Here is a 72089-nt window from a genome sequence, read left to right on the forward strand (position 1 = left end):
TTAGAGCGGTACCTGCTCTGATACCACTTGTTGGATCGAGAATTCGCTAGAGGAGGGGGGTGAATAGCGATTAAAAACTTCGGCGTATAGAGTAGGTAGCGGAAAAACAAAAACACAATGCTAACAAGGTCGTTTTACTTGGTTCGGAGCCTTTGTCGACTCCTACTCCAAGGTCTGCACTCGTTGAATGCTTTTGTTGGGCAATTACTAATAATTCGAAATGTTTTTACAAATGCAGTACAAGAATTTTAGTAAAGAAAAAGAAACCGATAATAAGAGAATAATAAGAAAACAAAACTTGTCGGAGAGCCTTCGCAGCGTCGCAGGAGCACAGAAGCATAGATGAGTTATTGAGTTGCTTCAGCCTTCACCCTCCTTATATAGGAGGTTCAGGGTGCCTGGATCCCTTCAGGGCACTCTAAATGTGACGTAGCCAAGCCAACCAGGGTGCTCCATGTGGAGAAGCGACATTGTGGATAAAAATTACCTCCGAGCGCCCGGACCTGTTCCAGACGCCCGGACCCTTGTTTTCCAGCAATCTCCTTCCTACAAGAAAACGTTAGTCCGAGGCAATGTAAATTATATATCCTGCAAAACAGAGTGTTAGCACAATTTATAATAAAACAGAATAGCAATTAGATTTCGTCTCCTCGAGACCAGAATTTAGTCACGATCTCGACTTAGATATCCGAAATGGATCTAAGTCGGATCGACGCCTAATGTTCCCTTCCCGGGAACGCGTCCTCACAGTCACTCCCCTCCAGTGACTTACCTTCACTTACCTGCTAGACGTCCGGTCAGCCCTTCGACCCACCTATACTTCGTGCCAGCTATCCGGTCAACCCATCGACCTAGCTGGACTTCGTGCCAAACGTCCGGTCAGCCCGTCGACCCATTTGGACTTCGTGCCAGCTATCCGGTTGACCTGTCGACCTAGCTGGCCTTCGTGCCAGACATCAGGTCAGCCCATCAACCTATCTAGGATTCTCCTGCACACTCGGTCAGAGTGTTAGATAACAATGAAACTAATTTAACCTATTTTGTCATTCATCAAAACTTGAGTTAGATCGTTAGTGCTAACCGCACCAACAACTAACATATATCAAAACACCTATCTTCCTTTAAATTACTCCATCCAACCCTTGACACATATCAGAACCTCCCCTCCCCTTAAATTATCTATCCTTCAACTCTTGACAGATGTCAGAACCTCTCCCTTTAAATCCTCCTCTCACACTTCATTTTCAGTTACTCTTTAATCACACCTCCCTCCACTGCTATCTCCCTCTCAGCCTCTTCTTCTCTCTTCCTAGAACATAGTTATCTTCTTAGCCATTACTTTTTATAATTCATAAAAGAAAATTATAATGACTATTTGAGTTTATTTTCAGATAGTTGATCAATTGAGAATGATGTTCTTAGTGGAGATACTATCTCCAACAACAATTGTGATTATACAACCGAATTTACCACAGATCAGGTTAGTTATTATCGTTATTTTATACATATTCATTATTTATTTTGTAAGTAGAGAAATTATATTAAGATTGGATAATATCATACTTATACATCTTTGCTATATTTTTTTATATTGACATTTAAAAGTACCCAAGAGATGATTAATTGGACGAAGACAGTTGGTCTAAAGAATGATATTGTAGTGATTATTAAAAATTCTATTAATTTAAAAGCGACAAGCTGCCAAAGTGTCATCTTATGTGTGAAAAAGTTAGAAAGTACAAATCGTCATGATATCTAGTTGATGGGCAATCCTTAAAAAAATATTGGGATTGAAAAATGTAAATGCCCCTTTGAGCTGCGAGGTATACCAATACCTCCAGATGGTGTGATGTGGGGTTTAAGGGTTGTCTGTGGTTTTCATATTCATCAATCAACAGAATATATTGATGGTCATGAGTACCTATGTGTTGAACTCTATGGTTGTTTTGATGTGATCAACCAAGTTAGGTTATGTCATGTTTTGGTTTGATCCCTGTGTCTAAGTGTGCAAGAGCTTAGGAGCATAGGAAGTCGAGTAGAAGACGCAGCTAGCGAGAAGGATGACACAGGAAGAGAGTCGATGGACTCGGTGCATCAGAGGGATAAAATGTTGTGGAAGAGTACACCGGTGGACGAGAAGAACGTACGCGATGTTCGAGGGATGAGATGCCGGAGAGGAAGCCTGCTTGAGGAGAATGCTGAAAATTGGGTTCGGATGAGCTCTATTTCGGTAGGCCGCAATCATCCAGGCGATCGGAGCAGCTCTAGACCATATGGGGGCTGGAGAATCTGTTAAAAGCGCCTTCTAAAGGAATAGAAGGCGCCTCCAAGGCGCCCCATGCGCCTCCGCTTCCTTCAAGCGGAGGGCGCCTTCCATGAGCATAGAAGGCCCCCTCCATAAGCATGGGAGGCACCTTTCATGCCTATGGAAGGCACCCTCGACCTGGCCAAAGTAGCCGTTGGCAGCAGATAAACCTTTATCCGCTGCTGCCTCGCTAGAGGCGCCCTTCTATTCCCCTTGGAGGTTCCCTCAAGTTACGGATAAGTTTTCCAAGAGCTATAAAAAGGCCTCTGGAGCTAAGAAATAGAATATCAACTCTTGTATTAACTTCCTAGCAACTACTTGAGCTTTTATTGTGTGTAAAAGATTTCTCCGTCTTTAGAGAAGGAGATTCTTAGTAAGTTTTGCAACTGCCTTGGATTAACAACCAGCTAGGTTGTAACCAAGTAAATCCTGAGTCTCTTCCTTATTTTTTGTCACTTTTATTTTATTATTATTGTTGCATTTTAAATAGAGTTGAAACAACAAGAAGAGTATTTAGTATTTCAGATGATTCAACCCTCTCTTGCCAGCCACGCTGCGCCAACAAGTAGTATCAGAGTCTAACCGTCTCAAAAGGACTAACCGTCGACTGAAGCATCAAGATCAAGACGATAGCTAGTGCAAGCATTCACCCCCAAAAATTCGACGGAGACTTCACACAATGGAAACGTCGAATGGAGATATTCTTTAAAATAGATTTTTAAATTTTATTAATAATGAAATACAATTTTGTAGCACCTACAGATTAGCACAGAGCCAAGAAAGAAGAATATCAGTGGAGGAAGAAGGAGCAAGCGAACTTCGTGGTGAGCGGTAAAACAGAGTTTCATCTGCTCAGTATCCTTCCACCCCAGGAGGTCAATCGAATCAGCAATTATGACTCTGCCAAAGATCTCTGGGAGAAGTTTCTAAAACTTCACGAAGGCACCTCGGAAGCAAAGTTAGTAAGGAGAGACATTCTCCGAACCCAACTAACAAACCTGAGGATGAACAATGGAGAAAAGGTAGCGCAACTCTAAGCATGAATCAAGGAACTGATTACTCAGTTAAACAATCTCGGAGAATCGGTGACAAACCGAGATTCAATCTGGTATGCACTCAACACCTTCCCGAGAACTTCAAAATGAGCGTCCTTAGTAGATACATACTACATCTCTAAGGATCTTGAAGTAAGTACGCTAGAGAATTTGTTTTCCACTTTTGAACTTCACGAATCTCGAATTGTAGATTCTAAAGAAATAGAAAAGACAAATCTCAATGTTATCCTAAAAGCAAAGACAGAAGATCAAGACTCCGAAGCATCCATCGATGAAGTCAAAGCAGCTCTTATGGTAAGAAAATTCAATAAATTTATTAAATCTAATAAATTTAAATCGCAGACGAGAAAGCATCTTCGAAATACAAGGACTGTCCGATGCTACAATTTCAACGAAGAAGGGCACATAAAAGTTGACTGCCCGAAACTGAAGAACAAAGACAAGGAAAAGAATAAGAAGCCAGCTCGGCCCAAACATAATCTCAAAGTCATGTGGGATGAGTCGTCATCCTCCGAATATGAAATCGAAGTATACGCCTGATAGCCCAAACGACAATCCATCAAGAAGAAGATGAGACCAGCTTAGAGATGAGCATAGATGAAGGGAGAGGATCATCAGAAGAAAGCAATGATGAAGGGGGAGCATCAGAACTTAAGGTAAGTGAGGTAAGTGCTCTATCCCCCAAGCAGTCCTTTCAGTTTATTAAAATTCTTACCAAAGATTTGGCAAAATTAGAAAAAGAGAACGATGATTTAAAAGACAAGGAGAAGAATAAGGACAAGGAAAAGAATAAGAAGTCAGCTTGGCCCAAACATAATCTCAAAGTTATGTGGGACGAGTCGTCATCCTTCGAATATGAAATCGAAGTATACGCCTGACTAGCCCAAACGATAATTCATCAAGAAGAAGATAATACCAGCTCAAAGATGAGCATAGATGAAGGGGGAGGATCATCAAAAGAAAGCAATGATGAAGGGGGAGCATCAGAACTTAAGGTAAGTGAGATATGTGCTCTATCCCCCAAACAATCCTTCCAGTTTATTAAAATTCTTACCAAAGATTTGGAAAAATTAGAAAAAGAGAACGATGATTTAAAAGGATAATTAAACAATTTAAAGGTTGAAAATGATAACTTGAAAATGCAAATTGACAGTTTAAAAAAAGGTGCATGCTCAGAATTAAATAACTTTAAAAAAAATCAAAACTTAGAATTCATGGCAAGTTAAATTGGTATATTAGACATCACCAAGGCCAAATTAGAAAATTTTCAAAAAATTATATACGCCCTAAATTTTTGATTAACCCAGTAGGAAGGAACCTATATTGGGTTCTAAAATCTTATTTAGATTAAACATTTGTTTTTGGCTTTCAGAAAAATTAATTGTTTAAATTCTTTAAAAGACTTTGTCTAGAAGTGGTTGATGATCCAATAACCAAGAAGACCTAGTGCATTACCACAGCTTGAAAGTCAATTACTGAATTAAATATTTAATTAACAAACTAATAAGTTTGTCAAATTAGATAAATAATGCTTTTAATATTTGTCAATTATTTGAAAATTTCATGACTTAGAAATTGGTTAACTAGCAAGATTTATTTTTTTTACTAAGGTGCCCCCAAAGATTTAATTTTAAAATTTTTTTCCTAGTATTTTTTTGATGTGATCAAAGGGGGAGGAAAGATACAAGTTTAGGGGGAGTTAAGGGGAGTGAGGATTTTTTTTTTCAATTTGAATATTTCTAACTCAAATGACATTATACTTATTTTTCCAAATTCTTATATTGCAGTTTAATATTTAAAATGTTTTGTAAATTTTTTTTATCTGTTTGTTTTGCCCTAACTTGAACTTGGGTTGATGCACATTAAAAAGGGGGAGATTGTTGAACCTCGTGGTTGTTTTGATGTGATCAACCAAGTTAGGTTATGTCCTATTTTGGTTTGATTCCTGTGTCTAAGTGTGTAGGAGCTTAGGAGCACAGGAAGTCGAGCGGAAGACGCAACTAGTGAGAAGGATGGCACGGGAAGAGAGTCGACGGGCTCGGTGCATCCAAGGGATAAAGTGCTGCGGAAGAGTACACCGGTGGACGAGAAGAATATACACGACGTTCGAGGGACGAGAAGCCGGAGCGGAAGCCTGCTCGAGGAGAAGGCCGAAAATTGATTTCGGGTAAGCCTTATTTCGGTAGGCCACAATCACCCAGGTGATCGAAGCAGATCAAGACCATATGGAGGCTGGAGAATCTGCTGAAGGCGCCTTCTAAAGGAATAGAAGGCGCCTCCGAGGCACCTCATGCACCTCCACTTCCTTCAAGCGGAGGGCGCCTTCCATGCCTATGGAAGACACCCTCAACCTAGCCAAAGTAGCTGTTGGCAGTAGATAAACCTTTATCCGATGCTGCCTCGCTGGAGGCGCCCTCCATTCCCCTTGGAGGCACCATCAAGCTACGGATAAGATTTCCAGGAGCTATAAAAAGGTCCATAGAGTTAGGAAATAAAATATCAACTCTTGTATTAACTTCCTAGCAACTGTTTGAGCTTTCATTGTGTGTAAAAGGTTTCTTCGCCTTCAGAGAAGGAGATTCTTAGTAAGCTTTGCAATTGCCTTGGATTAACAACCAGCTAGGTTGTAACCAAGTAAATCCTGAGTCTCTTTCTTATTTTTTTGTCACTTTTATTTTATTATTATTATTGTATTTTAAATAGAGTTGAAAGAATGAGAAGGGTATTTTAGTATTTCAGGTGATTCAACCATCTCTTGCCAACTCCGCTGCGCCAACACTATATAGTTTAAAATCAATAGAGAAAGAATTTGTTTTCGGCATGGCCAACAACACCACACCTCATGAAATTCTTAGTATTTTAAAGGGAAAAGACCCGTCAAATACTACGGGGATCAAAAGCATTTACAATGTCATTTTCATAAACAAATTTACTAAACGGGGTGACCTAAATTATGTTAAGTATATTTTGGAGCAATTAATCAAAAAAGAATACCTCCATAAATACAGTACAAATCTAGACACCAATGAAATCACAGATATTCTTTGGGTTCATCTAAAAAGTCTAGAGCTATCTGTCAACTTTTTGTCTGTATTGATCATTGATGCCACATATAAGACCAATGAGTATCAGATACCACTATTGGAGGTTGTGAGTATCACATCCACAATGCGAACTTACTCCCTTATGTTCTCATATCTTAGTAATAAGAGGACAGATCAAGTGATATGAGCATTAGGTACCTTAAAGAAGTGGATGGTTGAAAAGGAGGCATTGTTGCCATTGGTGTTTGTTTTAGATCGGGAGTTGGTGCTTATTAATGCCATTGAAATATGTTTTCCCAATGCACGTCACATCCTTTGTATTTGACACATAATTCAGTGCGTAATGAAGAAATGCACCCCTATGCTTAGTCTGGAGTAGTAACATTTTTATGCGTCATGGTACTCATTAATTCATCGACAAAGTGGTCTTACCAGCAGAAGTGGGATGTCATACGCGAGGAGTATCAACGATTCGAGGGTGTTCTAAATTACCTTTGGGAGACATGGTTATATCCTTATAAAGAGCGGTTTGTTTCAGCATGGGTTGATACATGAATGCACTTCGGGAGCAATTCAAATCAAAGGGCTAGTCACTTTATAACTTTATTATTTCAATTTTGTTCATTATTGTACTATTTCAAATCTTTTCATTATTAAAACACAATGTATTTTTTATTATAGGGTAGAGTCTGCACATACGAGACTGAAATTATATTTAGGAGATACCATGTCATCCCTACAAACATCTTTTGAAAAAAACATAAGATGTTGAGAATTCAGTTTGGGGATATTAAGAAGTCGTTCGAGAGATCTCTCAACATTTCATGCCATCAACATTTATATGATGACACTTTTAACCAAATAAGGTTTAGATTTCATTAGAGGTAATGGAGCTGATTTCTAGTCAGCTAAAATGTGTTGAGGAAGCATCTTACCAGCTAGCTGGCAGATGCAACTCTTCTACCAAAATTGTATACAGATTATCTTGCAAGCATGATCTTGCACATTACCGTTTCTTTTTCATTCCAATTTTGCTCTAGAGTATCAACGCTTATTGAAGGAGAGTGTTTATGCACGTACATCGGTTTAATGACGAGGGAGTATGACCCAACAGGACATCCCACGTTGTTGAGATATTAGATGAGATGAATCCACCTATGCGAGAGCATATGATAGACACATTTTTTGATATGATAGATCTATCTCAAAGTACAGTTCGAGCTCCTTTATACAACACAGAACATATAGGTCGACTTACAGGTTGAGATGAGCAAAGTATACGTCGCATACCTTCTTTTACAGATGCATCCACTTCAGGATCTAGGGGCTCTCAACCAACTGCAACATCTCGAGGGAGAGAAAGATGTGGAAGAGGGTCGAAGGTTCGCAATACTTAAACGACCCATGATCACTCTCTAGTTCCATCCATCCATGATACTTATATTGAGAAATTACCTGTGCCTTTGCAGCGTTAGATTTCTCACACTGTTGACGTTCAACCTGATGGTCATTGTGGATTCAGGGCAATATCTGCACTAATTGGGTATGGTGAAGAAGGTTAGTTTTATGTATGATTTGAGCTTATAGAATGTAACGACCCGGCTCTTTGGCCTCTTGGGCGACCCCTTATGTCGTCGGCCCATTTGGCGACCTCTAATGTCGTCGACCGACGACCCTTTGACCGTGCCGTTACTCAATAGGACTTCCCACCCCCGGCAGTGGATTTTTGCCTTCCCCAGGATTCGAACTCTAGACCTCCAGGTTTAAGTACTAGAGTTTATGAATCCTGGTAGCCAAGTGAGTGTCACCTTTTTATTGTAACGACCCGACCCTTTGGCCTCTTGGGCGACCCTTATGGCGGCCCAACTGGCGGCCCTTATATCGTCGGCCCATTTGGCGACCTCTCATGTCGTCGACCGATGACCCTTTTGCCGTGTCGTTACTCACTAGGACTTTCCACCCCTAGCAGTGGATTTTTGCCTTCCCCAGGATTCGAACTCTAGACCTCCAGGCTAAGTAGTAGAGTTTATGAATCCTAGTAGCCAAGTGAGTGAATACAGATAGAGGCCAACTGGCGGCCCTTATTTTTGCTACCCTTATGTCGTCGGCCCTTATTTTTGCCTTTGTCAAGAGGCCAAAGGGCCGGGTCGTTACATAGAAGATATTCAACAAAATAAGGATCTATATGATAAACTTTATCCAGATAGAAATTTGGTAACCAATCTATTATTCTCATTGAATTGGTTAGAGCAATGGCACTAAAAATGTATTGGATGGACTCTATGCCTTTGGAAATTGCCATCGCATCAAGGTACAATCTTGTACTGCATGCATTTGGTGAGAATGTTGAGAGTTGTTTTATTCACTTGTCATTAAGAACTTCTTCAGTTACAAACCAAGAGCGTCAAGAAATAGCTATTGCCCATGTTGGCAATCACTTCGTGTAAGTTTTCTTACACTCTCATTACCCTGTACCACCCATTCCAATGTAGTGGTGGCAACATTCATCGTACGAAGCTAAAGGATAAGTCACTCATTATAGGACATGTGTTTATTTATGGTACGAAGTAATAGGTACATTATTAAACGTGTCGGTAGCAGAATTTGGAGGCAATATTAATTAATATTTCTATTATATATATATATATATATATTTGTATATTATTACATGCACTCTTCATTTTTTAAAAAATATTTGTTCCTAAGCTATAAATATGGTTACTATTAATTGTTAGTATTTTTGCTAGTATATATATATATATATATATATATATATATATATGATTCTGTCCGAACGCTGAGTCGATGGACGCTGGGCACGTGGCGCTCTTCCAACTGATGATGTGGATCTCTGACCAGCCGTATGGATCTCCGGCGAACCTGCAAGGAAGTCGAGCCGGGAAGGGGTTCCCGGCAACGACCCTCCGACGCTCAAGTCAGGCAAGAGGAAAATGATGAAGTGGCTCCAAAGATGAGAGATCGCGTACCTCCGGCGAAGTCTGAGGGCTCTTATATAAAGTTGTGGGGAGGCTTATACACACCTACCGAGGCGTACACGTGTCCTTTACCATACCTTAGTATGGGCTTACCAGAGGAGCATGCCTGACACCATACTGCTACAGTCCGAGCACCTCTCTGATGGGACGGCAGAACCTTCTGTCGTAGGATTCTGTGTATGACTTGGTCGTCGAACATGCCTGTTGTCAGAAGATGTTCCCCAATGTCCCCTTGTCCTTGTCTCTTTTTTCCCCGAGCCGAGCATCCATCTGCTCAGCAGGCATCGGTCCGACTGGGCGTAGGTGTCGGTTCGACCGGGTGCTCGGCTGAGACTGTTCCTTCACAGCATTGATGCTTTACGCCTCAGCCGAGTGGGCTACCCGCTCAGCCCGGCGACCCTATTCACCATGAGCGTCGGAAACCCGACTCCTCGTCGGGTTGTCTTTGATTCCGCCCGGACCCGTTCGGCCGGTTGACCCGACCCTTCTCCGATCGGATGGGCCTCATGCTGACCCTTTTGACTTCTGACCTTCACGTGTCATTGGCTCCCCACAAAGGGGGTCCCCCGTCCTTACTGCCGGATCACTTGCCTCCCCTTCAAGTCTAGTCGAAGGAGGCGATTAGTCCGACTGACTGGACCGCCAGTCACGCCGAGCGGCGTCTCTGTGAAACTATCCTCCGCTCGACCCCCACGGGGGTAGCTATGACCTTAGTCAACGCCAACATTCCTCGGATCTCTTCGAAATTTGCGCCAATCTTTGACATTAAGGCCGGGCATGCGCTCATTAAATGCACTCCAGTGGTCGAATGCCACGTGGCGCTGCTGCCGTCATCATACGGCGGCGGCGTCGCGGGTGACGAGACCAGGGGGTTTAAAATGGATGGACCGATGCGTGCTTCGGTTCCCGTGACCTGCATCCGACGGTGGAGGCCACTCGGGCTCAACCCTATAAAGCCTTCTCCTTCTCCCCCTCCTCGTCGCATCTATGCCTTCTCGTGCTCCACAACTTCCTTTGGCGTTTCAGACTTCCGGCGATCCCGCTTTTCCGTTTCCGGCGATCTCTAGCCTCCTCCTTTCGATCCTCAGCTTCTTTGTAAGGTCCTTACCCCTTCTCTATTATCCTCGTGTTTTTTGCCGAGTTCTCGCTCTCTGGTTGCTGTATTATTTGTCGTCTTCTTCTTTCTATCATTTGCCTCTCCTCGCCTTTTGTGGTTTCGCCCGTTCGGACAATGGCCAGTTCCTCTCAGCCTCAAGACCTAGCCCTCGGCCCGTGGTATACCACCATGGAGTCTCGCTTCGATCGACGCGACGCCGATATTCCGATGGATAATTTTGACATTCCCTCTGATTTTGAACTTATCTTACCCTCCCTCTCCGCTCGGCCACACAAACCGCCGCGCAGAGCTTTCTGTGTTTTCCGCGACCAGTTCATAGCCGGTCTGCGCTTTCCAATCCATCCCTTTATCATAGAAGTTTGTAATTTTTTCGGCATTCCGCTCAGAAGCTTAGTCCCTAACACCTTCCGCCTTCTATGTGGCGTTGTTGTCTTGCTCAAAATCCACAACATTTCCCTCCGACCGGAGGTCTTCTATTATTTTTATTATCCTAAACAGTCCGAGCTGGGTACTTACATGTTCCAGGCTCGACCCGGTCTAGTCTTCTTTAATAAACTACCCTCTTCCAATAAACATTAGAAAGAGTACTACTTCTATCTTCGTCTTCCCGAACGGGCCTCCTTCCGAACCCAGTGGCAGGTCGGACCGCCAATCTCCCCTGAGCTAAAGAGGTTCAAGACCCGACCGGACTATCTTCATGCTGCCAACATGCTAGCCGGTCTGAAGTTCGACATCAACAAGTTCTTACCTGAAGGGGTGATGTACATATTTGGCCTGAGTCCAATCCGGACTCCCCTCCCGAGCGACTTCGGTAAGAATTTTACTTGTACATTCGCCTTGATTGCTAACTGATTTTCTCCTTTTTCCTTTGCAGCGGACATTGTCATGGAGTCCGTGATGGCTGGGATTTTGAAGAGGAAAGCGGCGGCGGTTGAGGCCGCAGCTGCCAAGGAGATGGAGCTGCTCGGTATTGACCCGGTCGGCTCACACGAAGGGGAGAGCGGGACTCACGAGGAGTCGGCCGCTCAAGCCTCTCCTCGGGATGTGGCAAGAGGCGCCACCCCCAGCAGGGGACCAACAGTTCAGGAGGAAGGCTCCGCTCAGGAGGAAGAGCGCCTTCCCCGACAAAAGAAGCGCCGAACGGAGACACCCCTTCGATTGGCCACTTCCGCGGTCCAGCCGTCCGAACGGACCACCGCCGATTCTCGCGGCAAAGCCCCAGGCCATACCTGTCAGCGCCCTTCCGCCCTCTCCTCGCCGAGTCCAGCGCTCGACCATTTTGTCCCAGTTTTCTGCACCGGCCTCCGATCCTTCCCCAGCTTCCGCTCAGACGATGCCCGGTCGGCGCCGTACCATCAGGGTCTCCCTGCATCTCCCCACCGAAGAGTTGATGCCCGAGTCCGATCGGCCAACTGCGCCTGAGCACATGATCACCATGAAGGGGCCCCTAGCCGAGATGTGGGCCGATGCTCGGGCGCGTGTCGCGATGATTCCACTCGGCAATCTGGCCAACAGCCACATGAAGCAGGCCACTGGGGTAAGTGTGTTTTCTTCCGAAGTTTTTTATGCCGTAATTCTGTTCGGCTATTAATGATTTTATTTATGTCAGAGATGGGTAGAGGAGATCGCTGTCTCCAATCGTCTAGCCATGGTGGACGAAGAATTAAAGAGGCTAAGGAGTTCGAGCGGCGCGCCCTCCCAGGATCCTTCATACGCCGAGTTGCAGAAAGAGCTCAAGAAGACCCAAGATCTGTTGGCGGCTGAGCAAAAGAAGATGGCCGATCAGGCCTATACTCTGGGAGAACTTGAGAGACAAGTGAAGACGCTCGATCGGAAGATAAGTCTTTCCACCGATCGGAAGAAGACGACCATCGCCGACCTGGAGAAGAAAAACATCAAGGCGCGGGGCCTGGAGCAACGGGTTAAGGAACTGATGGATCAGCTAGCCGGCGAGAAGGCGGCCCGATCGGATGAGGTGGCGAAGCTTGAGGCTGCCTTGCAAGAACACCAGGCAGCCGCCGATGCTTCCCGAGCGGCCCTCAAGGAATACCAGGAGGCTGAGCTAGGCCGGGTCGCCGCCTTGAGGCTAAATTACATCCGTTCGGCCAAATTCTCGGAGAAAGTTTACGAACGGATGTACACTGCCTTTGAGCTTGCCCTCACCGCCACGATGGACTATCTGAAGTCCAAGGGTCAGCTCCCTGACTCCGCCAGCATCCCGGCCCAAGACTATGCGGCGCTCCTTAGCACCATCCCTAAGGACCTTTATGATTTTCTGGAATAGAAGTCTTTATGTAATTCGGCCGTTCGGCCAAAAATTTCCTTTTTTGTAATTCGGCTGCTCGACCTTGATTTCTCTAATTTAAATGGAAAATTTATCTTTGTGCAACTTCGTTTCTACTTTGCATGCTTGTGGGTAATTGGTCGGGGCCTATGACACACAACTTGGCCAACTAGGCCTCCCGAGCGGGTGTAGGTGGCATACGACTTGTCACTACTTTCCCTTGCCGCTTATCTTCAAGCGTCTTTCGTTCCGGCCGGAGGGTTTATAGTCGCTGGTACGACTCGATATTTAACGTCGGAGCTCGACGGTCTTCCGGTCGGAGGGTTTATAGTCGGTACTTTTGGTTAATCGGACGATCGGCCAAACGACTTAAGAGTCGACCTCTTTATTGTCGTCTTCCGGCCGGAGGGTTTATAGTCGCCGGCGCGACTCTCAATATTTAACGTCGGAGCTCGACGGTCTTCCGGCCGGAGGGTTTATAGTCGCCGGCGCGACTCCCAATATTTAACGTCGGAGCTCGACGGTCTTCCGGCCGGAGGGTTTATAGTCGCTGGTACGACTCGATATTTAACGTCGGAGCTCGACGGTCTTCCGGTCGGAGGGTTTATAGTCGCCGGTTCGACTCTCGATATTTAACGTCGGAGCTCGACGGTCTTCCGGCCGGAGGGTTTATAGTCGCCGGTACGACTCTCGATATTTAACGTCGGAGCTCGACGGTCTTCCGGCCGGAGGGTTTATAGTCGCCGGTACGACTCTCGATATTTAACGTCGGAGCTCGACGGCCTTCCGGCCGGAGGGTTTATAGTCGCCGGTTCGACTCTCGATATTTAACGTCGGAGCTCGACGGTCTTCTGACCGGAGGGTTTATAGTCGCCGGTTCGACTCTCGATATTTAATGTCAGAGCTCGACGGTCTTTCGGCCGGAGGGTTTATAGTCGCCGGTTCGACTCTCGATATTTAACGTCAGAGCTCGACGGTCTTCTGATTCGGCTGACGATGCCCTATACTTGCGTTAATTTTCTGATTTTTTACTCCTGCATTTCAAGTATATAGCCGAACGGAAAGTATACAGCATACATTACATTGGCGCACCTTTCACCCTGCCCGGTAAGGCTGGAGGTGGTTCGCGCTCCATGGTCGATCCAGTTGCCGTCCGTCTTCATCCTCCAGATAATAGGCACCCGAGCGGAGCTTTTCGATGACTTTGAAGGGGCCCGCCCAAGGAGCCTCTAGCTTGCCAACGTCCTCGACCGACTTTACTTTCTTCCACACTAGGTCGCCGACCTGGAATGCTCTAGGGATCACATGTCGGTTGTAGTTATGCTTCATTCTCTGCCGGTACGCCATCAGCCGGACGGATGCCTTGGCTCGTTCTTTGTCGATCAGGTCCAACTCCATCTTCCTCCGCTCGTCATTATCATCATCATAGTTTTAGATCCGGACGGACTTTACGCCGACTTCAATTGGGATAACTGCTTCACCACCGTACACTAAATGGAATGGTGTGACGCCCGTTCCCTCCTTTGGGGTCGTGCGGATAGCCCATAGGACGCCCGGCAGCTCGTCCACCCAACTTCCTCCTGTGTGGTTAAGTCGAGCCCGAAGAATTCTGAGGATTTCTCGGTTGGTTACCTCAGCTTGGCCGTTGCTCTGGGGATACGCCACGGAAGTAAAATGTTGTTCGATGCCATAACTTTTGCACCATTCTTCGAGCTGCTTCCCGGCGAACTGTCGCCCGTTATCAGATATGAGCCGGCAAGGAATGCCAAGCCGACAGATTATATGCTGCCAGATAAACCTTTTGACCATCTGCTCGGTGATCTTGGCTAGTGGCTCGGCCTCCACTCATTTGGAAAAGTAGTTGACCGCCACTAGAAGAAACTTTCACTGACCGGTCGCCATAGGAAACGGACCTACGATATCCATCCCCCACTGATCTAACGGACAGGACATAGTAGATGCTTTCATCTCCTCCGCCGGTCGGTGGGAGATGTTGTGGTACTTCTGGCAGGAGAGGCACGTCGCGACGGTCCGAGCGGCGTCTGCTTGCAGGGTTGGCTAGAAGTACCCGGCTAGCAGGATCTTCCTAGCCAGCGATCGCCCGCCCGGATGTCCTCCGCACGATCCTTGGTGCACTTCCTGGAGGATGTACTCCGTGTCCTCCGAACTCACACACTTCAAAAGTGGGCGGGAGAAAGCCTTCATGTAGAGTTGGTCTCTAACGAGTGTGAACCGACCGGCTCTCCTCCTCAATAGCTCGGCTTCCTCCCGATCGGACGGTGTCGCACCCGAGCGCAGAAACTCCATGATGGCTGTCCTCCAATCGCTCAGGAATGCGAGTCCCTCCATCCGATCAATGTGCGACACCAAGGATACTTGCTCAATTGGCTGCTGGATGATGACCGGTGATATTGAACTTGCGAGCTTGCCTAACTCATCTGCCGCCTGGTTCTCTACTCGGGGTATCTTCTGGATAATGACTTCTCAAGTCAGAAGGGAGCCCTAGCCGGCCTATCTTAATCTCAAAAGTGCCCAGAGTCGGGAGGCCAACAGAGTCTAATAGGTCTCAGTTTCATATGGCTACGCGGCCTGCAAGCCAGCTATGAGGGCCTCATACTCCGCTTCATTATTTGTGGCTTTGTAGTCCAGCCGGACGGATAGGTGCATCCGTTCTTCTTGGGGGGAGAGTAATAGCACACCAATTCCGCTCCCGCGCCGAGTGGACGATCCATCCACAAATATTTTCCACATATCTTCGGGTTCAGGATTTTTCACTTCGAGAACAAAATCTGCTAAGGACCGGGGTTGATATTGAATGTCAAATTCACTCAACTCCGTTGTCCATTTGATGAGCCGTCCGGACGCTTCGGATTCAACAGCACTCTTCCCAATGGGCTATTTGTCCGGACGATGATTGTATGAGCCAAGAAGGCGAGGACCAAAGCAAAAGCCAGCTTCTCGAGCCCAGTGCAGCGAGATTCAGCATCTTTTAGAATACGGTTCAAGAAGTACACGGGTTGTTCTTCACCGCTCGTCCTCACTAATGCCGAGCCTACTGCTCGCTCGGTTGAAGATAAATAAATACAGAGCGGCTCACCTACAGCTGGCTTGGCTAACACGGGCAAAGAGTTCAGGTATGTCTTCAGCTCCTCAAATGCCCAATCGCATTCTTTGTCCCAATGAAACTTAGTAGCTTTGCATAGGATCTTGAAAAAAGGGAGACTCCGGTCGGCAGTCTTAGAGATGAATCTTGACAATGCAGTTATCCGCCCGGTCAGGCGCTGTACTTCCCTCAGATTTCTTGGGGGCGCCAAATCTTGCAACGCTTTTACCTTGCTGGGATTTGCCTCTATGCCTCGCTCGGTCACTATATAGCCCAAGAAACGCCCGCCTTTTGCTCAGAACAGACATTTCTGAGGGTTCAGCTTGACTCCATACTTCCTCAGCGTTTGGAAGGTCTCCTCTATATCCGTAAAAAGATCAGCCGCTCGGATAGACTTGATGAGAATATCATCCACGTACACTTCTAAATTGCGTCCGATATGCTCCTTGAATATCTTGTTCATTAAGCGCTGGTAAGTTGCTCCCGCGTTCTTCAATCCGAACGACATTATATTGTAACAGTAAGTGCCGTTGGCTATGACGAAGCTGGTCTTCTCTTGATCTTCTCGGGCGAGCAGCACCTGATGGTAGCCCTGATAGGCGTCTAACATGCATATCAGCTCACACCCGACTGTGGAGTCCACCAATTGATCAATCTAGGGCAGAGGGTAGAAATCCTTTGGGCATGCTTTGTTGAGATCCCGGAAATCGATGCAAACCCTCCACTTGTTGCCCGGCTTGGAGACTAGCACTACATTTATGAGCCAGCTCGGGAACTGGACCTCCCTTATATGGCCGGCCTCCAGGAGCTTCTCAACCTCCGCTCGGATGATGGCGTTTTGTTCGGCGCTAAAGTCCCTCTTCCTTTGCTTCACCAGCTAAGCGTCCGGTCGGACGTGAAGCTCATGCTGTGCTATACTTGGCAAAATTCCCGGCAGCTCATACATCGACCACATGAGGACGTCGCAGTTTCTCTGGAGACATTTGATCACCTCCTTTTTCTGGCTTGCCTCCAGATCGGCCGCAATGAATGTGGTGGCCTCCGATCGGGTCGGGTGGATCTGCACCTCCTCTTTTTCTTCATAAACCAGAGAGGGTGGTTTTTCAGTTATGGCGTTCACCTCAATCCGTGGCGTCTTCGGCGCGGAATTAGCTTCGGCTCGGACCATTTCGACGTAACATCACCGAGCCGCCAGCTGGTCTCCTCGCACTTCTCCAACTTTATCTTCAACCGGGAACTTAATTTTCTGGTAGAAGGTGGAGACGGCCGCTCGGAACTCACTGAGCGCTGATCTCCCCAGGATAACGTTGTATGCTGAGGGAGAGTCGACCACGACGAAGTTGGCAGTCCGCGTCCTTCTGAGCGGCTCTTCTCCCAGCGAAATAGCCAGTCGGACCTATCCGACCGGTAGAACTTCATTGCCCGTAAACCCGTAGAGGGGGGTTGTCATGGGCAGTAACTCAGCTCGATCAATTTGCAGTTGGTCGAAAGCCTTTTTAAATATAATGTTGACCGAGCTGCCTGTATCGATGAAAATGCGGTGAATAGTATAGTTAGCTATTACCGCTTTGATAATGAGGGCGTCGTAATGTGGCACTTCGACTCCCTCAAGGTCCCTGGGCCCGAAGCTGATTTCGGGCCTGCTCGCCCGTTCTTGACTGCAGCCAACCGCATGGATCCTGAGCTGCCTGACACTCGCCTTCCTCGCTCTATTGGAGTCGCCTCCGGTCGGTCCACCCGAGATGATGTTGATTTCGCACCGGGACGTGTTGCTTCTATTTTCTTCCTCCCGGGCGGACGGCTTAGGCCGCTCCTTAGATACCCGGGGATTGCCCTCATGCCCCTGAGGATGATACCGCTCGGGAGACTTTCTGGATATCCTCCGATCGGCTTCATGGTGTCACTGTCGTCTGTCGGATGATGGCGATCGACGACGACCACTCCGGGGAGCGGGGTGGGCGATCAGGGGAAGGCTTCGGCAATCTCGTGTGTTATGCGTGTCAGTCCGGTGGAACGAGCAAAACATGGGGGTCCATACCTTCTTTTTTGGTTTGGGCCGCTTGGCGGCTACCTCTTGGACGGCGTGGGACCTTGCGTGGTGAGGGCAGGCTGCTTCGGTTCGCGGTCCTCTGGGTGGCTGGTGGCCAGTGAGCAGCTTCCGCTCGGCAGGGGCTAGTCGCTCAGTTGGAGCTTCTTTTCTTCGTGCTGCCTGTGCTTCCTCCACATTAATCTACTCATTGGCCCGGTGTAACATATGATCATAGTCTCGGGGCGGCTTTCGAATAAGCGAACGGAAGAAGTCACCGTCTACGAGGCCTTGCGTGAACGCATTCATCATTGTTTCTGAGGTGCCCGTTGGAATATCCATGGCCACCCGGTTGAATCGTTGGATGTAATGTAACGACCACCCTTCTTTACAAGTCTCTAAGGATGGATGCTACTTAACTATAACTTTACTTAAGTAATGTTGCCTATGCTAATAAAAGCAAAGCTAAAAAAAATTCAGACTGCCATGCAAAACTTTTTCACTATTCTTACTGTAAACACCCTTTATATCATGCAATTTAAACATTTCTATATGTGATTACATGCTGAGGAACGGAAAGAACTCTTTCTATAAAAAGAGACTAAACTCAAACAATAAATTAGCATACCTAGAATTGTTATAGACAGAGTTATAGAGAAACTAGTCCTCAGTATGCTACATTCAAGCTTAAAGGTAAGTCCATGCATGTTATGGTTTCGCATAGAATTCTCAGTTTAGAGCAACTGGAAAAAAAAAAACAATCAACTGCATTATATACTATTAGGTTCGGTTGCTGCTTCTAACAGTGCTAGCAACCTAACTGATACGAAAGAACAAAATGAGTAATAGCTAACCATTTATTCTCCCATTCCAGGTACACAAATAACCTTCTTAGCATACAATTTAAGACACCATAGTAACAATTCTGATAGGGGTATTTCCAACAACACGGCATAAACAAGTCTAACATGCACTTTACCCATTTCAAGGCTTGAAAGCAATTACAGTACATTTAGGAACAACTGCAGATTACGAATATATCATGCAATTCTATTTGGTACAGCAACTGAGCATGCAAATCTTTCTGAATTTAAACAGCAGTGCATCCCAACACAAATAATGCTACAACATTGATAATAAGACACGTACATGGCAGTTCAAATGCAAGAACTTTCAGCAATGACTAACTCCATTAGTGCAAGGAATAATAATACTGCACCAAATTTTAACATGCAACCAAAGCAATCAAATCCGACCATACCTTCAACAACAGGACTAGCGTACCTAGCAATGGTAATAAAAACAATGCGAAATAAACAAAGTCCAGTGACCCAAGGGAATAATCCTTCTAGTTATCTTATCAATTAAATGAAAAAAAAACTGATTAAATCCTGTTACAAGGTCCCAAGCTTCCATATCAGCCACCACACACACACCATCGACGTCTCCTTGTCGCCTTCTTCTATGCCACTTTAGCTTTTCCTTTATTTTTATCTATATCTGCAGTAGGAGGAAAAAAAAATAGTATCTATAAGCTAAAAGCTTAGTAAGTGCTTTCTACTCACAAAATCCGATAAGATATGCATAAACATAAAAGACAACAGGAAGTACATGCCCAACATGAAAATAGCAGATAGAACTATATCATGCATCTCTAAAGGAAACAACAATTTAACTTGCTAGAAATTTGCAACTTAGATAAAAGAACTTGTTCTGTTTGTTTCCAAAATTAATACTTTTATACTTTAAAAATAATATTCAACTTTACTTGGGCCCGGCATTGTACCACTTTGCGCGCCTTTCTTAATGAGAATTGAGGTAGCTAATCCCAAAACCATTAAGACACTTCTAGACCTTATGTCTAGGGGCAACTTGGAGCCCATCCCTTGGACCTTGTGTCCGGTACATGCCCTTTTAAAAGTAAAATACTTTTCTTTATATCCTTCTTTAAATACTTCTTCTAAATAAATGCCTTGGCATTTATTTAAGCACTTAGTGTGCCTTGGTTCTAAATTCTGAACCTTAGGATCAGATTGTATCTTAGTATTGCTTTTCTTGTACTTCTCTCATTTATTCAGCAAACAAGAGATTTTAAACTACATGGCACTGATATATATATCTGTATATATTCAAAACAAAACTCAACAGTACTTAAAAGACTACATGGTCATATGAAATATGTTTGGTCAGGTCCACGGCAGCAAACAGATTCCCAATAGCAAACTTGTAAAACCAATTTATTCTTGAATCTTAACAATTCTTTGATCATACCATGACTTGAAGGAAACATAACTACTTAGATATGCTTGAAATGTAAGGTAAATACATTTAGATAAGCATGCTGTAACAAATCAAGAAGACACTTAAAAAAAATCTGTCCGTGATCTAAAAACAGCAAAAGAACTTGAACCAAAGCCCAAACCGAAATGCTAGCAAAGGTTGAAATCTGGACAATAGGTTAGAATGAAGGGCTGCTCTTGTTCATTACACAACAACAAGAAAATGCGAACAAAAAACCCCAAAAGCTACTCCTACCGCAGGTGAGAAGCACTTACATCGGGTTCTTGAACTTACAACCGAAGAGAAATGCCCTAGGGTTTCGGTAGAGCTTCATTTCTCCCTTCTCCTTGTGTTCCCCGAGCTTTCCTTGCCGGAAAGGTCACCCACGATTGGAGACCGGCCGGAAAAACCCCTCGCCGGCGTCGGGAGGAGGAACCCTAGCCTTGGCTGCGGTTTCGCCCGAGAGGAGAACAGCGCCGTCGGGAGAGAAAAAGAGGGGAAAAGGATTTTTTTAGGGCTCGGGAAGAAATTTACCTCCTTAAATAACCTGGGTTATTTTGGTTCCATCTATTACTTAAATATATTTGTTCCCCCACTTAGTTAACAAAACGAGCTCAGCTCGGTTGGTTGGGCCGCTTACTGCTTGGGCCCGAGAAGCTGGGTTCGAATCCCAGCTCTTGCACTTTGGTTTTTATTTTATTTTTCTTTTTTTTTAAACTTTCTCCACTCGGTAAAAATACCAAACGGACTCCAAAATTTGCATAAAAATACTCTAAAAATTTCTAAAAATCTCTAGAATATTTTAAAAGCATTTCCAAATATTTTTAAGGATATTCAGAACTCAAAATAAGGAAAATTGGGTCGTTACAATTCCCATACCTTATAAAAGTTCGTCCTCGAACTTAGAATAGTTCTGGATATTTCTGTCTCATACTATCCTCCCGCTCCCAAGTGACTTCCTCGTGTTCTGGTTCTGCCAGATGACCTTCACTAGTGGTACTTCTTTGCTTCTTAGTCTCTTGACTGCTCTGTCCACTATCCGTGTAGGTCTACTCTCAAAACTAAGATCCTCTTGGATCTGCACTGACCGAGGCTCAATCACTTGGCTAGGGTCATGGAGGCACTTCTTTAACATGGAGACATGAAACACATTGTGTATTGCTGACATGTCGGTGGTAAGTCCACTATAAGCTACTTTCCCAATCCTGTCTATGATCGTGTAAGGTCCTACATAGCGAGGACTTAATTTGCCCTTCTTGCCAAATCTCATCACTCCCTTCATAGGAGCAACTTTGAGAAAAACTGAATCTCCTACTTGAAATTCCAATGGCCTACGACGTGTGTCAAGATAGCTTTTCTGTCTACTCGGCGTCTCAATCCTCTGTCTGATTTTCTGAATAGCCTGAGTGGTTTCTTCTATCAGCTCTATCTGAATGCCCAGCTCTACTTCCATTTCCTTTCTTTCACCTGCTTCTTGCCGGCGTATAGTTGATCTGCACTTTCTGCCATACAACGCCTCATATGGTGCCATCCCGATGGTGGCTTGGTAGGCGTTGTTGTAGGCAAACTCAGCAAGCCTGAGTATACTTGTACCAATCGCTTTAAAATCTAGTGCACAAGCCCGAGCATATCTTCTAGGATCCGACACGCTCTCTGTCATCCATCATATCGGTGAGGATGGAAGGTCAGTCGAACTTGAGTTTGGTGCTATCCAGCTCAACACACTCCCAGTGAGAGGTGAGCGCCCATCCCTATCGTAAACAATAGATTTGGGAACTCCATGAAGTCTGATCACCTCCTTAACATATAACTGTGCTAACCGCTCTATAGAGTGGGACACCTTGATGGCTAGAAAATGGGCGACTTGGTCAATCTATCCACTATTACCCATATTGCATCATATCCATTCGTAGTTCTTGGGAGACCTGTTATGAAGTCCATAGAGATGTCTTCCCACTTCCACTGTATAGGAAGAGGTCAGAGAACTCCTCCGGTCTCAGTGTTCCTGACCCGACATGTCGTATCGACATATTAGCTACATCTCTTTTGAGTCCGGACCACGGAACTTCATTTCACGCCTTGGTACATCTTGGTAGAACCGGGATGCATAGAGTATGGCGACTATGGGCCTCTTCTAAAATTCTCTTTCTCGACTCTTCATCATTGGGAACACAAAGGCGATTTCCACGATAAAGAATTCCACCGTTCGATACTCAAATTTTCTTCTTCTTGTATTCCTTGCTTGATCTTTTGGATATCCGGATCTTCACTTTGCTTTTTCTGTATATCCTCAGCGGGGTTGACTCTAGGGTCAATGCAGAGAGTTGCCCATAAATAATTTCAAGTCCGAAATCTGACAATTCCTTCTGTAGTGGCAGGGCTAACGATGATAAGGACATCAAGGATGCACTGGACTTTCTGCTTAATGCATCTGCCACTTTATTAGCTTTACCTGGGTGGTAGAGGATTTCACAGTCATAATCTTTGACCAACTCTAGCCACCTGCGCTGTCTCATGTTTAAGTCCTTCTGAGTGAAGAAGTACTTAAGACTCTGATGGTCTGTGAAGATTCTGCACTGGACTCCATACAAGTAGTGTCGCCAGAGTTTCAGTGCAAAGACCACAGCTGCCAGCTCTAGGTCATGAGTGGGATAGTTCTTCTCGTAGTCTTTGAGTTGTCTTGAAGCATAAGCTATAACTTTTCCTTCCTGCATGAGTACAGCTCCTAAGCCCATCTTGGAAGCATCACTGTAGATGTCAAAACTCTTGTCATCCTCTGGAACAGTCAGTATAGGAGCACTGGTCAGTCTCCTCTTGAGTTCTTGAAAACTCTGCTCACATTTATCTGACCATTCAAACTTCTTGTCCTTCCTGGTGAGGGCTGTAAGTGGAGAGGCTATCCTGGAAAAGTCCTCCACAAATTTCCTGTAGTACCCAGCTAAACCAAGGAAGCTTCTGATCTCCCTGGCATTCTTGGGTCTCTTCCAGTTGTTGACCGCTTCTACTTTGGCTGGATCCACTTGAATGCCTTCTTTTGAAACAATGTGACCTAGAAATGCCACCTGCTCCAACCAAAATTCGCACTTTGAGAATTTAGCATAGAGCTGTCTCCTGAAGAGTCTGCAGGACTATTCTCAAATGCGCATCATGCTCCTCCTAGGTTTTGGAATAGACTAGAATGTCGTCAATGAACACAATGACAAACTTGTCAAGGTATTCTCTGAACACTCTATTCATCAAGTCCATGAAGACTGTAGGTGCATTAGTCACACCAAAAGGCATGACTACGAATTCGTAGTGTCCGTATCTGGTCCTGAAAGCTGTTCTGGGTATATCCTTCAACTGATGGTACCCAGAGCGCAGATCTATCTTGGAGAACACTGTTGCCCCTTTCAATTGATCAAATAAATCATCGATCCTGGGCAGTGGATACTTGTTCTTGATGGTCACTTGATTTAGAGCTCTATAATCTATGCACATCCGCATAGATCCTTCCTTCTTCTTGACAAACAACACAGGGGCTCCCCATGGTGAGTGACTAGGGCGAATGAAGCCTTTGTCAAGCAGCTCCTGAAGTTGCTATTGTAACTCTTTTAGCTCTGCTGGAGACATGCGATATGGAGCTTTTGAAATTGGACCGGTACCAGGAACCAGTTCAACCTCAAACTCCACCTCTCTATTGGGAGGTAGTCCAGGTAGCTCTTCTGGGAACACCTCTGGATACTCACAGACTACCCGAACTTTCTCCTGCTTAAGTCTTTCTTCTTCCTCTGTACTCACAATTAATGCAAGAAAACCAGCACACCCTTTAGCTAACATCTGGTGAGGTGAGAGTAGAGAGGAATTTCAGGTCTTCCTCTTTGGTACTCCTGTAAATTCAAAGGATGGTTCACCTTCGGACTAAAGATCACTTTTCTTCTGCGGCAGTCCACTGAAGCATTGTACTTGCTGAGAAAATCCATACCCAAAATGATATCGAAATCCTGCATAGCGAGGTAGCTCTCGGTCTGAAATTCTGACTAGTACAGACCGAAGCCACCGACTAGATTCCATGACTTCCCAAGGTAGGGTTGTCGGAACTGAATTCATGCAGGGTACAGCAATTCTTTGGCAAAGGTATGGATACAAAGAATGGGTCAAAGAATCATAGCACGACGAAAAAATAACTACTTGACCTATTCGACCGGTGAGGCACTACGACTTCCTCTTTGGTAAGGAGAATACTCGGCATTGTCAGCGGTGGAGCTCCAACCTTCCTTGTGATCCAGGTCCTTCCGAGTTGCGGGCATATAATGTAGTTGAGGCTTGGCTCCATATTGTATTGGCTGTGGCTGGGGTGCTTTGAACTTGTTAGGACACTGTTTGGCCATGTGTCCTTCTTGACCACAAGAATAACATCCAGTCTTACCCAAGAGGCAGGCTCCTGGATGTGTTCTCCCACATTTAGGGCAGGGAAGGAGCTTAGTCTGCTTGGTTTCTGGTCCTCCCTTCTGGTTACTTCCTGAATCCCACTGCTTTCTTTTAGTGCCCTTGCCTTTCCAGTTCTGATTATTTGACTGGGGTTTCTGATTTCCCCCAGTCTTGGTTTCTATCTTGATTGGCTTGTGCTGCTCTCGTTGTGCCTTCATGCTGTTCAGGTAGTGCTCAGCTACTAAGGCTCTACTGACCAACTCTTCTCCAGTCAGGGGCTGATGAGTCCCACTGCTCACATTAAGTGATATCACAGGCTTCAGCATTCTGAGCATTAGTCTGACTCGCTCCTTCTCTGTACTTACTAGTTCTGGGCAGAGACGAGCTAGCCTGTTGAATCTTTTAACTGCTTCCTCCACCGCCGATCCCCCGTCTGAACTCCATAAACTCCTCGTAGTGCTTGTTGGTGATCTTTTGGCGAAAGAACTCGTCGTAGAACTCTGTCTCAAAATCAATCCATCTCATCCGATTGACCGCCCTCTTGCTTTTGACTCTCTCCCACCACATGCGTGCGTCTCGGTCAGGCAGAAGGAGGCACACTTGACCTTCTCAACTTCAAGAAGCTCCATGGTGCTCTCCGGGTCTTGAACCAAGCTGGGCATCCCTGTGGCTCGATCGTGCTGAAGCTCTGTTTCGCTTATCATCGTGATAAGGTAAGCTTCTTGTCTTTGGGGTGTGACGACTCTGGTAGTTGGTGGAACCTCGATTCTACCGGAGTCTCCACGATTCTTTGAGGAGTAGGAGGGATGTTGTTGATTTGCCATCAGTTAGGCAATTACTTGTTGCTGTTTCAGCTACTTGTTTACGAAGTTGGGCAACAACTTGAAAGATTGGGCTCGATTGAGCTGGCCTCTCTTCCTCCGAACTTGGTCCTCAACGATGATGCTGGGACGTCCCTCTCTCGACATCTAGTTAAACAAATAAGAAAATTTGATAATTTCTCTACCCTTTCTAAACATACACATTTATATATTAAGAAAGGAAATAGCTAAAAACTCTTATCTTACTTAATCACTTATAAATAATCCATCCATACTGCAAATAATAATAATAAAGGAAAGCACTAAAGAAAGAACTTAAATACTTTCTTACTTGAAGACGGCAAGGTAGATGCTGATGTGTGTGTGTTGCTGGAAAATGGACCTGCTCTGATACCAACTGTAACGACCACCCTTCTTTACAAGTCTCTAAGGATGGATGCTACTTAACTATAACTTTACTTAAGTAATGTTGCCTATGCTAATAAAAGCAAAGCTAAAAAAAATTCAGACTGCCATGCAAAACTTTTTCACTATTCTTACTGTAAACGCCCTTCATATCATGCAATTTAAACATTTCTATATGTGATTACATGCTGAGGAACGGAAAGAACTCTTTCTATAAAAAGAGACTAAACTCAAACAATAAATTAGCATACCTAGAATTGTTATAGACAGAGTTATAGAGAAACTAGTCCTCAGTATGCTACATTCAAGCTTAAAGGTAAGTCCATGCATGTTATGGTTTCGCATAGAATTCTCAGTTTAGAGCAACTGAAAAAAAAAAAAAACAATCAACTGCATTATATACTATTAGGTTCGGTTGCTGCTTCTAACAGTGCTAGCAACCTAACTGATACGAAAGAACAAAATGAGTAACAGCTAACCATTTATTCTCCCATTCCAGGTACACAAATAACCTTCTTAGCATACAATTTAAGACACCATAGTAACAATTCTGATAGGGGTATTTCCAACAACACGGCATAAACAAGTCTAACATGCACTTTACCCATTTCAAGGCTTGAAAGCAATTACAGTACATTTAGGAACAACTGCAGATTACGAATATATCATGCAATTCTATTTGGTACAGCAACTGAGCATGCAAATCTTTCTGAATTTAAACAGCAGTGCATCCCAACACAAATAATGCTACAACATTGATAATAAGACACGTACATGGCAGTTCAAATGCAAGAACTTTCAGCAATGACTAACTCCATTAGTGCAAGGAATAATAATACTGCACCAAATTTTAACATGCAACCAAAGCAATCAAATCCGACCATACCTTCAACAACAGGACTAGCGTACCTAGCAATGGTAATAAAAACAATGCGAAATAAACAAAGTCCAGTGACCCAAGGGAATAATCCTTCTAGTTATCTTATCAATTAAATGAAAAAAAAACTGATTAAATCCTGTTACAAGGTCCCAAGCTTCCATATCAGCCACCACACACACACCATCGACGTCTCCTTGTCGCCTTCTTCTATGCCACTTTAGCTTTTCCTTTATTTTTATCTATATCTGCAGTAGGAGGAAAAAAAAATAGTATCTATAAGCTAAAAGCTTAGTAAGTGCTTTCTACTCACAAAATCCGATAAGAAATGCATAAACATAAAAGACAACAGGAAGTACATGCTCAACATGAAAATAGCAGATAGAACTACATCATGCATCTCTAAAGGAAACAACAATTTAACTTGCTAGAAATTTGCAACTTAGATAAAAGAACTTGTTCTGTTTGTTTCCAAAATTAATACTTTTATACTTTAAAAATAATATTCAACTTTACTTGGGCCCGGCATTGTACCACTTTGCGCGCCTTTCTTAATGAGAATTGAGGTAGCTAATCCCAAAACCATTAAGACACTTCTAGACCTTATGTCTAGGGGCAACTTGGAGCCCATCCCTTGGACCTTGTGTCCGGTACATGCCCTTTTTAAAAGTAAAATACTTTTCTTTATATCCTTCTTTAAATACTTCTTCTAAATAAATGCCTTGGCATTTATTTAAGCACTTAGTGTGCCTTGGTTCTAAATTCTGAACCTTAGGATCAGATTGTATCTTAGTATTGCTTTTCTTGTACTTCTCTCATTTATTCAGCAAACAAGAGATTTTAAACTACATGGCACTGATATATATATCTGTATATATTCAAAACAAAACTCAACAGTACTTAAAAGACTACATGGTCATATGAAATATGTTTGGTCAGGTCCACGGCAGCAAACAGATTCCCAATAGCAAACTTGTAAAACCAATTTATTCTTGAATCTTAACAATTCTTTGATCATACCATGACTTGAAGGAAACATAACTACTTAGATATGCTTGAAATGTAAGGTAAATACATTTAGACAAGCATGCTGTAACAAATCAAGAAGACACTTAAAAAAAAATCTGTCCGTGATCTAAAAACAGCAAAAGAACTTGAACCAAAGCCCAAACCGAAATGCTAGTAAAGGTTGAAATCTGGACAATTGGTTAGAATGAAGGGCTGCTCTTGTTCATTACACAACAACAAGAAAATGCGAACAAAAAACCCCAAAAGCTACTCCTACCGCAGGTGAGAAGCACTTACATCGGGTTCTTGAACTTACAACCGAAGAGAAATGCCCTAGGGTTTCGGTAGAGCTTCATTTCTCCCTTCTCCTTGTGTTCCCCGAGCTTTCCTTGCCGGAAAGGTCACCCACGATTGGAGACCGGCCGGAAAAACCCCTCGCCGGCGTCGGGAGGAGGAACCCTAGCCTTGGCTGCGGTTTCGCCCGAGAGGAGAACAGCGCCGTCGGGAGAGAAAAAGAGGGGAAAAGGATTTTTTTAGGGCTCGGGAAGAAATTTACCTCCTTAAATAACCTGGGTTATTTTGGTTCCATCTATTACTTAAATATATTTGTTCCCCCACTTAGTTAACAAAACGAGCTCAGCTCGGTTGGTTGGGCCGCTTACTGCTTGGGCCCGACAAGCTGGGTTCGAATCCCAGCTCTTGCACTTTGGTTTTTATTTTATTTTTCTTTTTTTTTTTTTAAACTTTCTCCACTCGGTAAAAATACCAAACGGACTCCAAAATTTGCATAAAAATACTCTAAAAATTTCTAAAAATCTCTAGAATATTTTAAAAGCATTTCCAAATATTTTTAAGGATATTCAGAACTCAAAATAAGGAAAATTGGGTCGTTACATGTAAGCCCGGAGCGACTCCCTGCGCTCTTGCTTGATGGCAAATAGACTAACACTGGTCTTCTGGTAACGCCGACTGCTCACAAAATGATGGAGAAAAGTGATGCGGAACTCTTTAAAGCTGGTGATGGATCCGTCCGGCAGCCTCCGGAACCATCGTTGCGCTGATCCCGAGAGGGTGGTAAGGAACACCCGACATTTCACTCCATCTGTGTATTGATGTAGTGTAGCTGTGTTGTCAAACTTTCCTAGATGGTCGTCCGGGTCAGTGGTTCCGTTGTATTCCCCGATCGGGCACATAATGCTTAGGGGAGGGTCCTGAGATGGCCTCTGGCAGCGATTGATCCGCTCGGGATGCGTCGTTCGGAGCCTTGCCTTTTGTAGTCTCGTCAGGTGCCTTGATGAAGATCCTCGATCAAGGTTAGCTGGTGTGACTTCGGAGGCGTCGAATAGGGCCGATAAAATGGAACCGTGGCGGTGTCTTCACGACGTTGTTGCTCCAATGGCGCGCCGCTGCATGCTTTCTATTGCTCCACGAGCTTAGCTGCTCTTGCCTCGATTAGGCCGAGCTCCTCGAGAGCATCATGGTGTGCGTCGTCCTTCCCCATCTCTTCCCTCGGATGCGAGTGCTTCCCACGGGCGGCGCCATTTGATCTGTCCGACCGAGTCGATGGGGACCGCGTGACACTCTTCCAACTGATGATGTGGATCTCGATCAGCCATATTGATCTCCGGCGAACACTGTAAGGAAGTCGAGCGGAAGGGTTCCGCGATGACCCTCACGCGAAGTCGAGCAAGAGGAAAATGATGAAGTGGCTCCAAAGATGAGAGATCGCGTACCTCCGAAGTCGAGGGCTCTTATATAGAGCTGTGGGGAGGCTTATGCACACCTACCGAGGCATATACGTGTCCTTTACCATACCTTAGTATGGGCTTACCGAGGAGCATGCACGACACCATAACAAGGCACCTTCTTCGATGGGACTAGAACCTTCCGTAGGATTACTATGGCTTGTGCGGTCCGAACATGCCTGTGTCGAAGATGTTCCCCAATGTCCCTTGTCCTTGTCTCTTTTTCCCGAGCCGGCGTCCATCCGCGGCGGCATCAATCCGACCGAGGCGTGGGTGTCGGTTCGACGGGTGCTTTCACGAGACTGCCTTCACATCATTGATGCTACGCCTCTACGGCGGGCTACCGCTTCCGCGATATCCCCATTCATGAGGCGACTCCCGTCGGGTTGTCTTTGATTCCGCTCGGACCCATTCGGCCGGTTGACCCGACCCTTCTCCGATCGGATGAGCCTCATGCTGACCCTTTGGACTTCTGACCTTCACGTGTCATTAGCTCCCCACAAAGGGGGTCCCCCGTCCTTACTGCCGGATAAATAAATAAATAAATAAAATATATATATATATATATATATATATATATATATATATATATATATATATATATATATATATATATGTATATAATATTTATTTTGATCCATACATTTATATATTTTTAAAATTTTTGTAAATAATAACTCTTAAAATCTAGGATTAAAAATAAACAAGAGATTACAAACATATAATAAAAAAAATTATTCAAAAAATAAAAATAAAATTGATAAAAATTAAAAAAAAAACTGGTTAAAAAAATAAAACCAATAAAAAAATGAATAAAGATATAAGCATAAGCATCTCTAAAATTTGAGGTGGGATTGGGGAGGGGGCATCTCAAGGGTGCGAAAAGTACCTCTCAATGAATATGGGTAATGATTTGATAATTTTTAAACTTTGGATTTCGATTCGGTAATTTTTCGTTACTTCTATTGCGCCCTTAATGTTGCGTAGGCGGCGACGATGACTGTCGGTTCTTCCGATCGCATTTCTCAAATTTTCATCGGGATTCAAGAAGCGAGAACTCATCCGTCTTGATCCCATTCGATCAAACTCGCCCTATTTCGCCATCCCCTCCCATGGTGACGATCAGCAGTAACAACATCAACGCCAAGCTCATAAGTCGACTCTCTGTTTCCCATTTTCCTGTGCTCTATTATCCTATCTAAAATCCCAGTCTCCTTCGATCCCTAGGTCTAACTGGGAGACATGGGGACCGGGAAGTCTAGCCTTGTTCTTCGGTTCGTCAAGGGTCAGTTCGTCGACCACCATGTTCTTCTGGTTCACTTCCCCCTTTTGCCATGAAATTTATTGATAAGAAAAATAGACGAGTCGAGGACACAAGCAGGATAAAAAATAAGTTTTCACACACTTTCATTGATCATACATATCCTATTTATAGGCTAATACATCATATATTAGAAAACCCCACTAACTCCACTAACACCACAACATTAACCACTATCCTCCACCCCTAACTCAACTTGCCAACTCATTGACTCACTAACACCACATTACATCCATTACCCTATTATTTCTCTCCACTAACTCAATTAAAACATGCCCACTAACACACTAATTTTATCAACAATCCCTCCCTTAAACTGATATTCTAAATGTAATAATCAGTTTAAAAAGAGTCAAACTTTTAAACTCCATGTAGAAATACCAAGTAGCTTTCTGAGCTTTTGAAATGTAGCAAATTTGAGAGGCTTGGTTAGTATATCAACAATTTGATCCTCGCTTCTGTAGTAAACAAATTAACGACTTCATCATTTGTGAGATTTCTCAGGAAATGATACCTCACATCTATGTGTTTACTTCGACCATGTAGCACTGGATTTTAGAAAGTTTTATTGTCGAACTATTGTCATAATAAATCTGAATAGATCCATCATCTTTGAAATATAATTCTGTAAGAATCTTCTTTAGCCAAATAGCTTGACAAGCACAAGATGTTGTAGCAACAAACTCAGCTTCCGTGGATGATAATGTAACGATTGATTATTTTTTCAAATACCATGAAATAGCTCCTGTACCCAACATGAAAATGTACCTAGATGTACTTTTTCAATCATCTAGATCTCCTGCATAATCACTGTATGTAAAACCAAATAGATCTGACTTTTCTCCCTTTTTATAAAACAACCCAAACTCTTTAGTACCTTGCAAGTATCGAAAAATTCTCTTTGCAGCTAAGAGATGCATTTCTATAGCACAATCCATGTATCTACTAATCATACTTACAGCATGCATAATATCAGGTCTCGTCGCTGTCAAATACATTAAACTCCCCACTATCTGTTTGTAAAGTGGGGCATCAACCTTCTTCCCTCCAATATCTTTATATAACTTCACTCTAAACTCGGAAGGAGTATTTATAGGATTGCAATCTTTCATTTGAAACCTATCCAAAATTTCTTGCACATATCTTCTTTGAGAAATAAAAATTTCAACAGAAGCTTGCACCACTTCAATACCAAGAAAATAATGTATCATACTAAGATCAGACATTTTAAATTCTTTTATCATAGATTTTAAAAAATTTTCAAATATAGATGTACTATTTCTAGTGTAGATTAAGCCATCTGCATATAAATAAACTATCAATATTTTTCCTCCATCATCAATCTTAATAAAAAGAGTATGTTCATAAGAGCATTTTTGAAAGCCTTCCTTCAAAAAATAAGTTTCTATACGATTATACCAAGCTCGTGGGGCTTGTTTTAATTTATATAGAGCTTTCTTTAATCTATAAACTTTATGCTCATTACCAAATTTCACATAACCCGGAGGTTGATCGATAAATACCTCTTTTTTCAAATCTCCATGGAGGAATGCTAATTTTACATCCAATTGAAAGATAGGCCATGGATTTTGTGCCACCATCGCTATCACCACTTTGATTGTACCATGTCTTGCTACAGGAGCAAAAACTTCCTTATAGTCAACACCAAACTCTTGTTTATAGCCCTTCACCACCAAGCGTGCTTTGTACTTGTCAATCTCACCATGTTCATTTAGCTTTGTCTTGTAAACCCACCTTACACCAATAGTCTTTTGCCCTTTAGGAAGATCACATAACTCCCATGTATTATTTTTTTCAATTGCTGTAATTTCATCATCCATAGTTTTTCTCCATTTTAATTCTTTAACAACCACTTCAAAGATAGTGGGGTCATAATCTAAAAAAAATAAAGCAAAATGTGTAAGAGGATCATCACCTTGATCAATTCCAGTCACCTCATAATCAGACATCCATGTTGGTCTTCTTCAAACACGTTGTGACCTTTGTGATTCTGCTTCAACCAAACTTTGATCTGCTGGAATATTTTGAGAGACTTCCTCATGTCGCTCATCCTCCATAGGCTGTTGTATTTTCTCATCATCATCAAAATCAATAGGGATAGTTTTTTTAATGTCATTTTGATTCCATGGCCAAGTGTCTTTTTCATCAAAAATAACATCACGACTTATAATGATTTTCTTAGTGCAGGGATTATATAATCTATAAGCTTTTGATGTATTACTCATACCAAGAAAAATACATTTTCACCTTTGTTGTCTAGCTTCTTTCTCCTTTCATCTGGAATATGAGCATAAGCGATACACCCAAAAATCCGAAAATGATCAACAGTCGATTTTTTTTTCCACTCTAGGCTTCCTCTAGTGTCATGTTTTGATCAGATAATGTAGGACTTCTATTCAATATATGGATGCTCCAATTAACTGCTTCTTGACAAAAACTTTTAGGAATACCACTTGTCGTCAGAAGGCTTCGCACCATATTCATAATAGTGTGATTCTTCCTCTCGCATACACCATTCTGTTGAGGTGTGTAAGCTGTTGTAAGTTGTCTCTTGATTCCATGATTCTCACAAAAATTTGCAAATTCATGTGAGTTATATTCTCTACCATGATCTGTACGCAGAACTTTAATTGAGTTGCCAATTTCTTTCTCGACAAGTACTTTATAATTTTTGAAAGTTGTAAAGGCTTTAGATTTTTCTTGCAACAAATAAATTCATATTTTGTGGCTACAATCATCAATAAAGGTAATTATGTATCTTTTACCTCCATTAGAATGCGGTGTTATTGGTCCACAAATATCTGAATGAATAAGCTCCAATGCCACCTTTGCTCTCCAAGATTTTCCTTGTGGGAATTGATTACGGTGTTGTTTGCTAACAACACATTCTTCACAAACTTGAGAAGGAGTTGTAATTTGAGGAAGGCCGATCGCCATATTCTTCTATTTTAGTGTTTTCAAACCACCAAAATTTATATGCCCGTAGAGAAAGTGCCATAACCATGCCTCATCATCAAATTTGGCTGAAAAACATGAATGTGGTGTAGTATGAAGATAAAGCGGAAACATACAATTTGCTGTCATATTAACTTGTGCAATTAAGCCCAACTTTGCATCTTGAATCCAACAAACTCCTTTTTTAATAGCAATTTCATATCCTTTTTCTTGTAATTGACCCATACTAAGCAAATTAGTTTTTAAATCTAGCACAAAAAGAACATTAGAGATAATATGGGTAGAGTCTCCTTTTGATTGTATGGTTACCTTTCCTTTTCCCATAACAGAAATTGTAGAGTTGTCGCCAAATTTGATAGAACTGTAAAGGATTCATCTAAGTCTGAAAATGTATCTTTTTCTCTACACATGTGATTGCTGTAGCCTGTATCTAGATACCATATATTGTTAGCTAGAGCCCTAGAGCCAATCATGTGATGATTGTATTTTGGACTTGTTGTATCATATTCTATATAAATAAAGGCATTTGGTTTTTGGTTATTATACTTACTTGTATTGGTGCCAAATAAACTAAGTATAATAACGTCCTTGAGTAGACGGTTCTCACCTATATCAATCGGTTAGTTGAACTGATAGTGAGATGATATAGGGAACACTACTCTTAATCATTCCTAGTCGAGTATTAACATTCAGGGATAATGTTAATGCAATAGTACTAGCATGTAGGTCAACTCGATGACTTGATCTCACAAGTCATGGATATAGAGATATCAAGTTGACACATGGGTATGCATTGGAGAATGTATACTGAATGACCCGCCATGAGAAAGTATCATGGATCGTTATATGAGTGTCATATACTTTCTCATGTGGCTATTAGTATGACTACTAGTCCTTAGACCTGAAGTCACCATGGATCCCTACATAAAGAGTTATGTACTTTGGTTTCGTCAAACGTCACCCGTAACTGGGTGGACTATAAAGGCGATTACTGGGTATGTAACGAATTATGCAGAGGGATGTGAGTGATGTATATGAGATCTATCCCTCTTATATGATGGGAGCGACATCGATATTCTTGATAGAGTGAGACCACGAAGTGCATGACCATGCCCAAATGAGTCAATATAGGATATTGAGCTCATTTGATTGAGTGAGTCTACTTGGAGTTCAAGATTTAGATTGATTAGAGGATGACACGGTCTATGCCTCACATTGATCAATCTAGATGTCTAGGATAGAAGGACACTTGTCATATTTTGTGAGGAGTCACAATTAGTAGTCACAAGGTGATGTTGGATCTCAACATTCTTGTAACTTGGGTAGTAATGATGTGTTGCTAGATACCGCTCATTACTTATGCTCCTAAATGAGTTTAGGGGCATTGCCAACGTTACAAGAACCTATAGGCTCACACACTAAGGGCAATTAGATGGAGATTAGGTTCATTAGATGAACCTAAATGATTACGTTCATATGATGAACCAAATTGGATTAAGAGTAATCCAAAGTAGGCTAATTGAGTTGGACTCAATTTGGTTCATGTGTTAAGTGAGTCTAATTTGGACTTAGACTCATATAATTGATTTAATTCAATGAATAGAGATTCATTAAATTCAAATTGACTTGAACCAATGGTTAGATTAGATCAACCAAGGGAGAGAAGTGGTCAAGTTTGACTTGACTTAAGTAGGAAGATGAAGAGTCAAGTTTTGACTTGACTTTGACTTGACCAATGCCACATCATCAAGGCTTCTTCATTTGATCAAGTTTGACTTGAAAAAATGCCACCTCATGGAGGAGATCAAGAGACTTGACTCTTGATATTTCATGGGGGTTACATGCCTTGAAGTGGCCGACCACTTTTAGGTGGAATGAAAAATTGATTTTTCATTCAAGTGGTTGTAACTCCATCTTCTTCTTCATCTTGAGTTTTCTTCTTGCTCTCCCTCTCCTCCCTACTGATCTCTAAGGTTGCTAGCACATCCTTAGAGATTTTTCTCCATCTCTTGCTTGTGTGGATACACATAGAGAAGTGTCTACTTTGACACTTTCGAGATCTGGCGAACCGAGGACAAGCGAGATTGCGAAGGGCTTCGCATCAAGGGTATATTCTTTCTTCATGTAGATCTAGGAGTAGATCTAAGTTGTAAACTCGTACTCGTAAATTTTGTTCTATACTCTTCGCACGAGATCCAGTGGCATGGGTGATTCGGTGGTATCAGAGCCACGTGCGAAGCGAGTACGAGTTTAGATTCGTATTTTTATGAAAAATATAGATCTATAAACTTTCTGTAAATTCATGTTTTTATAGTTTTAATGGGTATTTTTCTCGTAGAAGCGAAGCACAAGTGTTTAGACACTTGTAGGCTTCAACTACCGAGAAGAATTTTCCGAAACGACAATGCTTCGCCCCAAAATTTTTTTGGACAGCGGGCTTAGGCGCTGTTAGATCGCAAAGGAACCCTCGCGATGGTTAGATCGCGGGTAGGGGTGCTGCCCCTGGCCCCGCAAGGGGATTCGTTCCGCGATCGGGACCGCCGAGAAAAATTTACTCATAAAATTGTAAAAAAAAATTATGAAAATTACAGAAAATTATGAAAAATATATAATTTAGAATTATATATTAATTTTGTAATAGTCATGGCCCAAAAGGATCCAATAAGATTAGAATTGTGTTGTAATTCATATTACGGCCTGCGCGTCGTTATTTGTGATGTGTGTGCTGTATTTATTTTATTTTTATTTTCACGACCTGCGCATCGTGCCTTTCTCTTATATTCTGGTTGTAAATTAGATTTAGACTCAAATGTAACTCGAGTTTCAAAATTGTAATGTAAATTTTGAAGCGGTGGAAGGTCCACACGAGACGGAGTTACGAGGAGGGCACGAGCAACACAAGGTGGTCAACGGAAGGAGCTTGAGAAGCTGTTGACCTTAGGTTGACCATTCGATCTTCTCATTGGCTTGAGAAGATCGTAGTAGGGCCATGACTAAATCATAAATTAATTTAATTAATTGCTTTTGTATGTATGTGATGCATGCTAGTTAATTAAGTAATTAATTAGTGCCTAACGATTAGATTAGATCTAAGTCGTGCACATGATGCACCCTTCGATTAGATTAGATCTATCGAGTATATGATACGCATCATCGTTTAGATTAGATCTAAATCACGTCAACTCGTAATGCCTACCATGCTGTGATACCTACCACTACCTCGATCGCATGTAGTTGTTGAATCTGCCAAAGCAGAGCAATACATACTATCTTGGTAGGGTACGGAGGGACAATCTTGGTCCCGCCTATCAACGCATGGGTGAGTACAACTCAATTAGATTGAGTATTCCTAGTTAACTCGGTTGGATCGAGTATAACTATAGGCATTCTTCCAATGGTTGGAAAGTTAGGTCAAAATCACATATGTATTAACTCTCGGGCGTATTAGCCAAAGCTAACTCGAGTTTTAATATAAATACGGATTTTGATTCTATAAACAAGAGTTGCATAGAGATGTAATTGGTAATCGTTACCTACCGATCATACTAAGTCTTGGGCGTATTAGCCAAAGCTAACTCAAGGGTTAGTATGATGTGGATCTTGTCCCACATGAATTATAGAATTCAGTGGGAGCATCATTTAGTTAAAGGCCTAATTAAATGATTAAGAATATGATATTTATTTCTACTTTTATTTCTGTTGTAGATTACCATGATGTCGAATACGAACACCTTCTCCCTGCGATCTGTCCTCGAGAAGGACAAGCTCAACGGAGCAAACTTCCTGGACTGGTACAGGAACCTGAGAATAGTTCTAAACTGTACGTTCTGGAGCAGCCCATTCCGGAGGCTCCTCCTGCCACTGCCCCGCGAGCTGACCGAGATGCTTTCAAGAAGCATCAAGATGACGCATTAGATGTGTCTTGTCTAATGCTCGTGACCATGAACTCTGAGCTTCAGAAGCAACACGAGTTAATGGGCGCTTACGATATGGTTGAACATCTTCGTCAATTGTATCAAGGTCAAGCGAGGCATGAGAGATTTGAGATCTCAAGGATACTGTTTCAGTGCAAGATGTCAGACGGGGCACATCCTTAGAGATTTTTCTCCATCTCTTGCTTGTGTGGATACACATAGAGAAGTATCTACTTTGACACTTTCGAGATCTGGCGAACCGAGGACAAGCGGGATTGCGAAGGGCTTCGCATCAAGGGTATATTATTTCTTCATGTAGATCTAGGAGTAGATCTAAGTTGTAAACTCGTACTCGTAAATTTTGTTCTATACTCTTCGCACGAGATCCAGTGGCATGGGTGATTCGGGGTTTCCGCGACGCGAAAAGCGATTTTCGCGGCCCGAAAAACCCAACATATATTCTGTTGAGTTTTCTCTTTCTCATGGCATACCATTAAAAAGGGCACTTCTTCTTCTTCTGTAAAGTTAGTCTAATCTCCATTTTGTTTCTTCAAATTAGTATAACATTCTGATCTATAATGACCATACCTATGATATTGGCAATATTCAACATTAGACTTGTCTGCTGACTTTGTTCTATTAGTTGTATTATAATGGCCTCCACGCCCTCTACCTCTTCTTTGAAAATAGCTTTCTTGGTGTTGATTTTGTTGTTGGTTCTCATGATCATTGTTGTTTCTACCTCCTCTTCCTCTTCCTCGTACTCTGCCTCTTCCTCGTCCTCTATCACTTCTACCATTTGTAGAGTGATTTTCTGATAAAGCCTTCAATGCTTGCCTCTTTTTCACATTGATTGATTTTCTGCTCATGTACTAATAATGAACTTTGTAATTCATCAATTGAAAGTACTTACATCATTTGCTTCTTCAATGACACAAACAACAAAATTAAATTTTGGTGTCATAGATCGAAGAATTTTTCGACGATAAGGACATCCTCTGTCTTGTCGACAAGGATAAACATTTTGTTGATGATTGCAATCATTCTTGAAAAATAATCTAAAACTGATTCTCCTGATTTCATTCAGAGCATTTCGAACTCCGAACGAAGTGCTTGAAACTGCTGCCTCTTAGATAACCATGATTTTATTGTATTATTTTGATTCATATATGCATGGTTTGATGTTGATTTCATATGTTTAAATCATGGTTACATCACATTTCATACATTGTCTTTATTTTGGGCTTAATTGTAAATTATCTTATTTTTGGTGTTATTTGATGCTAATATTTGATTCTTATTTTTTAGGCATCAAAAGATCTTGGATTTGGATCTATTCGAACCAAAATTGGGCTCGAATCGGAGTTTAAACGAGACGATCAAACCATGGAGTTATTGGACCGTTCATCTACAATCAAGCAGATCTGAGTCATCCATTGAAGATCTGGCCCATCCAACCTAATGAGGAGGTGATCTCAGCTATAGATGAAGATCCAGAAGTTTTGATCCAAATCTGAGTTCATACAACCATTGATCAAGGCCGAATTAATCTGGACCATTCATCGAAGATTAGGCAGATCTGAACCATCCAGTGAGATCTGGTCGGTCCGACCTAAGGGAGAGTAGATCTAGACCCCCGATGAAGATCAGTACCTTCGGATTGGAGTTTAGGCGAACTTTCACAGTTGATTTAGCCCCGAATCGCTCACAGCCGCCCGATCAGATCTGAGATTTGATTTAAAACACGGAAGCTACAGTGCTCGAGCTTTGTCGATTCCTCCGTGCTGTGCTTCGCGTCCCGCGGCGAGCTTCTTCCAGGATTCTGACCCCATCTCGACTTCTAGATCAGTTTTTCGGTCAACTTCATCGGCGATGATGTTCTCAGACGCTTGCGACCAACTTCCAGTGATCTGACCTCGCTCCAAGGTGGTCCTACGGCGAGAATTCTGTTTGCGATTGACTGTTCTGCCGGGCCCGATTTGGAGGTGTTCTTCCGATTCGAGGTTCCGCTTTCCATCCGTGAGCTTTGGCGGTGTTCCTCCATTGCTACTAGACCATTCCCGATGACATTCCATCCATCATCTTCTCCACATCAGATCTGAAGTTGCAGCTCACAGATTGTCAGATTTCTTGAGGTTGGCAACTCCGATTTTCATCAGATTGTTTGGAGAGGTCTCTGATGGTGCTGGTGAAGGCTAAGCTGAGTTTAGCTACTAAGATTGTCTTCCCCGATTGCTGAGATGAGGTTTCTTTGATGCTTCCTTGTGTGACGGCAAGGAGAAGTTGCCGTGAGAAGTGGTTTGGAGTTGAGATGGTTTAGGGTTTACTTTTTGCATTCTTTACTGTTTATAGATTTACAATTCAGTATATGTCATTTGGATGTAGTTACATAGTTCTTTTTATGCTTAATTGTTTTAATTCAAATGTTTTGAGTAATTTAGTTTCAATTGATTTTAAAGTTGTTGTTAATCTTGCTTTAGCTTAGGGTTAAGTACTAGTGAGTAATTTAGTTTTCTGTAGTTTAATTAGCTTTAATTTCAGCAGTTGAGTAGTTTCTTATTTGCTTGCATTTCATTTGCTAAATTTGGATTTAAAGTTCAAGCCCCCATTTACATGTCAAAACCCCAAAAATAGGAATAAAAACACAATCCTAGATTACATCCTACCGTTTGTTCCTCGATGTTCGATCCTGGGCTCATTACTACAACATGATTGTGTAGATAAGGGGTTCATGGAATTATACATTGTTAATTTGATTTACGAGTATGACAGACTCGTTATCAAATTTTAGCACCGTTGTCGGAGACTATTTGTAGCGGTGTTTTTAGGATTGTTCTTCATTTTGAAAACTTAAAAAAAAAATTTGTTGTTTTATTGCTTTTATGATTATATATCCATGTTTTTGATTTTGTTTGTTCGTGAGTCTTCTGATTTTATTTGCTGATTGTCAGTGTAAGAACAGAAAATTCTTTTTACCATGGATCCATATTATCAGTATTTTGGAGATTGGAGTCAGAGTCATTATTATCAGCCTCAGACTCAGTGCTACCTACCTATGGAGCAGCGGAATATGTATGAGGATGCACAAGAACAAATTGAAGAATTAATGTGAAAATGCAACGAGGTTATGCATCAAATGAGAGAGCATCAAGAGCAACAATTTGCAAGGATACAGAATATACAGAGTCAGTTAGATCAAATTGCATCATCCATTGATCAGTTACAATCACAAAACTGTAGTGGAGAGATGGAAAGTAGTGATTCTATCAGGCCTGACCCTACTTCCATTTATTCACAAGGTTTATCTAGTTTTATTTGTAACGATGATTTAGTTGTACAAATTTCTGATTCTACTAATAGTGTTGCTTTAGATGTTGTTGAAGATGCAGGAAATGAAGATTTAATTGATGAAGAAAAATTAAGTGTAGGGGAATGCTTACTGGGAGCATTACCTCAAGAATCACCAAGAATAGAGGATGTAAGTGTAGGGACTTGTGCTATGGAGCCAAGCACCCAAGAATCACTACATGAAGATGTACATTCATCAGAATCAGAGTCCGAGCCATTAGTTGATGAGGAAGAGGTAACAATCACCACTCCAGGTACCTTTCAAGATGACAAGGTAAGTATTGTTTGTGATATATCAGAAAATTTCATAGAGGTACCATTTATTGATTTTATTAGATGTGAATCATTTCTTGAAATATCTTTTACCCACACTATTGTTCTCCTATTTTCTTTTTATCCCACATATGTGTGGGAGGTGTTTTCTTTTATTGATGTGGTAGGAGAACATAAGCTTCCGGAATGGATGCTTACACTGAACCGCCTTAGACCTCCAGAAAGAATTTTGAAAGGAAAAATGAGTAATAAGAAGAATTTGAGTGGAACCACAATTACTCCACTTCCAGGGTGGATTCTTTTATTAAACCTTCTTCAACCACCGGGAAATGAAAGGGGAGTTGGTTTTAATTTAGCTTTCTTTTGCATTTTAATTCATACTTTGTTAATAAATTATTTTTGAGAGACTTTCTTTAGTTTCATACTTTGCATTTGCATTTTATTTCCATACTTTGCATTTTGTTTAGTTACATAGCATGCCATTTTTAATAAAATTCTCCATGAATTGTTTAGTAATATTTCTAAGATGGTAAAAGTTTCTTTAATTTGATCATTAATTTTAGGTCATTTGACATGATTGGATGCTTTACTTACATGATATTGGTTTGTTTGGTGGTAGAGTCTAATTTGATTGATTGAGCTTGATTGCATGAAAATTACCTAGTGAGGACCACGTTAAGCCTAATCACTATTATATTTTTGTGTGACATGCACTCATAGCAATTGAAACTCTAGAACTTGCTTTGCTTCTTTTCAAAGTCACAATAGCATATGTGTGCATGGAAATGAAAGATTATTTTCATTCTTCATCCCTCACAAATTCCAATTCCTTTCTTCATAATTTTCTTAAAACACTTCTTCTCTTGCACTTTAACCTTTGATTACTTTTGCTTGGTCCATTTCATTGAGGGTTTTGGTTGACTATCTGTTGGATCGAGACGCGCTAGAGGGGGGGGTGAATAGCGCTCGTGGCTATTTTGATCGTATCGGAATCGTAAAACTATCAAAGTAAATATACGCAGCGGAAATAACGAATGCAATCACAGAGAGACACGAGAGATTTTACTTCGTTCGGAGCCTAAGGCGACTCCTACTCGAAGGCCCGCGATCCTTGATCGCTTTCCGTGGGCAACAACTATAAGCTCGTAAAATGTACAATAAGATATTACAATTGAAAGAACTAAAACAAATTATACCGACAACAATAAAGTAGCAGAATCTGAAGCTCCGGGTTGTCGGGGACTTGTAACAGCACTTCTGGGTGTTTCTAGAGCAGCTTGTAGCGTAAGGATTGCTTGGAGTTCGTTATATTGGTGCTGCTGCTCGAGACCCCTTATAAAGGGTGTTCAAGGCGCCTTGAAGCCCTTCAAGGTGCCTTAAACAGGCCGAGTCACCCGCGGAGATCAGCACAGACTTGGTCGAACTTCATCCAGTTCAAGGCGCCTTCAGCCTACCCAAGGCGCCTTCAACCTTCGACCCAAGGCGCCTTGAACTTCATCTAAGGCGCCTCCAACCTTCTGCGCTGACCCGAGGCGCCTCCAAGCTCCATGGAGGCGCCTCGGACACTGTTCATCCGAGTTGTAACTTGCTCCTTTGTTCCTGCAAAATGTGTTAGTCCCAAACACATACCCTGCAAAACAAAGTTAGCACAGAAACATAATGAATGATAATAATGAAAGTTTTGACAGCATTCGAACTGTCCGGGTCTGACTTCAGGTTTCCCCCCCCGGAAACCCTAGCACGTCCTCACCTACTCAGGAGATTTACCTGTTGCCAGTGCGATCCTCCAGATCGACTGGACTTTTGCTCAGCACTCGACGCTTCCGGACTTTCTGCTGGACATCCGCTTCCCGGCTAGTCCAGTCTTTCACCTGGTTCGCGACACCAGGACTTTCCACCTAGGGTTACCACCCCCTAGGACTTTTGCCTGAAGCCATCGACCTGCCAAGACTTTCCGCATAGGGTTACCACCCCCTATGACCTAGGGTTACCGCCCCCTAGGGTTTTCCCTTTGCCTAACCACAGCTAGGACTTTTCTCCACCTAGGGTTACCACCCCCTAGGACCTAGGGTTACCACCCCCTAGGGTTTTCACCTGCCTAACCGCAGTTAGGACTTTCCTGAAACACTCAACAAAGATGTCAGATCACAAAACCCCTTAATTTTGAATCCTTTGCCATTATCAAAACTCGGGTTTGATCGTCGGATGCTTCCCGCACCAACACTATCTTGATGAGTTAGATTGTTTGATGATGGACAAAGTTTTAAGTGTGGGGGAAAATTAGTTTATGCTCAAGAATTTTGAAGAAGAAGACAGTGATGGTTGATTGGGTTGTGAAGTGATACTCAATTTAAGAAATGAAATTTAAGATCTGAAAGGAAACAAATGAAAACAAAAGAAGATGATTGCTGGAATGACAGAAATGAGTATAGTGCAGAAATTTGAGCAGTGCAGATTTTGCAGAAAAATGTGGCAATTTTGTGCCAAATTGGGAAATGGATTGTAGCATGTAGAGTTGCTGGAACCTGTAAACTTCTCAGTTATGCATTGTAAAGGGTCTTAAGAGACAAGATGAAAAAGTATTGAAATATCTTGTGGCTAAATAGTGGCAATTGGTACAAAGACCAGAATGTTCAGAAATGGAATCAACAGTGGCTATGCAGAGTGAAATCAAGGCTATTGGTTCATTAAAAATTTTGAAACCCACCTGCTAACCCAGTATTGACAAAGGATTATCTTGCTTCAACAGAGCTATGAGATTTTATGACAAGAAATATGATACTAGACAAGGAAACTATGCTGAAAACTGAAAATGAATCAAATCTGCAGCTTGAGTTTTGGACTGTTATTGCAGCAGGAGAAAGCTCAAATTCAAGATGAATTTTCGTGCCATTGTAGGAAAATGTGGTTTAGTCTTGCTGAAGATCAAATGAAAGAGGGAAACAAAATTTTATAGGGGCTGGACAGAAATAAAATGAGAACTGAAATGGCTCTTTAGTGCAGTAATTCAGGGATGAAATTGCTGATTAAATTGGAGAATAAATATGTTGTTTCCTTAAATACATTTAACCTTGGAAGATATTTTTGAGTTGAGTGTGAAGCAAGGGTTGAAGGCAAATGAAGAACAAGTTTTAATTGCAGGAAAGGCAGTAAGCTAATAGAAATGCAGAAATGCAAGAAGCAGAAAGTTGCTGAATTTTATTCTACTACTGGATTGCTGAACACAAAATTCTCTAGTCAATGGAAAGCTCAAGGAAAGCTAGACATATATAATATATATATTCTTAGAGTTGTTCTGTGGAGCTGAGTTCAGATTCTATAATTCAAATTGCTGGAAATAATTTCTGGGCTAATTGTCTGAATTTCTGAAACTTGTGAAGATTTGATTCATTGGGTTTAGATAAGATCATGTTTACTAATTGTAGCTGAATTCCAGAAATCAGAATTCAGACTTGATGAATATGATGTTGGAAATGTTTGACTGGATCCAATGCTTTGTGTTGAAACTGGTTTTGACTACTAGGATACATTTTTATGGGCCAGGGAATACTGCAAATTCTGACTCAGGTCTGCCAATCTTACAGTTCAATGCCCTATTAGTGCAGTCTTGAAATTTTTCTGCTATAATTGTGAGAAACCTGCAGAAATTTCAAAATCCAAAAATATTCAGCAACCTAATAGAATGGATAGATTTGGAGTTCATTTCTTAGTGCAAATTGAAGTGCAGAATTTATATTGATGTTTTGAATTTTGTGTTCAAGGCTGCTATTGGAGATTAATGGAATTTGATTTGGTCTTCTACCAATGCAATAGAGAAGCATATCTTTATTGAATTTGCTGAAGATAGGAATAGAAAAGGGAACCTGCAGAAGAAAAAAATAACAATGGTTTAAAAGTGTATCAAGTAAGTGGATAACATGAGATGTATTCTATTATACGAGACTTAAGACTGGATTCTGGATTCCTGAAAGTGCTGGCTGGTAGCTATAGATTGCTAAAGTAGAATCCAAGGATTTAAATTGATAGAAGTTGAGTTGATACCTTATTAGTAATCGAAATAGCTACTACATAAGAGAAGAGCTCATAGAAATCTTGTAGCTAAATTTGCAAGGCTGGAATTTTCAGAAATGAGCTAATTTTTGGATCTGAAGGAATGAAGAAAAGAACCAGTAAAGCAATCCCTGTAACTGAGTACTAACATAGATCTACAGCGTACCAAATTCTTTATGTAGATTCCTTATTAATGAAAGGTTCAAGTGAAGCTGTTTTTCTCTTGTTGACATTTGGTGTTGTCTTCCTTTTAAGCTCTTTAAGGTTAAAAATTTGCAGCATTTTGGAATCAGTGCTCAGAAATTGAATCCTTATAGCTTACATGCTGAATTTGTCAAGAGAAATTTTGTTAAGAGTTGTTCTATTGCTGAGGAAGAATATCAAATATTCGAATATCAGCTTTATTCTGAAATGGAATGTAGTGTGCTGATTCTGATCAGAAGCAACTGAAATTCAATTTCTTTTTCATTCCACTTCTGTAAATATTCAAATCTGCAAGCTCAGAATGGAAATTCTGAAACTGTAAGCACAAGAACTCAGTTTCTAGTGCTAAATGAGATTTCTTTTAAAAAAAATGAATCCTGAAGAATTTAGTTTGATTGTCTTTAAGTTGTTGCTGATTTTCAGAATCCAGAATCTAAACTCAAAATTTCTGCAACATTTGATTCTATTTCTGCAGATATGGAACTCATGTACCAACAAGTACATGTTTAGGGCTAAAATGTATTTTGTTCTAACCAGCAACCTTGTAGTTATTGCTCCTATCTATTTAAATTCAATGAGAATATGTGTTAGATAACATAATCATGAGCTACTGGAATCTATAATGCAGAAAGTCTTTAACAGAATCATGAGCTGCTATGTGCACAAATGAATTATGGTTGAATGTTCTAGTTCCACTGCAGTTTAAAATATTCAACAGTATGATTATTATTGCTATGGAAGCAATGTGGAATTCAGTGGCTGAGATTCCTATAAATGCCTAGTTGATAACACTCAAATTAGTGTCAAGAAGATTTAGAAATGGACATGTTTTTGCTTTCTTCATTTGTTAAGAAATGGCTACAGATTTGTGATGTATCAGTTGTTATAGACTGTGTGCCAAGCCCCTAATGCAATTTCGTGATCAATGAAAAGATTAAGTTAAGCTCATGCTTATTTACTAACAAATGGTATTTCTTTCTAGCCATGTGTTCACAGATTTAAATTTTGTATTAACTCTAATCTTGAAATATGAAAAGCTGTAACTGAATCAATTTGTTGGAATTAGAATGTAAGAGCTGAAACTAGATGTTATTATTGTCTTTGATAGCAACACGTTAAGAGGATGTTCCTATACTTCAACTATGGACTTCGATAGCCATGTGTTTCTACAGTTTTTTTCAAACCTGTTAATTCTGAAATTTGGAATTGAAGCTAAATCAAGTTGCTGGAGTGGTTGGATTTCATGTGCCAATTCCTAATTATGTTGCTAATTAGAATTGTTAGTTAACGAAGTGGATATTTTCAACCTAATTGCTGGTCAGGAGCAAGTCTTTTGTGTGTAAAACTTTGAGGCTGCTATTGGAGTTTACTAGTGTTCCTCAGTTCTGTTTTTCAGTTCTAAATTTTGTGTTACACTTCAGTTTCTATTTAGTTATAGCACACCAGGGTTGCTGAACTTGGAAACACTGAAACCATCTGATGTGTGCAAGGACACTACATTGAAATCTGCAGCCTTGGAGTCAAATTTCTGAGATCTATCTGAACAGCAGGTTCTACTCTGCTTATTGCAAGTGCATGGAGTTTGAATTGGTACTTCATGGAGCTGAAATTTGATCTTCTTTGACTTACAATGCTTGATGCTGGAATCTGTAGTGGCGGATTATAGAAATCAGATTCTATTTATAGATTATAGCAGAACCTTGCATCTTTGATTGTTTTATGTGATTCTATGTTTTGTTTCATTGTCCGAGACGGACAATGGTTTAAGTGTGGAGGGTGTTGGATACATGATGTGAGATTATTTTCAATGTGCTGAAATTGAAGTGAAACAGTAAAAAAAAACAGAGAAAAGAAAAGAAAAAAAACAGTGGCAAAACAAAAGAGTATCAAGTGTGGAGATAGAGTATCAAAATTTTTGGATAGCCATCAAATTGAAGGGGAGGTTAGCTTGATCTTTTGTATTGATAATGACAAATGATATTCATCATTTTTTACATCAAATTGGTCAACTCATCAAGTATATTCCTCCAATACTCTCATCTCCTTAATTTTTCATTGAGTTCTTTTCTTTTGCCTATTTCATTCACTTTCATTGTTCTTTTTTATTCCATTCCAATTCTTGTTGATGAAATCCTTTTGATTCATGTATGTTATGTTTATAGTGGTGGAGAATTAGAAAATAAGCAAGCTTATGATAGTGAAATGTTGTGAGTTGCATTGAGTGAGCGGCACTTATACACATGTTTGAGTGTGAGAGCTAGAATAGGTAAATCCCTTGTGAGATTGCATCTTGCTTAATTTTTCAATTAGATTGAAGCTACCATACCTACTGATTATTGTTTGGATTGTATTCATGATTGTTTGTGATCTTTAGATGGTCTTAGTTAAACTCTTTTTACTATCTTCTAGGTATTGTCAGAAAATTGGTGTGGAGATGTTTTTTAATTTTTTTTACTTGCACGGGACGTTCAAGATTAAGTGCGGGGGATTTGATAACCATGATTTTACTGTATTATTTTGATTCATATATGCATGGTTTGATGTTGATTTCATAGGTTTAAATCATGGTTACATCACATTTCATACATTGTCTTTATTTTGGGCTTAATTGTAAATTATCTTATTTTTGGTGTTATTTGATACTAATATTTGATTCTTATTTTTTAGGCATCAAAGGATCTTGGATTTGGATCTATTTGAACCGAAATTGGGCTCTAATCGGAGTTTAAACGAGACGATCAAACATTGGAGTTATTTGGACCGTTCATCTACAATCAAGCAGATCTGAGTTATCCATTGAAGATCTGGCCCATCCAACCTAATGAGGAGGTGATCTCAGCCATAGATGAAGATCCAGAGGGTTTGATCCAGATCTGAGTTCATACAGCCATTGATCAAGCCTGAATTAATCTGAATCGTTCATCAAAGATTGGGTTGATCTTAACCATCCAGTGAAGATCTGGTCGATCCGACCTAAGGGAGAGTAGATCCAGACCCTTGATGAAGATCAGTACCTTCGGATCGGAGTTTAGGCAAACTTTCACCGTTGACTTAGCCTCGAATCGCTCACAGCCGTCCGATCAGATCTGAGATTTGATTTAAAACACAGAAGCTACAATGCTCGAGATTTGTCGATTCCTCCGCATTGTGCTTCGTGTCCCGCGGCGAGCTTCTTCCAGGATTCCGACCCCATCTCGACTTCAAGATCAGTTTTCCGGCCAACTTCATCGGCGATGATGTTCTCAGACGCTTCCGACCAACTTCCGGTGATCTGACCTCGTTCCAAGGTGGTCCTACGGAGAGAATTCTATTTGCGATTGACTGTTCTGCCGCGCCCGATTTGGAGGTGTTCTTCCGATTCGAGGTTCCGCTTTCCATTCGTGAGCTTTGGCGGTGTTCCTCCATTGCTACTAGACCATTCCCGACGACATTCCATCCATCATCTTCTCCACATCAGATCTAAAGTTGTAGCTCACATATTGTCAGATTTCTTGAGGTTGGCAGCTCCGATTTTCATCAGATTGTTTGGAGAGGTCTCTGATGGTGCTGGTGAAGGCTGAGCTGAGTTTAGCTACTAAGGTTGTCTTCCCCGATTGTTGAGATGAGGTTTCATTGATGCTTCCTTGTGTGACGGCAAGGAGAAGTTGTTGTGAGAAGTGGTTTGGAGTTGAGATGGTTTAGGGTTTACTTTTTGAATTCTTTACTGTTGATAGATTTACAATTCAGTATATGTCATTTGGATGCAGTTACATAGTTCTTTTTATGCTTAATTGTTTTAATTCAAATGTTTTGAGTAATTTAGTTTCAATTGATTTTAAAGTTGTTGTTAATCTTGCTTTAGCTTAGGGTTAAGTACTAGTGAGTAATTTAGTTTTCTGTAGTTTAATTAGCTTTAATTTCAGCAGTTGAGTAGTTTCTTATTTGCTTGCATTTCATTTGCTAAATTTGGATTTAAAGTTCAAGCCCCCATTTACATGTTAAAACCCCAAAAAATAGGAATAAAAACACAATCCTAGATTACATCCTACCTTTTGTTCCTCGAGGTTCGATCCTGGGCTCGTTATTACTACATGATTGTGTGGATAAGGGGTTCATGGAATTATACATTGTTAATTTGATTTACGAGTGTGACGGACTCGTTATCACTCTTGTTGTACCTTGATACTTCTTTTTCATAGAATCCCAGATATCTTTGGCGGTATCCTTGCAGAGGATGGTTTCCAAGATTGAGCGATCAATAGTTTGGAAGAGATAATTCTTTGCTTTAAGATCTTTCAATTGTGCATCTGTTAGCGCAACACCTTCTATCGGTTATGCTATTCTAGAAATCACGATCGTCCAATATTCTTTAGATCTTAAAAAATTCTCCATGATCATGCTCCAATGGTCATAGTGACTATCAAATCGAGGAATGACAGGTTGTACAAAACTTTCGGAAGACATAACTCTATTCGAAACCTCGCTCTGATACCACTGATAAGAAAAATAGATGAGTCGAGGACACAAGGAGGATAAAAAATAAGTTTTTCACACACTTTCATTGATCATACATATCCTATTTATAGGCTAATACATTATATATTAAAAAACCCCACTAACTCCACTAACACCATAACATTAACCACTATCCTCCACCCTAACTCAACTTGCCAACTCATTGACCCACTAACACCACATTACATCAATTATCCTATTATTTCTCTCCACTAACTCAGTTAAAATATGTCCACAACATACTAATTTTATCAACATTTATGTGATGTTTGAATAGGTTGGAGGTGAAAGTTGGGAATTTTTTGTTGTTGTTTTGTGTGTTCTATCACAGTTGCTCGCTATCGGAGCTGCCTTTTTCTCCCAGACGTTGGCGGTGAGCGATGCCACGGTGAAGCTTGAGATTTTGGACACGGCGGGACAGGAGAGGTATCACAGCTTAGCTCCAATCTACTACAGAGGAGCGGCGGCGGCGGTTATTGTGTATGACATATCCAAATTGGTGCTTACCTTTCTCTCGTTTTGTTCTCATTCAATGGCAACACAATAAAACGTGCTTGAATAAAATAGATTGTTTTTCGTTGTTCCTGCTTTATGTTATGGTTTGATGACTTTGTTTTCTCTCTTGTGAGTTTAGGAATCATTTGAGAGGGCTAAGAAGTGGGTTCAAGAGTTGCAGAAACAAGGTAAGCTGAAGAAGGAATATTGTGAGCATATAATCCCAAGCTTTTATTCTTACATGGAGCTGTGTTGTGGGCAATCCTAGTATGGTGACAGATCTTGCTTGGAAACAATTGTGATTTGGAGGAACAAAGGAAAGTCACAACTGAGGCAAGTATAGTGCTATATCTAGCAATTTTTAGAAGTTCAGATCATGGACATGATTGCCAGGATGTTTCTTTTGAATGCATTCTGTAGTTAACATTAGACTTCTTATGCTCTATACATTTCACCAAGCTATTCTGACACCGAGTAATTAGAGAAGTAGGAGGAAACACAAGGAACTACTTAACACTCACCGCTATAGGAATCCACCAAAAGATTTTAGAGCAAGATAAATAGAAGATAATAACTTCTAAACAAGCTCAAGAGCTCAAGATAATTCTTATTTCCCAAATTATCCTCACAAGCTTTCAAAAGAGGCCATTATATAGACAAGTCTTGGAACAACTCTCCAAGTGAGTCAAAAGAAATAATAAGCTTGCATGATCTCAATACCTAGAAAATAGGAACTTTGATACTAATAATTATAAAGATAGTTAAATACTAAGATTATGTAGATACCTAGATGCAATTTAATGAGACGAATAACCACAATTTCTAAGAAAGAGGTGATTCTTCGAGTTCCATCACAGTCTGGCCCCACTTCACTAAATCAGCCATAACTTCTTCTAGACATAATATTTTTGAGATCTGTAAATTTTGTTAGAAACAAGACTTCTTAGGCTTCCCAACGGTATATGGCATGCATCATAATTCATTCCCAATGAAAACAGTTTAATGATTAAAGTTGGTCAACTTTTCTAGTGAAAGTTCCAGTGCCATTCTCCCCTGGTTGGAGAAGATTCGACCTCGAATCTGGAACATGTTCATCATCTATGTATGGTGAAAGGTTAGCAACATTGAATGTGACTGAGACACCATAGTTTCCAGGTAACTCCACCTTGTAAGCATTATCACCAATCTTCTTCAAAATCCGAAAAGGACCATCAACTCTAGGCTGTAATTTTCCATATCGACCTCGAGGAAAATGCTCCTTTCTCAAGTGAATTCAAACCAAGTCTCCTTCTTTGAAAACAGAACGCTTTCTATGCTTGTTCGCCTCCCTCTGATACTTCTCATTGTGCTTGATAATTTTTTGATGAACTTTCTCGTCCAATTGCTTGATATATTTAGCATGATCTTCTCCTTCCCCGCTGATATGATGAGTAAGAGAGATTGGAGCTAAATCTATTGGAGTGATGGGCTTCTTACCATAGACAACCTCGAACGGACTCAGCCCCGTAGTTTGACTCGGTGATCGATTATAAGCAAACTCCGCTTGAGCCAAAACCTCATCCCATTGGTGATAATTCTTTCCAATCAAACTTCTCAAAAGGTTTCCTAAGCTCCAATTCACAACCTCGGTTTGCCCATCAGTTTGTTGATGGTGAGAAGAACTAAATTGAAGTTTAGTTCCAAGTTTCTCCCAAAGCGTTCGCCAAAAATGACTCATGAATTTCGAATCCCGATCAGAGGTTATGGCCTTTGGGATGCCATGAAGTCTCACAATCTCTTTGAAATAAAGATCAGCCATATGAGTGGAATCCATCGTTTTGATGCAAGGAATGAAGTGCGCCATTTTTGAAAACCGATCAACGACCACCATAATCGAATCTTTGTTCCTTTGAGTGCGAGGCAGCCCAACAACAAAGTCCATACTCACATTCTCCCATGGACATAATGGTACTGGCAAAGGAGTGTACAAACCCGTATTTTGTCCATGACTTTTAGCAATATGACACACTCTACACCTCTCCACATACTTCTTGACATTTTGATCCATACGTGGCCAATAGAAATTTTATTGTATGAGTGCAAGAGTCTTTTCTCTTCCAAATTGTCCTGCAAGACCTCCACTATGTGCTTCATCAACAATCGTTAGTCTTAATGAACAATCCGGAATACATAATAATGTACCTTTGAAGAGATAACCATCATCAATCAAGAAAAACTTGAATGGAGCTTTTAAAGATTCCTCCCAAATTCTGCCAAAGTATGAGTCATCCTTGTAGAGATCTTTTATTACCTCGAATCCAAGCACTTGCAATTGCAAAGTAGGCAACAAAGAATGTCGTCGACTAAGAGCATCCACCACTCGATTTAGCATGCCAGACTTGTGTTTGATTACAAAGTTGAATGCTTGCAGAAACTTGACCCATTTGCCATGTCGTGGGTTTAACTTTTGTTGTGAATTCAAGTGCTTCAAGCTTCATGATCCGAGAAGAGAACAAACTCGTTGTGTAGGAGATAATGTTGCCAATGATCCAACGTGCGAACAATGGCAAAGAACTCCTTGTCGTATGTTGAATAATTGCGTCGAGAATTCATCATCTCACTAAAGAAAGCGATGGGTCTGCCTTCTTGGCTAGAACTCCTCCGATCCCCACATTGGAAGCATCGCAATCCACTTCGAACACCTTTCCGAAATCTGGAAGTTGCAAAATTGGAGCCTCCATGACTTTTTTTTTTGAGAAGCTCAAAACTTTTTAATGCTTCCTCCGTCCACTTGAAGCTACCACCTTTCAAACATTCAGTTATGGGAGCGATGAGGGTGCTGAAATTTTTGATAAACTTGCGGTAAAATGAAGCCAAGCTATGAAAACTCCGAATATCATGAATCGTCTTAGGAATTGGCCAATTTAGAATAGCTTCAATCTTGTCCCGATCCATCTTGATGCCCTTGGAAGAAATATTGTAGCCCAAAAAGATGAGGCTGTTGGTGAAGAAGTGACATTTCTTCAAATTGGCATACAACTTCTGTTCTCTTAGCACTCCAAAAACTTGTCGAAGATACTTAAGTGCTCTTTTGGGCTGGAGCTGTACACAAGAATATCGTCAAAATAGACAACAACAAACTTCCCAATGAATTGTTTAAACATGTGATTCATGAGCCGCATAAAGATAGAGGGTGCGTTAGAAAGTCCAAATGGCATAACCAATCACTCGTAAAGACCATCTCTTGTCTTAAAAGCGGTTTTCCACTCATCTCCAAGCCGCATTCGAATCTGATGATAGCCACTCCGTAAGTCAATCTTAGAACCAATTTTGAAGCCATGAAGTTGATCAAGAAGATCATCAAGGCGAGGAATAGGAAAACGGTATTTGATCGTGATTTTATTTACCTCTCTACTATCAACACACATACGCCACGAACCATTTTTTTTTAGCACAAGAAGTGCTGGAATGACACAAGGACTTTTACTTTCTTGCACAAGACCTCTTGCCAACAAGTCTTCAACTTGTCGCTTCAACTCTTCATGTTCCTTAGGGTTCATTCTATAAGCAGCATTATTTGGGATCGATGCACCAGGGATTAGATCAATACAATGTTGAATGTTTCGCATGGGAGGAAGGCCCGGAGGAATTTCTTCAGGTACGACATCAGTAAATTCTTGCAAAAGAGGCTGCACTTGCAGCGAGATGATATTACTCTCCTCATTTTCTTCCAAAACCACCAATGCAAATGCCGCGAAGGATTCATTCATTGCATCCTCAAGTTGCGTTTGAGAGAGCATATTATTTCCTTCTTCCTTAGATGGCTTAACAATGCCCTTCATTCTTGACGGCCCCAAAATTATTTTCTTGCCATCTTTTACGAAAGCATAGGTGTTTTTGAATCCATCATGTTGTGTTTTCCTATCAAACTGCCAAGGTCTTTCAAGAAGCAAATGACAAACATCCATAGGAATAACATCACACCAAACTTCGTCTTTGTACTTGTCTCCAATAGAAAATTGCACAAGGCATCGTTTATTTACCTTTACTTCATTACCTTTTCGAAGCAATGATAGCTTGTAAGGTCGAGGGTGATCTTTGGTTTTTAATTGCAGCTTCTCTACCATAGTTGTAGCCACAACATTTTCACAACTTCCTCTATCGACAATGATGTCACACACCTTGCCATTTGACGTGCATCGGGTGTGGAAGATATTATTACGAAGCCATGAATCATCTGGAACATAGGTGGTGTTGAGACTACGCCGTATCACCAAAGCTTCCCCATGATCTTCATAAGTGATATCTTCCTCCTTGTCACATTCATCATAAATGGGTGTTGTCTCCTCATTCTCCTCGTCATACTCTTCCTCAATGAAAGTAATGATTCTTCAATTTGGACAATCGGCAGCAAAATGTCCGAACCCTTTGCACTTGAAACAAGTTTTTTGATTAGTCAGACCACTGGATTTCACAAAACCAGCACCACCATCCTTACTTGCGGCAGATTTCTGTTTTATGTCTTTGGCTACCGGAGTGTTCTTGGAAGCAGAAGCACTTCCTCGATTAGAAGCACCACCACCCGACGAGAAACGTCCCCCAAAACGACTTGATTCTTTTTTTTGTTTTTCAACCTTAAGAGCCAACTGGCATACATCATTATATGTTCAATATGGCTATAATTGGACCACATTCCCAATCTCATACCTCAATCCTCCAAGAAAACGAGCAATGATTTGTTCTTCTGGCTCCAAAACATCGCACCGCATCATGAGGTTTTCAAATTCAGCCACATAGTCTTCCACGGATAGATCCTTCTGCTTGAATTTGTGATATTTAAGAAAAGTATCTTGACGATAATTATCCAGCAAAAATTTCCTCCTTAACTCCTTCATTTTGTCCCACGTTCTGATTTTTTACTTGTCATCTCGCATACGTTGCTTCTTAAGGTGTTCCCACCAAATGGATGCATATTTTTTTAACTTGATAGCCACCAGCTTCACCTTGCTATCTTCTTGAACATCTTTGAACTCAAAGACTCTCTCAACGGAATTGAGCCAATCAATGAATTCATTGGGATTATTTCTTCCTTCAAAATCTGGAATATCAACTTTAAAATCAAAAGACTTGTTGCGGACATTGTCTCTTCGGAACTGTGGACCACGAGAAGCACGGTCACGTGAGTTATCATCATGAAATGGATTGAAATCCACATCATTATTTGTAGAACCACCATCTGAATCATGACCATCAACATCATATTCACGATGTTTGCCACGCGCAAGGCGTTGCTCGAGTTGTTGCACTTGTCTCCTTAAATCTTCTAACTCGATATCACGAAGGTTCCTTTGACGAGCTTGAGGATCCTCATCGTTTGGTCCCTTTCTTCTACGACCAGCCATTGCAGACCAAAGCTCTGATACCACTTTGACACCGAGTAATTAGAGAAGTAGGAGGAAACACAAGGAACTACTCAACACTCACCACTCTAAGAATCCACCAAAAGAGTTTAGAGCAAGATAAATAGAAGATAATAACTTCTAAACAAGCTTAAGAGCTCAAGATAATTCTTATTTTCCAAATTGTCCTCACAAACTTTCAAAAGAGGATAGACAATTCTTGGAACAACCCTCCAAGTGAGTCAAAAGAAATAAATAAGCTTGCATGATCTCAATACCTAGAAAATAGGAACTTTGATACTAATAATTATAAAGATAGTTAAATACTAAGATTATGTAGATACCTAGATGCAATTTAATGAGACGGATAACCACAATTTCTAAGAAAGAGGTGATTCTTCGAGTTCCGTCACAGTTTGGCCCCACTTCACTAAATCAGCCATAACTCCTTCTAGACATAATATTTTTGAGATCTGTAAATTTTGTTAGAAACAAGACTTCTTAGGCTTCCCAACGGTATATGGCACGCATCGTAATTCATTCCCAATGAAAACAGCTTAGTGATTAAAGTTGGTCGACTTTTCCCGTGAAAGTTCCAGCGCCATATTCCCCCTTGACCATAATAATTCGCAAGTAGCAGCAAATGTGCTTATTTAGTTGTTTGTCTATCAATATTTGTGATTCTTCTGATATCTGCTCAATTTCAAAATTCATTTACATAATAGATAACCTTGTGGATAACTTGTTATACCAATGATTTTTTAATTTATGTGGAGCTACATTATCTTACCAGGATAGACTACTAGTGATTCTAAAATATACAACTGAAGTACTGATGCACAAATTATATATAACAGATGCTCTTGTGTTCTATAATACATTTTTTTTCAGAATTATTAAGTTTCTAGAAATTCCCTCATCATAACAGTTGTCCCTAATGAACTTAGTATTAATGTTAAAGATGGAAATTTATCAATCATTATTGTGATTTTAGTTTCAGTAAATTATTTTACCTTATTTTTACAGGAATTTAACGTCTTTTTTGAGTTCTAGTTTTCCTCGAATTTCTGTTGCTTAGGTATTCTTTTCACTATTTTCTCCCTTGTTTTAGTTTAAGCATACTGTTGAATTTTACAGTTCTTTATAGTTGTCTCTATAAATGTAACACCAAGAAGATTACCCCCGTGCTCAACCTGATGACACTTCTAAGCATAAAAAATAGCAAACACGAAAATTGTAAACACTTATAGTGATCTCCCGTAGATTTGCAATCAGCGCCGGTAAGACTTGCTGATGGAAAAATGATCACAGAATCGAAAAGCTTTTCATGGTTCACAAACCAAATCCCTCTTGCGAGATTAGACAAACCAATCTTGAATATTCTTCATGCCTCTTTCAATCTTGTGCATATGGACGAACCTTGCACAGAGACCTTTCATATGGGACGAACCCATTCTCTTTGACTTTGCCCAAAAACTCACACATAGCAAGCCCCCTCTTCCTTTCTCTCTTGTGTTCATCCCATTTTTTTTCCACCTTCACCAATTGCCTTGGACGCCTGTTATATAGAGGAAGATGACTCTTCATCTTCCTCTGGAAGGTGAAGGGGAAGAGGCACCCTTTCACCTTCTTAACACCAACATCTCCCACTCGTCCAAGTCAATCCATAAAGGTTATCTGGTCATATAGACCATATCAATCACATAGACTACAAGATGATCATGTCATAGAGCCAAAGTCAAACATTAATTGGTCACAAAGACCAAATAAGTCACATAGACTATATGAAGGCTAGAGCAAAATACTAATTAGTGACAAAGACTAAATAAGAACATTCAATTCATACTTTAGGGAAAATGGTTCATGCGACAGCAAGCACACTGAGCATTTATTGCTAAGCAAATTGTTACATCTTACATAGTTGCTCTCTGAGCGATCACTGCTAATAAAGTTGTTACACTTTACTTAGCCGCTCTTCCAAATGAATTAGAGGCATTCTCATAGTGGCACAAGCCTCTCTCCTGGCGGAACATATCCGTTATCCAGAAAGCATTCAATATCCAAGTGACACATAGTCATTATCTTAGAGATTTACATGTCTTACTTTTTACCCAGATTAAATAATCTTTATTTATATCAATATGAACATCTCTAATCCCTTACAATGACCATTATGTCAAGAGCATGTTCTATATTCAATATTCACATTTATTTCTATACATAACAGAAATGGGTCGACCCGTGAATAACATCAAAAGATGTAAATCTATTTAATCTTCCTTTTTAGCTAGAATCTATTCATTTCAATTAGTCGCTTTCCTAGTTCTGTTTCATAGACTGAATCATTTATAGTCATAGGATACATGCTAAGTAGCAGACACTGATTAAAACTTCAAGTAAACAGCTAAATAGTCACTAAGGATAAAATCTGAGATTAACTTATAATCTCATAGGTCTCACATAGTAGAGAAACATGGATTTATTCTCCTACTACCCTTCTTGTCGCCATAGCACATGTAGTATGAATCACATGCTACGATGTTATTCTCTTTACTAAAAAGAGTGCATGTTGTTCTTAAATTTTAACATCGTACAGATTTTGATCTAGATATACCTAATGTCTAATCCTGAATTCAACATATGAATTCCAATCTGGTTTTCAATAGATTTAGTAAATGGTGGGTTCATTTACTTCGATCATTACATAAATAATCTCATCTTGACACAATTATCAAGGTGACTTTTATTAGAGTGTATACTGAAAGCCTAAGCTTTTGTAGACATTTATTTTGAATAAAGAATCACATTTGGTCAAATTATCTACATTTATTTGTAGTTGTTCAATTAATTTATATTGTAGATAACATAGTATGTGGTGTCACATACAGAAGATAATGTTATCATTACCTTATAAATTATAAACAGTAGCTCACGACCAAGATGGAAAAGAACAAACCATTGGAAGGTCGTAGTGTAATTAGGTATTAGTTTATCTTAACTATATAATTACACTAGTACACTTAGAGTGTATTGAGTAGGACCATCAGAGGTCATTTCTTTTATACTGACTTTATAAAGAAACAAAGACCTCAGTTATTATGAAAGTGTGTGCTCTTAATCCTAATATAATAACAAGCACATATATTTGATATTTATTTCTTTAATTTATCAATGGGTGAGATTTAGTTTGATAAATCAATAAGCTCGATAAGTTGGGAAATGATATCACTTATAGTGTGTGTTGTTGATTATAGAATGAAACTGTGTCTTAGTGATCTAGGTTGATAATGTCCCCAAGAGGAGCTCATAAGGATTGTCATGTTAAACCCTGCAGGTGGACTTAGTCCGACATGACGATAAGGTTGAGTGGTACTACTCTTGGACTAAGATATTAATTAAATGAGTTGTCAGTAACTCACTTAATTAGTGGGTATTCGACATCTTAAACACAGGGAGACTAACACACTCATAATAAGAAGGAGCCCAAAAATATAATTTGAGATTGGTACGGTAGTTCAATAATAGTTCTCTAGTGGAATGGATTATTATTGATAAAATTAAGTTGTGTGTTCGGGGCGAACACGTGATGCTTAATTTTATCGGGAGACCAAAACCAATTCCTCTTCTCGGTCCCTATCGTAGTCTCTTATTTATAGAGTACTATACCCACCTATACCCACCTTTATACCCATGTTATAGGGGTCGGCTAAGCTAGCTTGGGGACCAAGCTAGGGTCGGCCAAGCCTTGGTCCATGGGTGGCCGGCCCTAGCTTGAACCCAAGTCTAGGTGGCCGACCATTAAAAATACAAAAAGAATTTTAATTTTAAAATTTTTTCTTATGTGGAATACATGATTTAAAAGAGAGTTTAAAAATTAAAATATTTCCTTTTATAAGATTCTACAAAAGATTAAGAGAAGAGTTAAATCTCTTTCCTTATTTGTAGATTAAAAGGTTGATTTTAATTTTGGTAAAAACTTTACTTATTTATCATCCACATGTTGAAAAGTTAAATTTTAAAATTATAGAAATTTCCTTTTATAGCATCAATCATGTAGGGATTATTAAAGAGAAATTTTATTTTAAAATTTCTTCGGAAGCAAATTAGGAAGCTTTAATTTTTCTAGCGAAAAATTTCCTTGTTTGCTTATTTGATGTGGCCGGCCATATACACTAAGAAAAGGATTTTAATTTTAATTAATTAAAATTTTCCTTTTTAATGGCAATAGAATTAAGGAAGTTTTTATTAAATTTTCCTTATTTGCCAAGGCTAAAGGATTATAAAAGAGGAGGTTTGGGTGCCTTTGTGGTAACAACCTCTATTCTATTTTCTCCCTCTTTTCTTCCTTGGTTTGGCCGGCCTCTTCCCTTTCTCTTCTCTCCATCTTTGTGGCCAAACCTCTTCATGCTCTTGGAGTCTTATTTGGTGGCCGGTTCTTAGCTTGGAGAAGAAGGAGAGAAAGCTTGCATCCCTTGGAGTTTGGTTGGTGGAAAAAGATCTTCATCCTTTGGAAGTCTTGCTTGGCCGAAACTTGAAGGAAGAAGAAGAAGGTGCTAGGTGGTTCTCGTCTTGGAAGATCGTTGCCCACACAACGTATGAGGTTAGAAGAGGAATACGGCAGAAGATCAAGAGGTCATTATCTACTAAGAAAGGTATAACTAATATTGTTTTCCGCATCATGTTTGTTTTATCTCCATGTAAAAATACCAAATACAAGAGGCATGCGATTCTAGTTTTTCGAATTAGTTTTCGAAATTATGTTCTTTTATTTTTTTCTTTTCCTTGTGATTTGTTTGTTCTTAGAGGTTAACCTAGGGTTACTATGGGAAGGTTAAATATTTAATTTCCTTAAAAGACTTTGTCTAGTCGGTGGTGGTTGCTCCCATATCCAAGAAGGCCATGTGCCTCGCCATGCAGTATTAGAAGCCGATTTTGGAAATAGATATTTAATTGTCTTCGTGACCTAGGTGATTTGGATCGAACGTGTTAAGTTCCGCAGGAGATCCAAATCTAAACCTAAAAGAACAAATAAATTAAACTTAGGATCAAACGTGTTAAGTTCCGCAGGCGATCGAAGTTTAATTTAAAAGAACACATGGTAGCTAGGAAAAAGTTCAGACCTTTGTACAAAATTTTTATACAGTGGAACCGTTAGGTTTTCCGAGTAGCAACCAACAATTGGTATCATAGCTAGGGTTTTGCCTCTGTGTATTTGGTATTAGTTTATTTATGCACATATCATACATAATTTAGGCAGGATAATAGTAGGATGTGCTAACTTTGTGGATGCAGGATCCAACTATTATGGCTTATAGTTATTATGTGTGTGATTGGACCCTTGGACATGTCAAGGGCATTTTATTGTGTGTGCATGATTGTATTATAAAATACAGTAGGAGCTGTATTTAGTTTTATTAAGATTTTATTTTTGATCTAGATACATGTACATTCCTTCGAGGAATATAGGATCTAAAAATGTAAAATTCTATTTATGTCGCGAATCGAATCTTGCAAGGCGTGGAACCTTTTGAGGACCAGAGACGCAGCAGAACAAGGAGCAAGATGGATGCGACAACTAGATCCGGTGGCGGTGGCCAAAAATGGCAGCAGCTAGGGATGACGACACACGGAGGACAACAATAGATAAAAGCCATAATAGTTGAAAATTAGTTTTTCTATTTATTGCTTTTATGTTGTGCTGTGTGTGCTTGTTAGTATGCATGTTAAGTAGGCTAACATAGTCAAAATTTCTCATTTTAAATAACTAAGTGGGAGAGGGATTTTAAATAAATTCCACGGTCTCCATTACTGGTTTGTAAGTGATGCAAACAAACTTGCGCGTTGGCTCTGAGTGTCTTCCTCCATATCGGATGAGTTTGTTTGTAGATCACTAGATCAAACTTCCATTTTGGATGGCTATAGGAAATTAATTAAGAGAGTGTGATCTTCCCTATCGGAAGGGGTACAATCTTATTAATGGACTTAGTGTCAAGTAATGGTATACACTTAGACACGTCTAATAGTATCTGTTGGAGCAATCCCAATGGTCCGTGCGACCATGTGTTTTAGTGTTTGGGCAAAAGGTTTAAGTTAGGTTCACCCTTGTATTTGATATGTGTATTTGAGTTGTGCAGGTTTGCAGGATACACATGTGACTCAGGTTGATGACTTCGAGTCCGGTGAAGGATGGATCATCTGAGGGACCGTGGATAAGACAGCGAGGACAAGGGCCAAGGGAAGCGACTTCGAGGCATACGCGAAGGATGACATTGGGGACGAGCCGCGGGCTTGAATGCATCCGAGGGACGAGAGCCAAAGGAAGTAGGCTTGAAGGCAAGAGGTCAAAGCTGCAAATGAAGCGTCAAATGAGTCATAAGGGTGAGGGTACGAGTACATGAGAGATTGTACTCAGAGTAAAATCCTAGTTTTAGGGTTTTACTGTGGCAGTACTGTAGTGCTACTGTAGCAGTCGACTGCATATTTTAGCAGTCGACTGGTGCAGTCGACTGGGGCAGTCGACTGGCAGCGAACAGAATATCTCTATTCGCTCGGTTAGTGTGGAATCGAGCCGTTGGGATATAACGGTCGAATTTCCATAGAGGGTAGTCGACTGCATGTTTTAGCAGTCGACTGGTAGGCGGGATTTTCCAACTTGTGGCCTATATAACCAAGTCTTGGGAGCTTGGTTGAGGTTGACGAAATAGAGGTGGTTAATCTCTATTAGTAGTCTACTTGTGCCCTAGCATGTAAAGAGTCCTTGGTGAGAGTTGTGATGAGTTTTCTCCACCCACAAGGAGCTACGTGAGCTAGCTGGAGGTCTTCCGCGGAGTAATCCACCGACGGATAGGGATCGTCCACCTTACGGACAGCCGTGGAGTAGGAGCTTTATCTCCGAACCACGTAAATCGGCGTGTGTTGGTTTACTTGCTCTTTCTTGTTCTTTGTATTTGTATTTAGCTTTCGTATTTGTGTTTGTATTATTTGTATTCCGCTGTGCAACTAACAAATACGTAGAAAGCGATCGATTTGGGGGCGCCGTCTATCCAAACCCCCCTTCAAGCCGGTCACCGATCACCCAACAGTATCCTCCCTATCGGAGTCACTGCTATTATTCGTGTGACCAAAGGAAACCAACTATTAATTTTATTTGTCAAAAAGTTAGGTTGACAAGATAATAAAATTAATGGGTTAAACCCTCCTTTTACAAATGTTGAATTTTTATACGTCCACACTATTGTGGCATACAAAATTCACGGTGTTTTGAGGTGTTGGTTAATTTAAAATAGTATTGTTTGAGGAATCAATATTATTCTAAATTTAAAGTTCTGACCAAAAGTTATTTGTGATTCTTAGGATGACTTTCAACCCACTGGCCATTATACTAAAAGAGAACAGACTTACTGGTCCTAACTACATAGATTGGAAAAGGAACCTGGACATTGTTCTTACTGCTGAAAGCTATAAGTTTGTACTGACTGAGCCTTGTCCTGATGCACCCACTGGTGAATCTACCCAAGAGGGGATTGAATATCATAAGAAATGGGTAAAAGCATATGAGATGGCGCGGTGTTACATTTTGGCTTCAATGTCAAATTTATTGCAACATCAGCATCAAGATTTACCAACAGCTTATGATATTATGAACAATCTCAAGGAACTCTTTGATCACCAGAATCGGGCCTCTAGGCAAGAAGGCATGAGAAAGATAATGACAGCCACCATGCAAGAGGATACTCCCGTGAGGGATCATATCCTAAAGATGATGGCTTATCTAAATGAAATACAAATCCTTGGAGGAGAAATTGATGGGGAAACCCAGATCGATATGCTCCTCCAAACGCTACCTAGAAGTTTTGAGCAATTCCGCATGAATTACAATATGAATAAAAGGGTATATTCATTAGCGGAACTACTGACAAAACTTCAGGCAGCAAAAGGTTTGTTTCGTCACAATTCTCAGATTCATTATACTGAAAATGGTTCTACTTCTAAACCGAAAGGCAAGAAGAAGAAGAAACAAGTTAGCTGAGCAAAGAAAGTGAATAAATCTCAGAGTACAGGACCTAAAGCTGGATTGAAGAAGCCGAAGGGTAAGTGCTTCATCTGCAAGCAGTCAGGGCATTGGAAAGTGGACTGTCCTCGTAGGAATCAAAACAACAAAGGTATATCTCATGCTCTGGTTGTTGAAACATGTTTAGCGATGTTATCTACCAGCACCTGGTGTGTAGATACGACCACTGATCATGTCTGCAATTCTTTGCAGGGGTTCCAGGAAACCCGACGACTATATGAAGGAGAGATAACCGTCTACATGGGCAATGCTACTAAGGTGGCGACTGTTGCAGTGGGAGACGTCTACTTATCTTTTGATAGAAATAGAAAATTGGTTTTAAGAAATTGTCTTTATGTACCCAGTTTTAGAAAGAATTTAATTTCATTTTCTAAACTGTTTTTGGATGGATATTCTGTTTCTTTTAGTAACAATGTAGTTATAAAGAGAAATAAAGTGATTATCTGTTCTGGTGCATTAGTTGGCAATTTATATACTTTAAATCCAATTTCTCCCACAAAGCAAAATATGGAAATTTATAACACATCTTCTAATACTAATAAGAGAAAACAACCTTCGGAAATGAACCAAGCATATCTTTGGCATCTAAGGCTTGGTCATATTAACTTAAGTAGGATTCAAAGGCTTATAGCCGATGGACTCTTGGGTTCATTAGAGTTGGAAAATTTTCCAACTTGTGAATCTTGCTTGGAAGGTAAAATGACCAAGAGGCCTTTTAAGGCCAAGGGGTATAGAGCCAAAGAAGTGTTAGAATTGGTTCATTCTGATTTGTGTGGTCCTATGTCTATCCAGGCAAGAGGTGGTTTTGAATATTTTGTCTCTTTTATAGACGATTATTCAAGATACAGATACGTTTACCTAATGCGCCACAAGTTTGAGTGCTTTGATAAGTTCAAAGAGTACAAGGCTGATGTGGAGAAACGACTGGGTAAAAGTATCAAGACACTACGGTCTGATCGTGGTGGCGAATACCTCTTAGGAGAGTTTAGGAATTACTTATCAGAGGTCGGGATCCAATCCCAATTGTCCGCACCTGGTATACCCCAATAGAATGGTGTGGCAGAACGAAGGAATAGAACTCTTATGGAGATGGTTAGATCGATGATGAGTTATTCAGAATTACCAAATTCGTTTTGGGGATACGCTCTGGAAACGGCAGCGCACATTCTGAACTTAGTACCTTCTAAATTAGTATCTTCTACTCCCACAGAATTGTGGAATGGGCGAAAGCCCAGTCTAAGACATATTCGGATTTAGGGTAGTCCAGCACATGTGCTGAAACCAGATGCTGATAAGTTAGAATCTCGTACAGAAGTTTGCGTGTTTGTGGGTTATCCCAGAGGAACGAAAGGTGGTTTATTTTATAGTCCTAAAGACCAGAAGGTCATTGTTAACACCAATGCCCAGTTTTTAGAAGAAGACTATATAATGGATCACAAGCCCAGTAGCAAAGTTGTTCTAGAAGAACTTAGAGAGGACACGCCTACTTTAGTACCGACAGTACAAGATGAAGTACCACAAGAGACTACAACACGTGTCACACATGATACACAACCACAGACGGTGCCTCGTCGTAGTGGGAGAGTTGTGTGGGAACTTGAGAGATTCATGTTTTTGGGAGAGTCTTCGGACTTGATCTCGGGTAAACATGAACCTGATCCTCGAACATATACGAAGCACTCCAAGATATAGATGTAGTATCTTGGCAAAAGGCAATGAATTCTGAAATAGAGTCTATGTACTCCAATAAGGTCTGGGAACTTGTAGAACCACTTGATGGTGTAAAAGCTGTTGGATGCAAGTGGATCTACAAAAGGAAAAGAGGGACAAACGGGAAGGTGGAAACCTTCAAAGCTAGGCTTGTTGCGAAAGGGTACACTCAGAAAGAGGGAATTGATTATGAGGAGACCTTTTCACCGGTAGCCATGCTTAAGTCTATCCGGATACTCTTATCCATTGCCGCTCATATGGATTATGAGATTTAGCAAATGGATGTCAAGACAGCTTTCCTTAATGGAAGTCTTGAAGAAAACATCCATATGAAGCAGCCATAAGGGATCATTGAAAAAGGCAAAGAGCATCTAGTGTGCAAGCTCAATCGGTCCATTTATGGACTGAAGCAAGCTTCAAGGTCTTGGAACATCCGGTTTAATGAAATAATCCAGTGATATGGTTTTATTCAGTGTCCGGATGAGTCTTGTGTATACAAGAAGTGTAACGGAAACGTGATGGTATTTCTTGTACTATATGTAGATGATATTTTGTTAATTGGCAACAATGTCAAGGTATTATCGGACATAAGGGTATGGTTGTCCAAACAATTTGATATGAAGGACTTAGGAGATTGTGCACACATTCTTGGGATCAAAGTTATAAGGGATCGCAAGAAAAGAATGTTGTGTCTATCCCAAGCTTCATATATAGATACAATCCTTGCTCGTTTTAGCATACAAAATTCCAAGAAAGGTTTCTTACCTTTTAGGCATGGAGTAGCTCTATCTAAAGAGATGTCTCCAAAGACATCAAAGGAGATAGAGGACATGAAAGGAATTCCTTATGCTTCGGCTGTAGGAAGCCTTATGTATGCAATGCTGTGTACGAGACCTGATATCTGTTTTTCCATGGGCATGGTTAGCAGATATTAGAGTAATCCTGGATAAGGACATTGGACTACGGTAAAGCATATATTAAAGTACCTGAGAAGGACTAGAGATTATATGCTAGTTTACCAAACAGACGATTTGCTCCCTATGGGTTACACGGATTCAGATTTCCAATCTGATAGGGACAACAGTAAGTCTACATCAGGCTATGTGTTTACTTTAGGAGGTGGAGGAGTGTTAAGCAGAAATGCGTTTCGGACTCAACCATGGAAGCTGAGTATGTGGCAGCCTCTAAGGTAGCTAAAGAAGCAATATGGCTCAGGAACTTTCTGATGGACTTAGATGTGATTCCTGGTTTGCCCAAAATCATCACAATTTATTGTGATAATAGCGGCGCAGTTGCAAACTCAAAGGAACCACGAGCCCATGAGGCAAGTAAACATATAGAGCGCAAGAACCACCTGATACGAGATATCATGAAGCGAGGATAAGTTGTCATCGCCAAGATTGCTTTAGCAAATAACCTGGCAGATCCTTTCACTAAGGCCCTTCCAGCAAAAGCTTTCGATCGGCATGTGGAGGGGATGGGAATCAGATGTATGGCAGCAGATATGGCAGCTTAGTCATTAGTATAAGTGGGAGATTGTTAGAGTGTATACTGAAAGCCTATGCTTTTGTAGACATTTATTTTGAATAAAGAATCACATTTGGTCAAATTATCTACATTTATTTGTAGTTGTTCAATTAATTTATATTGTAAATAACATAGTATGTGTTGTCACATACAGAAGGTAATGTTATCAGTATCTTATAAATTATAAACAGTAGCTCACGACCAAGATGGAAAGGAACAAACCATTGGAAGGTCGTAGTGTAATTAGGTATTAGTTTATCTTAACTATATAATTACACTAGTACACTTAGAGTGTATTGAGTAGGACCATCAGAGGTCGTTTCTTTATACTGACTTTATAAAGGAACAAAGACCTCAGTTATTATGGAAGTGTGTGCTCTTAATCCTAATATAATAACAAGCACATATATTTGATATTTATTTCTTTAATTTATCAATGGGTGAGATTTAGTTCGATAAATCAATAAACTCGATAAGTTGGGAAATGATATCACTTATAGTGTGTGTTGTTGATTATAGAATGAAACTGTGTCCTAGTGATCTAGGTTGATAATGCCCCCAAGAGGAGCTCATAAGGATTGTCATGTTAAACCCTGCAGGTGGACTTAGTCCGACATGACGATAAGATTGAGTGGTACTACTCTTGGACTAAGATATTAATTAAATAATTTGTCAGTAACTCACTTAATTAGTGGACATTCGACATCTTAAACACAGGGAGACTAACACACTCATAATAAGAAGGAGCCCAAAAATGTAATTTGGGATTGGTGCAGTAGTTCAATAATAGTTCTCTAGTGGAATGAATTATTATTGATAAAATTAAGTTGTGTGTTCGAGGTGAACACGGGATGCTTAATTTTATCGGGAGACCAAAATCAATTCCTCCTCTCGGTCCCTATTGTAGCCTCTTATTTATAGAGTACTATACCCACCTTTATACCCATGTTATCGGGGCCGGTTAAGCTAGCTTGGGGACCAAGCTAGGGCCGGCCAAGCCTTGGTCCATGGGTGGCCGGCCCTAGCTTTAACCCAAGTCTAGGTGGCCGGCCATTAAAAATACAAAAGGAATTTTAATTTTAAAATTTTTTCTTATGTGGAATACATGATTTAAAAGATTCTACAAAAGATTAAGAGAAGAGTTAAATCTCTTTCCTTATTTGTAGATTAAAAGGTTGATTTTAATTTTGGTAAAAACTTTACTTATTTATCATCCACATATTGAAAAGTTAAATTTTAAAATTATAGAAATTTCCTTTTATAGCATCAATCATGAAGGGATTATTAAAGAGAAATTTTATTTTAAAATTTCTCCGAAAGCAAATTAGGAACCTTAATTTTTCTAGCGAAAAATTTCCTTGTTTGTTTATTTGATGTGGCCGGCCATATACACTAAGAAAAGGATTTTAATTTTAATTAATTAAAATTTTCCTTTTCAATGGCAATAGAATTAAGGAAGTTTTTATTAAATTTTCCTTATTTGCCAAGGCTAAAGGATTATAAAAGAGGGGGTTTGGGTGCCTTTGTGGTAACAACCTCTATTCTATTTTCTCCCTCTTTTCTTCCTTGGTGTGGCCGGCCTCTTCCCTTTCTCTTCTCTCCATCTTTGTGGCCGAACCTCTTCATGCTCTTGGAGTCTTATTTGGTGGCCGGTTCTTAGCTTGGAGAAGAAGGAGAGAAAGCTTACATCCCTTGGAGTTTGGTTGGTGGAAAAAGATCTTCATCCTTTGGAAGTATTGCTTGGCCGAAACTTGAAGGAAGAAGAAGAAGGTGCTAGGTGGTTCTCGTCTCGGAAGATCATTGCCCACACAACGTCTGAGGTTAGAAGAGGAATACGATAGAACATCAAGAGGTCATTATCTACTAAGAAAGGTATAACTAATATTGTTTTCCGCATCATGTTAGTTTTATCTCCATGTAAAAATACCAAATACAAGAGGCATGCGATTCTAGTTTTTCGAATTAGTTTTCGAAATTGTGTTCTTTTGTTTTTTTCTTTTCCTTGTGATTTGTTTGTTCTTAGAGGTTAACCTAGGGTTACTATGGGAAGGTTAAATATTTAATTTCCTTAAAAGGCTTTGTCTAGTCGGTGGTGGTTGCTCCCATATCCAAGAAGGCCATGTGCCTCGCCATGCAGTACTGGAAGCTGATTTTGGAAATAGATATTTAATTGTCTTCGTGACCTAGGTGATTTGGATCGAACGTGTTAAGTTCCGCAGGAGATCCAAATCTAAACCTAAAAGAACAAATAAATTAAACTTAGGATCAAACGTGTTAAGTTCCGCAGACGATCCAAGTTTAATTTAAAAGAACACATGGTAGCTAGGAAAAGGTTCACACCTTTGTACAAAATTTTTGTATAGTGGAACCGTTAGGTTTTCTGTGTAGTAACCAGCAACCTTAACTTATAGGTATGTCTCTATTCACAGTTACATAAGTTGCCCCATAAGTAACGGTTTTATCTCTATTTATACTCAACAAATAGAGATGATTGCCCATGTGAGTGGACCAATCTCAACCTGCCAACATGCTCATCGAGACTTTAATTCAAAATGTAACAACTTATACACTGAATAGATCATGACATTTTGCAACGTGTTATATTTCATGAAGTCACAAAGACTTCCCATTCTTTGAAATGACTCTTTAGTCAATAGCTTAGTATAAGGATCTGCAAGCATAGTACGTGTAGGGATATACTCAAGAATTATCATTTTCTTGTCCACAATATCCCTTACAAAATTATACTTAATTCTATATGCTTGCCTTTGCTGTGATATTTGGGATCCTCAGCTTGGCCGTTACAGTACACTGTAACAGGACTCCCACTGTCCTCAGCAATCTTCAAATGCTTTAAGAAACTTTTTCAACTAGACAGATTGTTGCACAACTGCGTAAGCTACACAACTTTCAATATCGACAAGGCTACATAAGGCTACTTCTTGCTATTCCATGAGATGATGCCACCATTTAGTAAGAAGGTATAGCCTGATGTGGAATTTCTGTCATCAAGGTCTCCTGCCCAATTTACATTTGTGTAGCCACTCAAGCTCATCTTAGACCCTTGAAAAACAGATACATAATCTGTTATCCTTTTAAGGTATTTAATTATCCTCTTCATCGCTTTCCAGTGTCTCAATCTTGGGTTTAACTGGAAACGACTAACTAAGCTAACACCATAGCTTATATCAGGACGAGTACACAACATAGTGTACATTAAACTACCAATAGCACTGGCATATAGTTTTTTTTTCATTTTGGTTATTTCCTCAGGAGTCTTGGGATACATACTTTTGCTCAAAACAATACCTCTCGCTATACACATCTATTCGATATTTCAACCTAACATATTGAAGTGTTATAGCATCTTAGTGATATAGACTTCTTGAGACAAACCCAAAACTCTTTTTGAACGATTTCTAATGATCTTCACTCCTAAGATATACTCTTCTTCTCCCATGTTTATTATGTCAAATTGTGATGAAATCCAGGATTTGACTTCTATCACACACTGTATGTCGCTTCCAGTTATTAGCATATCATCAACATATAATGATAAAATGACAAACTTTCCTTTTCCTTTCTTAGGTAAACATAATGATCCTCATTGATCATTTCAAAACTATAAGATAAAATGATTTCATTAAATCTTATGTTCCATTGTCTTGACGCTTGCTTTAGCCCATATATAAACTTCTCAAGTCTACATACTCTTTTCTCTTGGCCTTTAGCAACATAACCTTCTGGTTGTACCATATAGATTTCTTCGTCAATATTACCAATAAGGAAAGCTATTTTTACATCTATCTGATGTAATTTTATGCAAAATTGTGCTACTATAGCTAGGATGACACGTATTGACACAAACTTCACAATTGGGGAGAATGTCTCTTCAAAGTCAATACCCTCCATTGGGTATATCCTTTTGCAACTAATTGAGCTTTGTATTGATTAATCGATCCATCTTCTTTCCTCTTTATTTTGAGAATCCACTTATTCCCAATAGCCCTTCGGCTCGGAGGAAGATTGACTAAATCTCAAACTTGATTTTTTTCTCATTGACTCCATTTTCTCATCCATTGCAATTTTCCATTTTTCTCTTATTGAGTTTCTCAAAGCTTCCTCAACTGTTCGAGGTTCCTCATCATCAACTGGGAGAATCATCAATGCCTCATTCTTAATATCAAACCTTCTCCGAGAAATAATCTGACGACTACTTCTTTGAAGGTTAGACTGTTGAGAAACTGACTCATTCAGTGGCAAATTACTCCCACTCGGTTGACTAGATTCAGGCATCTCTTGATCTGTTGATAAAGGAATATTACCCTCCTCCTCTATCTCATATAGAGGAATTGTCTTACCAACTTCACATCGTGTTGGGAACTCAGTTTCAAGAAAAGTAGCATCTCTTGACTCTATTTCAGAGATGATTTCATTTTGTCGCTCACCAATAAAAACATAACCCTTGGAAGTCTCAGAATACCTTATAAAGATACACTTCTTACCTCTAGGTCCTAATTTTTCATGTTCATGAGTCTTATCATGAATGTAGGTAGCTGACCCCAAGGTCTCAGATTACTCAAATCCGACTTTCTACCTGTCCAACGTTCATGTGAGGTAGATGGAACTGACTTTGAAGGCACTTTGTTAAGTATATAGGCCGCAACTAATAATGCATCTCCCCAATAGGAGATTGGCAAATTAGCCTGCGCCATTATAGACCTAACCATTTCAAGAAAAGTCTTATTTCTTCTTTTAGCAACCCCATTTTGCCATGGAGTTCTAGGGATAGTTAGTTGTCTAATATCCCTTTCTCATTACATATTATTTTGAACTGATCAGACAAATATTC

The 72089-nt window shown here is 40.6% G+C and overlaps 1 protein-coding gene and 1 pseudogene across 1 annotated transcript; one reads left to right on the forward strand and one right to left on the reverse strand.

The window, feature by feature from the left end:
- The first annotated feature begins 30377 nt into the window (after positions 1–30377).
- LOC122019313 lies at positions 30378–51699 on the forward strand (annotated as a pseudogene).
- A 1318-nt stretch (positions 51700–53017) lies between these two features.
- On the reverse strand, positions 53018–55932 carry LOC122019314. The gene is made up of 5 exons (XM_042576793.1): positions 55534–55932; positions 55219–55347; positions 54993–55176; positions 53938–54896; positions 53018–53632 (listed from the first exon to the last, which is right to left on the reverse strand). The coding sequence occupies exons 1-5, from the start codon at positions 55930–55932 to the stop codon at positions 53018–53020; spliced, it is 2286 nt and encodes a 761-aa protein (XP_042432727.1).
- Between the last annotated feature and the right edge of the window lie 16157 nt (positions 55933–72089).

The sequence above is a fragment of the Zingiber officinale genome, chromosome 9A (assembly GCF_018446385.1).
Source record: "Zingiber officinale cultivar Zhangliang chromosome 9A, Zo_v1.1, whole genome shotgun sequence".
Classification (NCBI taxonomy): domain Eukaryota; kingdom Viridiplantae; phylum Streptophyta; class Magnoliopsida; order Zingiberales; family Zingiberaceae; genus Zingiber; species Zingiber officinale.

Coding starts and splice junctions, on each gene's coding strand:
- LOC122019314 (XM_042576793.1), bottom strand. CDS start 55,932: ATGGCTGGTCGTAGAAGAAAGGGACCAAACGATGAGGATCCTCAAGCT. Junction 55,348..55,533: donor ATGTTCAAGAAGATAGCAAG/GTGAAGCTGGTG, acceptor AAATTCAAGCAG/AAGGATCTATCCGTGGAAGA. Junction 53,633..53,937: donor TGTGTGTTGATAGTAGAGAG/GTAAATAAAATC, acceptor TCTTGTGTACAG/CTCCAGCCCAAAAGAGCACT.